Source organism: Neltuma alba, unplaced genomic scaffold (assembly GCF_004799145.2).
Source record: "Neltuma alba isolate B1F8T4 unplaced genomic scaffold, ASM479914v2 tig00002615_pilon, whole genome shotgun sequence".
Classification (NCBI taxonomy): Eukaryota; Viridiplantae; Streptophyta; class Magnoliopsida; order Fabales; family Fabaceae; genus Neltuma; species Neltuma alba.
Genome location: NW_021632939.1, coordinates 1 through 56,159, shown reverse-complemented (window position 1 = coordinate 56,159; position 56,159 = coordinate 1). Strand labels below are relative to the sequence as shown.

Genomic DNA, 56,159 nt, shown 5'->3' with positions numbered 1-56,159 from the left:
AAAACAGAGAAGTGAGAAGTGCACTTAGAAATTAAGAGAGGAAACCACGGTTGCTATCTGACAACGGGCGCGACTTGTAAAGAAATTAATAGATCTTAATACATTATGTCCTTGAAATTAAAGACGCAACGGACATTGATACGTACGATAAAGCAACGCAACGCAAGCTCGCGGCAATCTCAAACCCTGACACAATTCCTTTTGTGGCAAGAAAAAGAGGGACACGTGTCGTGGTGGTATCCAATGAGTACGTAATATGAACGTGAAGATTCTCCAAAGGATTAGAAGCTCTTTACAATACATTACCATACAAATTAGATGTCGCATTTGATTATCCTTTCATAACTCAACGTAATCTAGAAATCCTGATTCGAAAAGAAAAAGAAAGCACTGAAAGACACACCTTTCCATTTTCTACCAGGGTCAATAGCAAGTGCATTAAGGACGACTGCAAGTGTGGCCAGTCCACAGTACGCAGGTTCAGATTGCGTTTGATAGTATGAAATTAATTTGAAGAAGCCTTCCATGGTTCCTTGTGCGAGAGCTTCCACAAAAATTTTCTGCACAACCTCACGATCCTTCATCATACAAAATCATTTGAAGAATGGATCTAAATTGCCAAAATTAGGGATTTGATGCTTTTTCTTCTGAATTTTGTAGCGATGTACCTTTCCTTCGGGAGAAGCAAACTCGATTGCGGGGGGAGAAGGGAGGGCTCTTCGGTAGAGACTTGGAGTTGCCATCGTGAATCTTGAGACGACACTGAAAGTAATTTCGGCCTGTTCAGTCTTGCTTCGTTTTTAATCCCGTCGACAATTTATTTGAATTTCGACGTGGGGCGCGGTCCCGTTTTGCGTGCATAAGAAGCTGCTATTTGACTTCTGAAACACCGTCAACGTTTATGTTAGGGAAAACAGTGGGAGGGAGAGAGTCAACATAGCGCCCCATATGCAGGCACCTTCTTCTCTATAATTTTATTTCTCGCCTCTTCTTTTGATATTTAATTTAATTATAAATACAAGATTCTGATTTATTTTATCTTCATATTTATTTATTTTTTTAGAGTAACTCTTATAGTAGTTTTATGTGTTAAATGTTTTTTGAAGTAACTGGAGTTACATTTATTTTTCCATTTCAATTCAAGAGTTCTTGTATGTTTCCACGCTCTGGGAAACCTCAAAAAATGAATAAATTTCTTTTCTAGGAACACATACATCAAAGTGATAGTTTAGCTAATAAACATTATTAGTAAGGATATTCTAAAAAAAGATAACACCTATTTATTATAAATAACAAATTAATAAACTTTCTTAATTTACTTAAATTAGTCAATTAGCTTTTATATTAAAGATCATATGTAGTATTTAGTTATACTCTTGTATTACTTTTTTCTATAATTAATTAATGCATTTTAATTGTTTTCTATTAAAAAAAAGAATGGAGACCGATAGAATAAATTGTTACTATTTAAATTCTTTAAAAAATATAATTATAATTATTTTTCAATAAAAATAAAAATTATAATTAAAAATATTGATAATATTTTAAAAATTATAACTTTTCTGTCAATGTTATAAAATAAAACAATTGAAGAATGAGTTATTACAAGTATTTTAACTTTTAAAGTCCTTGTTAATAATTTATAACCTTTTTAATGCCTTTTTTATTATATATTGTTTTGAAATGTCTAATTCGGCCTTGTCTAGTTATCATATCAAATTCTTTTTGAGAGAATTACAATAAAATTCTGAGGAAAAAAAATTACAAAATAAATCTAAAAAATTGTCATTCTTTATTTTAAAATTGTCACTATACCCTACTCAAGTTGTTATTAGGATTTTTAGTAATTATTTTTCTTCTTGGGACTAATCCTCCCATTCTTTTTTGACTTCTCTTGGGATCGAATAAAATCATACAAAGAGTCAATTCATTCACTACGTTTTGATTGTCGTCTTTGCTAGACAGAATTTATTTGTTGATTTTACGACAATATCATAGCAATAACCCACAAACTATTTGTCTATACAGATAGAAAATAGTAACAGAGAAAAACTTTATGGAAATTGAAGAATCCTTGTTTCCCTAATCATTTGCGTAGAGAATAAATGTGAAAGGTCAATAATAGATAGCTTTGCGGAACATGATTTACGAAGTAAGAAAAATCCATGCCACCACGTCATTAAGAAGGATAAAAAAATGCAAGCCGCCAGTGTATTACCAAATATATGAAACCACTTTCAATTGTAACCATGCTATTTAAAATAAGTTTAAATAGTATTCAAACACGCACTGTTGAATAAATGAGACATTCAAAAAATACAAGTGAATGTGAAAACTTGCCATAAATTTTTTGACCAACAGGCTTACTTATTCTCCAATAGACAGTAGTCACGTCAAGTGACTTTATAATACCGGACAACTTAATAGGGTGATGAAGTGAGCTGGCAGTGCTCCAGATGCTTGAATCTCGTGTGCAAAGCAAGTTCCAGCGAGAACTTCAGTCTGTAGTCTGTATAACATGATTTACCTAAACCTTAAAACTGACCCCTTGGTATTTTCGGATACCAAGGGGTTCCAGATACCAGTTATTTTCGGACAAATAACTGGACGCAGGACATTGCTTCGGCAAGGTGTGCCTAAATTATTGAATTCACAATGCCTGTCTTACGGATATATGGGCTCGATGAAGAAAATGAGAAATGGTGATGCTAGGAGACAGGCGCACCAAGATCTTCATCTGCCTTGTTCTCTTGACATTTCTTTAGCATATGAAGCTGACTTCTTAGGTGCAAAACCTGGGATGGATATATTTATGATAAGAAATGTAGAAACAGGAAATATCACAACAAAAAAAGGTAGAAACAGGAAAGAGTAGAATTAGCAATAGAAGCCAATGTTCTGAAAAGTGACAGCAACGTATTCAGTTAATGATCAGCCTATTCCACTATAGCTTAGTGCACCAAGATTGTATGGACAATAATTCAGGTTTACTGGGGGACCAGGGCCGGAAAAATCGTCCAGAGGCATTTGTTGATCTCTAACTTGTCCTCATTCAAGCACTTCCTAGGACTAAAATGCACAGTTCCCTATTTGCAAGATATATAGATATTTGTGAATTAGTGATTATAAACGATTGCATAGAATGACGCAGATATTACTATTCAGCATGCCTGGGCATCGAGATTAAGCAATGATGTTTCAAAAAATATCATTGCAGACAATATAATTAACAATCACACTTACTAACGTAAAAGTAGCCTTTTTTATCAAAAGAAAATGAGAGCTTCTTACCTCTTCTTGCAGCAAAGTAGGAAGGTTATCAATTGAAACAAGTTCATGTATTTCCTTCAGGACTTGCCCATCTTTGATGCCAATCCACGTTGTGGATGGCAGCGAGAGTAGCAGTGCTGTAAGCACGTCACTGCTAGCTGGGTGCATTTCAATGTACTTACTTGGACCAGAGCAATCACAACACGGTCCTTGAGGAGAAGGAATTAAAACATCAACCCCTTGTTCATTGTTACCATTTACTACAGTCCCACAGACCATTGTGATTGGCTTGTCACCCTCTGCTTTCAAGCATTTCATACATGTTTCTCTACAGCAATACACTGCCGATGAGCTGAGCTTCCCGCCTAGAATTTCTGCTCCTTGGCAACACACATTTGCTGCAATGTCAGGTAAAGTGTCTCCGTGACCTGAAATAGAGGGCAGCCTACAACAAGAATTTGATAGAAAAGAAGTGACATGTTTAAAAAGCCGAGTCTCCTGCACCTGTTTCAATACTTCTGCCTGCAGAACAAAATGTACCTCTTAAAACTATGAGCACAAAATAGGATTAACTACTGATGGACAGAAACATGACAATTAGATAAAGTATAACCATTACCTTAATAGAAACCCTAGCTTTCTCCTCTACACTCAAACTTGGACTACCATCCTCTCGCCTCCTGACTTCTGCAACCCACTTGATAAAATCCCCAAAATTAGATGGAAGCGAATTGACTACAACTGAGAGCACCTTGTGAACATTCTTCACGTCGTCTGATTTTAGTAGAAGGGGAACATCATCCATAAGGAATTTTGCAATACTAATCCAACTCTCATGTTTGCAGCTCTACAAGTTCAAGAACAACACATATCTTCAGCAAAAGTGCATAATACATCCAATGACCAACATCAGCAATCAAATTAAACGAGCATAACATACATAAACAAAATATGCCCAACTGATGAAGGATGGTGAAAGGATCATGATTTAATGGACAAACAATAACAATGAAGGAATCTCTAATTGTACATCTGTGCAAGCCCTATACTTCACTCTTCATGCTCGAATTCAGAGAGGAAAAAAGAATTATCCAACAAATCAATGTAGGGAGAACTATCCAACAATGTGATACCCGCAACAAAACTCTTGATTGTTTACTTTGTTTGTGATGTTTTGACTGACTTTATAACAGATGCAACATACCAGGGTATAAAGCATACCAGGGTCCCTGTGAGGCCTTGATATAAGCATGAACCTGTGGATAGAAACTAACAGAAGTAAATATAATCTCCCATTAAATGCGTTATTTCTTCATTTACCAAGAGAAAAAAAGTAGACTATAACATAGAGGGAAATGACATGAAGAAATGAGCAAAATTTGCATGAGTAATGTATTCCTTTAGTATATATTTTGTTTTACTAGGAGGTGAAAGAAAAGACAATGAATTTGTACCAGTCAACAAAAACCAAGGTTGAATTTGCTATATTAACCCCAACAAGACGCCTTTTAGAAGATCCATACCTCATGTATCAGAAATCTCCCGTAACTCGAACCTAAATTTCATGCTACCTCCTTCATAAAGATAAATTATCATGATTTGATTTCAACAGGTCTTCCAGTTTTGAGATAGCCATAAAGAAAAGAAGCATCATACAATTACCAGGTCCAATTACCAAAAAAAAAAAATCTATTGTACAGAAAATCACTCCTCTTTCCATATCATCCTTGAGCAAATAGTGATGCAACCGCTGATCTCAATCATCTTTACCATGTTAAACTAACCAGAAATTTTATAAAATCAGATTCAAGAAACTCTACCCCCTAGGTTGTCTGGTGTCTTCGACAGCATAGTTCATGCCCTCCCAGAGAAGGGTAAGTGGGACCCAATGAGGAGGATACTTAAAACGTGCAACATCCAAAATAAGGGCCATGTCCTTTCCAGCATGATAGCCACCAATAGGAGAAAAATGACCAGTTCCAGTCTGTCATGAAAATTTAATTACTATTCTTGCTATTCCACAATAGAACATATCAATATTGATTACCAAGGATACTGGGTAATGGTATATGAGAAGCTCATCTTGTAAAGCTCAAATAGAAATACTCAATTACTGGTAATAATAGACATGGGCAATAGAAAATTTGCAACTTCTTAACCTCGTAAAAGCTATAGATTCAAAACCATTGGTAATGGGAACATCACAGAGTGGAAAATGGTGAATAACAATGAACAAAGCAACAAAATTTTGTCATTTCCTGTAGCATCAAAGTAGTAATACATACTTGTTTGAGAACAGCTCTGTGGTATGAAGAGATTATATGACAATCATCAGAGGCTGAACATCTCATCACGTATTTGCGGAAGTCATCAATGTTGCTCTGATTCGTATGAAAGGCCTCAACTTTTGCTCCAGCACAATGAGCCAAGCATACAAGCTTCCCAAATGAGATACCTCTGGCTTTGACCTTTTCTAGAGGTTCACAACAGTCCAACATAGATTCATCAAACCATCTCCAAGGACCTGTAGACAAATTTTCCAAGAGCGATACGTTTGACAACATTAACAAAACTCAGATTGATCTTATTAAATTCAATTACTTATAAAGAAGATACTGCAGTCAGTGTAAGGAATTTTTGCTGCAGATGATAAGGTGTGGCAAGAAATTAAAAAATGAGCAGCCACTAGCCCCACACTGTAACAAGACATTAACATGTCAGGATGTAGCCATGGAACGAAGGAATATAAAGAAGAAAGCAACATGTAAACACACTATATTGGTATAAGATTAATTGAATCATTCCTCTTAGAATGGACAAATGTCATGATCCAATTCCCATCAATATTTTTCCAGGAAATTGAAGGAATCTTGAGGATAATGAAAAATAATATCAACTTAACTAACTAAAGCTTGGGAAGTTTTTATGAGCCACGACAGTGGAATTACATCAAGTCTTGGCTCCTCAATCCCCTAGAATAAAGTTATCATCTATGGAGTCAAAGGTGCACCGTAAAGTATAATTGCTCGTGAAACTATACGCGTACCTTTCCATTTTCTTCCAGGATCAATAGCAAGAGCATTCAAGACCATGGATAAGCTTGCCAATCCACAGTACGCAGGCTCTGATTGTGTTTGAAAATAAGAAACTAATCTAAAAAATCCTTCCATTGTTCCATTTTGAATGGCTTCAAGAAAAAGTTGCTGGAAGCCAACGAAATTGGGTTATTGACTCGTGAATTAAAAAGAGATGATAATATGCATGGAAAAATCCAAAACCAATCGTAACAATGTCTGATCAGAGAAACATTGAATTATTACTACGCAATCTATTTCAAAGCTTGAAGCCGCATCATCTCAAACTGGAAATACATGCAACAAGCCGACAATCATCCCAGAAAATACCCCGATTTAAGCAGTTGCACAAACAGAGGAATGTAGGTGGAGGGTAAAACAAGTGCGACAAACCTTTCCTTCAGATGAAGCGAATTCTACCGCAGGCGGGGAAGGAAGTAACCGCCTGTACAAGCCAGCCATCGCCATTTTCACCGATTAAGTTACTGTAACTTTATACCAAACTGAGTGAAATTGCACGGTAACAGAGATGTAACACTCCGAATCATGAAAGCATGAGTTAGGGTTTCAGGTTAGTCGAGTGGGCTCAGTGGGAAAATAGGAACACTGAACCCTTAACCCCGCGTAATTTCACAGATTCAAAAAGCACCAAATCTGGCGGTTAATGACTCGTCTCGAGCATCGGGTTCGCTTTAAAAAATATATATATATGATGGCAAAAACATTATAAATTCTTTTTTTTTTCCTGGTGAAAAAAAATCTTCTTCTTTCGGCCTGAAATATAAATGTCAAATTCCAATAAGCAGATTTTGAGTCACGTACTCTCGTTGTGGCCAAAAGAATTTTAAAAAAAGGCATTGAATATTCGAAGTCCACTTTATTCTTTTTTTTTTTTTGAATCGAAAGACAAGATAGCTTGAAATTACAACAAAAGACAGAGCCTAAAAACTAAGGAAGAAAACCAAACTAAACAGAAATATAAAGAAAGGAGAACTAAAGAAGGTCATTGACAAGGAGCTCAAGACAGTCAGGGGGAGGGTCTTGAAGCAACGTGTTTGAAAAGTTTGATTGGTGGGCCTTCTTGGCAATGAGATCAACGCATTTTAACGATTCTCTGTGCGAGAAAGATATCTCAAGGTCCCAATTGGAGAAGATCAGCGACCTCGCTCTATCGATCACATCACCTACCGGGTGGAAGTTTCCGTGATCATTCATAAGTAGTTGAACAGCTTGGATTGAATCTGTGAATAGTTGAACTTTCTTGAAACCCGATTGTTTAGCAACCTGAAGCCCAATGCAAATGGCTTGCAATTCTGTAGTTGTGGATGGAATAAAACCAAGGTTTTGTTGGAAACCACATAGCCATTTGCCTTGATCGTCCCTAATAACCCCGCCACAAGCTGCATTTCTCCTGCTGTCTACCGAGCCATCTACATCAACACGGACATAGCCCTCCTTCAGTCTCGCCCACTTGCATTCCTCCCTTTCAGGCACTTGGTATATTTTGTGTTTATACCTGCTATTTGACGTTTCCTCCATAAAATAGTGGATGCCCTTGTTGATCACCTCGCCTGCTTGTTCGTGTGTCCCTTCCAAGGCCTTCCTACATCTGTTCTTTCAAATGAGCCAACAGATACTTCCAAAGATTTTAAGCCACGGCTAGTGAGAAAATCGTCTTGTGCTAGGATTATGTTTACTGTTCCATTTAAGCCATCCCTGTAAATCAGTTGAAAAAAACCAGAGATAAACATTGGGTCAATAAAATAAATCCACACTCTTTTTGCTTCCTCACAGTCACGAAGTGTATGAATAATAGATTCCTCTCTTTGACACTCAAACGGACAGTAGGGATTCTCACTCACTCCTCTCTTGTATCTAAGAGCATTGGTAGGTATTCGCTCATGGAAAACTTGCCGTATGAAGACTTTTGCTCTTTCAGAGATAGGCCAACGCAAGATGCGGTTCCAATGTGTTTCGTTTTGATTCTGCTGTTGTTCAAACATCATTTTGTACGCTGACTTTACACTGAAGTTCTCATCTGAGGAATTCCTCCAATAGAAGCAATCATTATCCACTCTGTTTGGAGGTTTAACCAATTTAATCCTCTCCACAACCTAGTGCGGTAAGAAGTTTGGCCGCTTCATGATGTCCCAGTCACCTTTGTTGTTACAAAACTCTTCACATTGTCTTCATGATAGATTATGTGCAAGTTTTTCTCAACATGCTGGATGAGAGGTAGATTTGTAGGGCACCACCGTTCCCCCCAAGCATTTGTGGACACTATGTTGCCTAATTTACTTCCCACACCCTTGTAGAAAGAATCCCAGACTTTTACAATACTATTCTAAACAGCTGACTGTTCTCTTTTTTTTCCTCAACTTTTGGGAGTTTCTCAGAACCACAGTCATATTTGCTTCTAAGGCATTTGACCCATAAGGCTTCCGTTTTCGTTAGCAATCCCCAGTAAAGTTTCATTATGAAAGCGGTATTTTGGCAAACCAAGTCCTTAATACCTAAGCCACCATAATCCTTGCTTTTCTTGATTGTATCCCAAGCTATCATATGCATGCGTTTGTTGCTTTGGCTATGGTTCCAGAAGAAGTCTTGATTAATCTTATCAATTTCTTGTAGGACCCCTTTTGGCAAGAGGAGAGTTTGCATTTGGTAAGCTGGGATACTGGATAAAACTGACTTTATCAGCACCGTCTTCGCTGCCATGCTTAAAAAATTTCCCTTCCACTTGGCAAGCTTCTTATGAATCTTATGAATGATGGGAGCATAGTGGAGTTTAACTGCTCTTTTATGTAACAGGGGAACTCTGAGGTACTTACCCAAGTCTGCGCACAAAGTAATACCAAGCATCTGGCTATACTCATAAGCTCTATTGAAGTGCACATTTTGACTTGTGTACATTTATTTTATGTCTTGAAATTCCATTAAAAAAATTTCATGACTCTTCTAATCTCCTCTATCTGGGCTGAGGAGGCCTCGTTGAACAGCACCAGGTCATCGACAAAAAGAGATGAGATAAAGCTGGTCCCTGAGTGCTCAACTTCAACGATTTCCATCATTGTTGTTTGACTTCATAGGATATGATCTGTCCCAGTCGTTCCATGCACAAAACAAAGAGGTAGGGCCTCAGAGGATCCCCTTGGCGAACCCCTCTTGACGGATAGAACTCAATGGAGGGATTACCATTCCAAAGTACTCTCATAGAAGCCATAGAGATACACTGCATAATGATATTCACAAAGGCATTTGCAAAACCCAGAGAGGTTAACATGTTTTCCATAAAATGCTAGTCTAATCTATCATAGGTTTTCTCCATATCCACTTTAATAGTAACATATCCTTTGACAGACCTTTTAGATCTCATTGTGTGTATAGCTTCCTAGGCAATAATTATATTATCGCAGCTCTGTCTTCCTTGAATAAAGCTACACTGATTTAGTTTGACCAGTCGTCCTATAACTCCCTTCAGCTTATTCACAAGGAGTTTTGTGATTATCTTAAACCAGACGTTGCACAAAGAAATAGGTCGTAACTCCTTAAGAGTTGTTGGATGGTCTACCTTAGGTATGAGGATGATGTTTGTTTGATTAATGCTCTTGATGCTTTTTGGGTTCCTGAACTCATTTTGTATCAGGTTACAAACCTTATCTCCTACCAACTACCATTGGGTCTGAAAGAAATGGGCTTAAAGGCCATCCAGGCCCGGTGCTTTGAAGGCACCCATTTCAAACGTCGTATTCTTGATCTCAATGGCTGTAACTTCCCTCTGAATGAAATCAAGTTGAGACGTATCTAGCTATGGAAACTCAATGGCCAGTTTAGACAAGTTGTCACTGAATTATCCTTTGTATACAGATTGGTGAAATAATCCACTGCTATTTGTTTCAAGTTATTAGCATCTGTGAACCACTCCCCATTCACGTCTTGCAGTGCCTCAATATTCTTCTTTTTCCTTCTTATTACCGTTGTAGCATGAAATAACCTTATTTCTGTCTCCATACTAAAGCCACTTACATTAAGACTTTTGGTACCAGATGAGTTCCTCTTGATGATAGAGCTTTTGGTAATCCTTCCATAGCCTTCGTTCAAGTTTACAGAGCCCATTTGGAGAGCCTGCTTGCTTGCATCTGTCAATCCCTTCCAGTCTCCTTATGGTTTCTCGCTTTCATCTTGGTATGCTTCCTATCACATCCGTATTCCAGGCACTGACTTTATTCTGGAAAGTTCTGCATCCCTCTTCCCACTTTTTGTCTGCCCAAGATGATTTAACAATCTCACCAAAAGTTTCTTCAAGGCACCAAGCCGCTTGGTATTTAAAAGGGGATTGTCGAACTCTATTAGATCTGTCTGATGGCTTTCCTACTACAAGGACTTGATGGTCAGACTTGTATTTCAACAAATGTAGGGCCTTCATCAGGGGGTGAGTTGATTCCCACTGAAAATTACAAAAGACCTAGTCTAGTCATTCTCTGACTCTACTTTTCTCCCAAGTGAAATGATCCCCAATCACCGGCACCTCTAGCAATTCGCATCTAGTGACAGTTTCTAAATTGTTGACTTGCGAGTTTATTTGGAGGACTCCCTCCAATTTTATCCCCTTCATCCAAGAAACAATTGAAGTCACCTAAAACAAGCCAAGCTTCACGCATATTGTCATGAATGGCAGATAAAGAATCCCATAGCGCTCTGCTCTTAGCCTGATTTGTTTCCTTGTACACAAAGCTTACACAAGCTACTTCGCCATTTTTCATGTCAGTGAGTTTACAATGGATCAGTTGCATATTTGAAGCCAAATATTCCATATTTCTCTCCTGGTTATTCAAGAGTAACCAAATTCCTCCTGTGAAACCAGTTGCCTCCACCCTCAACCAGTCAAAAAAGCCCAGTTTACGTACAATTTTATTAGCCCGACTACCACTTATTCTCGTCTCGACCAAGCACATGACAGAGATCCCATGCTTAAAAATGATTTCTTTTAATAAATGAGGGAAGGTTCTGCACCCCACCCCCGACAGTTCCATGTTGATATAATTATTAAAAAACTAAAAAACCAAGGAGTAGCTATGAGGGACTTACTCGACATTAAAGTCATCCACCTCTTGCTCCACATACTCCATCAATTCCATTCCACCAAGTGGGTCTCCCTCCGCCTGTAAGGTAGGCTCATTCTCATTTCTCCGAGCTATCTGTAGATCGGTGCAGGAAGCTTGCTCTTGTGAACTATGACTTCAGGGTCTACAATGATCATTGGTCGAGTTCGACGGCATCTGCTCTCCCAGGTGAAACGGTTTGTTTGGTGGTCCCTGTGTTGAACAAGTTTGATTAATGGGCCCAACAATTGCTAAAGGGCCTGGTTTGGAAATTGGTAACATTACACGGGATTCCAACTCTTGAAGGTTTCTACTCACCACAAGGTGTCTTCTTTGGGTTTCGGTAATTGGTCTGGTCTTGTTAGTAATGACTATTGGACTGGTTTGACTTTTTGGGCTTGGACCCATCCTTTGCTTCTCACTTGTGGTAGCTGGCATACCCACATTTTCCTTTCCTTTTGACTTTGGTATTTCGGCCTTTTTCCCATTTTTCCTCTGGTTTTGTTTGCTTTGGTTCTCTGGTCCCTTCCTATTTGAGTTAGGATACATCTTGGGACCCTCATCCCCCCCTTTAGTGGTATTCTTTCTCCAGTTAGGATAATGACCCTCTAACATCCCTTCCTCTTGCTCTAGGTCGGCTAAGGTGTCAAACCTCATCCGGAAGGAAGGTTTCCCTACTTTTCTGACTTTAGCCATACCCCTTTGAACTTTGCCTTTTGAATCTCTGTTTCCCTCACACCTCTTGTTGCGTGCTCTACCTGCCTTTCTGACTATCATCCAGGGGCCAAACTTATCACTCAGAGAAGGAATTGCAGTTTCTAGTGTCTTTACTGGTGTCGTGCTTGTTGATGGCGCTTGTCCTGCCATACCCATGTCTAATCCACAATTTAGAGCCCAAGGATATGAATATCTCTGATGACCATATCTCCCATAGTTGAAACAAAGGAGACCGAGCCCCTCATATTCCACATTATACACCGCACCTGCGGTAATGATTCGGGGGACCAGCTTCTTCTGTAGGTCCAACTCAACACAGATCCTGGCAAACCGACCCCGCTCTATTTTGAGATCTGACTGAGCTCCCACATCTAACGTATTCATATCAACCTTTAGGGTTCATCCAATGCGCCCACCTAACCTCGAGATGAAAGCTCTGTTATAACAATGAAGAGGCATTCCTGGTATTCTAACCCACGTAGCAATTCTTCGCAGCTGATTGTTATACACATCAAAATAAGGTGACCAGCGTTGCACCAACACACAATGTTGATGTATTGCCCATGGCCCCCAAACAAGACTTTGTTATAGTGGGCTGCCCAGTTTTCTTTATCAATAAAACGTACAGAAAAATAATTGTTTGGCAAGTCGATGACCTAAAAAGCTTTGATCCCCCAGATACGAGCGAGCAAATCTTTAAGATGATAGACATCATATCTCTGACCTAAAACCGTGATGATGAGTGTGGTATTCCAAGGTAGGCACCATTCATTGTATTCGCCCTGTTTGATAGGGACGACAAGATACACATGCATCAATTGTTTCACTTCCTCCAGTGGTTCCGGGACTTTCCATGTTCTGTTCATCAAGTCTGACATAAGTTCGTCTTCCTTCATATCAGCTGCTCCATTTTCCATTCCATTATATCCCATTCCCAGTAGCGAATCTTGGTACGAGAATCCTTTAGGCTGCTTGGGGGACACTGTTTCTTCACCTTCCTTACGTTCGCATGGTCCATCCATGGTTTCGTTTTCTGCCACCTTGCTTATGTCTTGCTCCATAGGAGTAGGGGGGTTTTGCTCTTCTCCTTTCCCCTCCAATGTGGGTGGGGACGGTTCAGGAGATGATGATGACTCATGTCCATTCTTCTTCTTTTTTTTCTTATAGTTCTCTAGCACCAGTTCGTTCGAAGGTCTGTCCAGTGGAACTTTTGGGGGCACTTTCTCATCCATCGCAAAAACCTTCGTCAAGCACGGATTCCAAGAGAGAGAAAACCTCCGTTAAAATAGAGAATTATCTTTGATTCTAACTTCTAACGAAGTCCACTTTATTTAAATCCGACTTTGGGACGACGAGACTCTAGCGTTACAATATCTCCATACAAATTAGTAGCAGCTGAGTAAATTTCTTCTCAAAGTGCGGCATTTTAGGATAAATTTTTTCACTTGAAGCATAATAAATAATTGGTCCTCTGTTCTAATGTGTATATTTTTTACCACTCAATTATTTTTTAAATACAGGTTTATGTATTTAAATCAAACCCCCGAAGATTAACTAAAATGATATGAGCAGGATAGCTAACTAAAATTTGTTTGATGAATAATGAGAATGTTAGCTATACTAGCTGAAAAAATGTGCTTGATATTGCTGTCAATGTTAACATTATTTTAATATTAGATAATTTATAAGTTAAAGAAACTCATCAGTAAAACATTTAAAATCCCATTTTTATATTTCGCTTATTATTTGAGTTCTAAAATATGGATGCTTCATTAAAAATCAAGAAGTAAATCTCAATTTCTTTGGTAATTGAATCATAAAATCAATGTAAGGGAAAAAGATATATACTATCCCGTACGTCCTTGACAAAGTCCTTATATTATTATATGTCGACGTTCCTAATTAATGTGTTTGCCCAGGGAAAATCACCTTCATAAATAGTAAATAATACAGCAGCACGTACGTTCGAGATTACTTTCTAACAGTGGGATTATTGCCCCAAACGACACACCTAAAATTTCGATGAGCTTGTGGATTTGAACGATGTGTAAAAAACAACAAACAAATTATCGCCACTAAATTAACGAAGTTAAAGATGGATATCCTTTAAACCGATTTCCTCTCTCAGCTTCATCCTTTTTCTCACATCATTCCCATTTCCATGAAACTTCCTGTGTCGATCGAAACCTCTCCTCAACTCCTGAACCGATTTTCTCTTTCTTCATCTCCCACAAAACAAACACAACACATCCTTCGCAAACCAAGTCCCTGAGAAGAAAGAAGGAAAACACATACATGGATGTGCCTCATAAACCACACACCCCCATGGATTTTCCCTGGAATATTCAATTCAAAAACCCATGAATTCTTGCGAGAGAATTAATTGATTCTGATCTCATCGGGTATATACATTCACGCACAACAAAGGTAGATTATAGTTTGATGTAATGGCGGCGTCGTCCAACAATAAGGTGAAGGGCCTTCTGAAAGGGCTGAGATACATTTCTCAGATATTTGGTTCGTGAATCCTTTTCTCTTAATCGTACGTATAGTGACTTCGATTTCTTATGAGGGTAATGAAAAAAGATGAATGATTATGCACGCAGATAATGAAAAAGAGGAAGAAATGCAGATTGGTAACCCTACAGACGTAAAGCACGTGGCTCATATAGGATGGGATGGCCCATCAGTAAATTCACCCAGCTGGGTAATTATGAAATAGTTACACGGCTCTTGTATTGTTGTATTTAGCATTATTTATTATGGAAATACATTGGTGCAGTTTCGGGTATAGTATATAGATAGGTTGGTGGGTGTAAATTTGTACTCACAAAAAGCCTTTCAGATGAACGAGTTTAAAAACACCCCGGGAGCTCCTCCAGATGTTAACGGAGACCTTCATAACATCAACGCTAACAGAGAGATTGACATGTTCACCTCCCAAGGTACGTACCCTTTTTATCTCTTGCTCCCGAAGCCTGCAGGTTGTTGAATTGAACCGCATCAAGTTCCCTTTTTGGCTCTAGAGTTTGTGTATTGGACCTAACATGGAGTCTATAAATGGCAAAATCATGATGATTCAGGTCTCACTAAAGGAATACATGGTCACCGACAAAATTCCTATAACAAGTAAAGAGTATGGATCTATTAGTATTTTTTACAGCGGAGCTCATCATTACATATTGTCCACTTGGATGTTACACCCCTTCGTTAGTACTTATCGTGATTTTCCCCATGGTTTACCTTTCAGCTCATTCTCATCACAAAATCTGCACGTACAAATTATGATAAAGTATAGATTTAATATATATATATATATATATATATATATAAACAGCCCCACCATTATTTTGCATGTATGATAAAAACTGCCAATCTGTAAGATTTAAATTGAGAAGTGAAAGGATGATCATTTTTGGACCATATTCACTGTGTAATAATCAGTAATAATGGTTGATGTTTTACGAATAGATTCAAGAGGAAGAACGCCGAGATCTGTGAATTCGTCGGATAGAGACTCACCGGATATACCGAAGTCATCGAGACGGCAGTCGAGCGGCGACTTCATCATGGATTCACCGAGCAGAGACAAGCCAGAAAAGCCAAGGCAGAGAAGGTCATCGAAAAACAAGGATTCTCGAAGCTCCGCGGCCTGTGATTTGGGCGAAGGAAGTGAGTCGCCAGCGAGGAATCTGCCTGGCATTCCCAAGAAGTCCCGAAGGAAGAAATCCAAAGAAGCTTCTAGTAGTGCTGGTGGCGGATCAACAAAATCCAGATTGAAATCTCAAAACTCGGATTTGGACGTCGGGTCGCCGTCTTGCTCCCTAACAAAGTCCAGGAACAAACAAAGGTCCTTCGACGAGGACGCACAGAGTGAAAAAGGATAATGATAAGTGAAATTTCTCGAGATATTGGTGTAAGTATTTTGTCCCCCACCCACCCCCCTCTTTCACCCACAGAAACCGGTGTAACCGTGTAGGTAAATGTCACTTCTTACTAGCTAACCAGCTAGTGTTTTGCTCACAGCCGTCCAAAAATAACGAGTTTTGCATAGTCCAGACTTGAAACAAGATCCCCTCTTCTGTCCATATATATTTTTTCGCCATTTTCTAATTGTCTGTTTCTAGTTTCCCCATTACAAATCGTCCTTTTTTTGGCAATCGCATTTTTGCATACAAATTAATTAATTGTATTTGCCCATCTTTTGTTGGATGGAACTTTAGTTTATTATTTTTGGATAAGTTTACTCCTTCTAACAGGGCAATTTAAACTTTGAGTGATGATGTCAAATTCTACTTTTCTCATAATACAATACTCACCTCATTTTATTTACAAGACATTTTCAATATATTTTATCGAAACTAGCAAAAATATCAAACTTTATCTATAACTTGTCTTAAAATTTAATAAATTTTATTTTTACTCTTATATAATATATATTCTGTAAAAGAGTACTGTAGTACGTTATTGTAAGTTGTAACAGAAATATATGTGCTCGTTTTTCGAGTGAAAAAAAATATGTGTGCTCGAGTTACGCTTGCCGCCACAGCACCACTTGTAAAAACTGGCATTGGGAAGCGGCTCATGCATGCATATTATCCATCAAAAGAGTAAATAAAACAAAACCAAAAAATATAATGGAAAATAATGGAAAATAAATGAACATGCGCTTCTGGCACTAATTAGATGCAGTGTTATCAGTTATCACTAGTCGTTACCATTCCTCCGCGAGGCATTTCTTAAAATTCCTACCTACACTAAGTATAACATGTGATTTGCTATTTTTAATGGGCAAAAAAAAAAATTTGGTCTCTTCTTGACTAGTCCTAAGGATGAACCACCCTCATAAACATGTAAAGACAAACAAAATCGCCAGGGAAGTGAACAAGAAACGAGGATAAAATTGGACCAAAGAAACTCCATTGAAAGTGACAACATCAGGAATATCTGCTTTCTTGCTGCAGGGCTTTAATTTCCCCAAGCTGCCTCTGTTTTTAGCATTCATCAATGTGTCGTCCACACAGAGCCGTCTGTTTCCTGCCAACTTTAGCTTTTCTCTGAATTCCATGGAAGATGGGATTCTACCACTCAAATTGTTGTTCTCCAAGTTTATTTCTTCTATTAGATCTAGGTGGTAAAACTCCTCAGGCACAGGCCCATCAAGCTTGTTGTTATCTAGCCCAAGATAAGACAGGTTTCTGAGATAAAACCCCATTGATGCAGGGATGTTACCAATCAAACCCAGGTCTGAAAACCCTATTGTTTTGATACTTTCAAGATTTTCCCATATTTCTGGAATCTTCCCACCTAGAGGATTCCCACTCAAATACACTTCCTTTAATCCGGGAATTTCTCCCAGGAACAGAGGAATTCCAAATTGACCGAAAAGGTTGTAGCTGAGGTCTAAAAACTCGAGGCGCTGCAAGTGTCTGAAACTTTCTGGGATCTTACCCGTGAATCTGTTGGATCTCATATCAAGCTTTAGAAGCTCCGTGAGACTACCAAGTGATTCAGGAATAGGCCCCTCAAAATTGTTTTGACTAAGATCAAGAAGCTTTAGCTTCTTCAAATCACCTAAACTCCCAGGAAGTTCACCAGCAAGTTGATTTCTGGACAGCGTAATCTCTTCCAGACCAACTAAACCACCTATCAGGTTAGGAACTTCACCATAAAACCCATTTCCCGTCAAAACCAGCCTCCTCAAATTCGTAAAATTACGTAATATACCATCCAAAGGATCTACCAAAGACGGATTTTCGATGAACACGAACTCCTCAAGACCCGAACCAAAAGACGGAGGAACATCAGGCAGAGAAACCCTAGACCCGTTGAAACATTTGTAAAAGAAGAGCTTGCGAAGGTACTTAAACGAACTGAAGAGGAGAGGGTCGAGAGTCGCATTTTGAGAGCAAGGTGGGTTAGGCGTGAAGTCTGACAAATACCCGAAGTTCAACTCAACAATGTGTGCCGTTTCGTTGCCATCACCAGAACCATCAGATTCAGAAGAATAGTCACAAACCACGCCGTGAGGGGCAGAGACACAAAGATCGTCGGGGAAGAGAGAACGCCACGGAATGGCCGAGTTGACTGAGTCCAGCACCCGGTAAACCGATTCCTGCTCAGCAGCGTCCAGCGGAGGTTGCTGGTACGAGAAAACCACCAGAGAGAAGATGACAACGAGAGTAAGAGTAAAAACTAGGTGACACAAAGCCATCGAAAAGAAGAAGAGGAAAAGAACGACAGAGAAGCAGAACAGCGAGGTTTAGCAAGAAAAGTGCGCAAGTAGGCTGGTGAGGAAGATGGGAGAGCAGATACATATAGCATATAAGGTACAGCAGTGAAAATGGTGTGGGAAAGACAGAAAACGAAATAACCCAGAAAAATTATGAAACAAACAAGCAAAGATAATTGAAGATTACCAGTCTAACAACGAAAAGTATAGCATAACAGTGCAGGATCACGAAGTTAGTGGTTAGCTTTAGTGAAATTGATGGAGAACTAGAAAATGACAGGAGAGAGAGGCGAGTGAGGGGAGGACGGTATGCTAGTGGCAATCGTACGAGCGCTATATGATTGTGGGGCCAGAGGACAGAAGTGAGGTGAGGTCAGAGTCATACGATACGACTCTGAGGCGCAGTATAACTAACAAAGCGTCGGAGCAGGCCAGCTAGCAGAAGCAGAAAAACGCTCGGCAACATTTTGCATTTACGAAAAAGCAGCACGAACTAATCAATTAATGATAATGTCTCGTCTGGGGCTATGACCCTGCGAGCTTTATTATAGGTGAGGCTCCTTAACTGCAAAAGGAAACTGCCGCTTGCCGCCAAGGGCTCCTTAAAGCCGACACGCAGCCGCTGATCGCCGTCTCACGTTGCCCCGCATGAGAGCTGATATGATACTAAATTATTAACTGAAGAAAATAAAACTAATTAATTGTTAATGTGGTAATTTTATACTTTTTTTGGTCAGAACTCTCCAGTCACCAATTAAATAATATTACTTATATTTACCTCAACTCTATTTATAGCCTGCATCGTGGGGCCCACCGTTGATTTCCGTGGCCCCACCGGAACATGCGTCTTAAGCTTCTTCTATGACTGTAATTCTATTGTTGTGTTGCTTCCTCCTGTCTGTTTTAGGGGAGCCGCCTCGCGATACCGCCATCGCAGGACGTCAGTTCCCGGCCAACGGCATAACTTCAACTTCGATTACATTCATTCCCTTCAATTTTTGGAAAGAACAAATAGATATATATATTTAAGAATATTTAAGTACCCTCCCATTTTAGCTCACGACCTAGCAAATGCCATATTGGTAATATATGTCAGTTATTGGCAAAAATAAGTTTTGGTTCTAAAATAATTAATTAATAGTGTACTTTAATGTTGATTTTTTAATTTTATGCTTATTTAATTTTTATTAGAAAGAGAAAAAAGAAAGCAGAGATATGAAAATGATTTGTAAACATAAAAAAAATTTAATAAGAATAAAATTGAATTTTTTTATTAATTTAGTACATTTTTTGGTATGTGATAAAATGATACAAGTGATTTATATTAAAAACTAGAACAGTATATATATGATAATGGTGATTATTAGGAGCATGTGAATAGCTAAGGAAGCTGTATGACGCACGAAAATTTTGTGAGCAGTGATGACATGCTCCTGAGTTCATTTTTAAAGCTGCTATTAATTAAAAAGACGAAGTTTAGTTGCCAAATATAATAATCTTAACAGAAATACGTCTTTCAGAAACAATAATAATAAAAATAATTATAAAAACATTAAAATATCTATATAATATAAATAACAAAATAGAAACTCTTAACCAACCTCATTATTAAGCCATCAAAAATGCAACTCGCTTCTTATATTTTGTGCCATTTATGCTACCCTTGTTGTCTAAAGAATTGAATTTTTTTTTTTGAAAAAAAAAATCCTTCCTTGATGACAACCAAATAACGCCCTATTGTAAAAATACAAAGGCTTCAATTCCCTGCTGCAAATTCGTTTGGTACTCAATTCAGGATTGGCGTAAGAAGAACGTTAAAATGAAAAAAAGAACAGGGGTAAGAAGCTGCTAGCTATTACAAGAGGAAAAAGTTGGCCTACGACGAATGGCCAAACACCTCGAAGAATTTCACACGCCGAAGAAAGATTCAGTATCCACTGCTGCCACCAGAAATATCTCTCATGCCTTCTTGGTCTGCATGAACAAACAATTGTTACAAAATTTCATACTCTCAGATGGACACACAAGCGAATGCCATTGAGAATGAGAAAATGGAAAGTAAGACAGCCAAAGACTAATGCATGTTTCGAATTATAGATTACTTGTTTCTCTGCACTTGATCTCATTCATTTACTCTTCCAACTCTATCTAGCAACTAGCATTGTTTTCTCCCCACGGACAAAAACAAAAAATAAAGGACAATTTATTTTAAGATGAGAAGAAATATACGGCCCATAAATCCTACCCTACTTCTCCTAAACAAACAAGAAAGCATGCATCTAAAACCAGGAAAGACAAAACGGAACTTACTTTACTCAGGTACTTTTTCTGAATTTTCAATGCCTCAGTACATGCTTTTTTAGCATCAAGGTTTGCCGTTATGTCACCCAAGATCTGGAAAGAAGGGTTCATGTAAGATGCATTCAGAAACAGATGTAAATGGTTCATGCAAGATGCAAGCAGAAACAGATGTAAATGACTAATGCGTGCTTGAAACTATTAATACATGCATCTATGCAGGGGGATGGAAAGAGAGACCTTAACAACATCATCTACACCCTTAGCCTCCTTTAAGATCTGCCTATTCTTCACTTCAAGAACACTTGCAACAAGAAAAACTGCTAGCGCACTATGCTGCTCAGTATTGCCTGTTGTCAAGTTCTTCCTCTGAAATTTGCCGTACTGCTTCAACAATTTGCCACTCACTACAGGTGCATTTTCTTGTGTTTGGGAAGTCTCTGGTTTTTCATATAATGAGAAGATGTTTGGGTTGTATTCCATGGCCCACATCAACTGAAAACAATCTATATTATGTTTTAAAATGAGCTTCTTAATTTGGAGCTAGTACAGACTCCAAACTCCCCAATTTTACCCAATGAGCTCATATAGATTGGCAATACCAATTACTCCTTACCTCCCAAAGATAAAGAGCATCAGCAAATGAAAATTCTCTGCGGAAAAGAACCATCAGCATGCGAAATGCAAAGAGATACTCCCCAGCATCTAAATCATCTGTGAAATAAATATATACATTGTTTGTAAGCTATTTTGAGGGCATTCAAACTAATATAATGTTTCTGTATGAATTTTGACAACTATAAGGATGAGAGGGATTAACAAGTAACCAATCCTTTTTTGAGAGGACCCTTACTACCATAGCCAAATTAACAATTACAACACACTTTCAAAAGATGGAGCAAGGTTTTCCGTAATCGAGCAACCTCAAAATATATGATTGTAAGAAAGAATTTCCCATCAATATCAGCTATCTCAAAAGTATGCTTCCACTCTTGAAACATCTTTGATTCTAGTCAAAATGATAATATAGAAACAGCTTTTGAAACGATATACAAATCATGACACATGAGAAGTTAACCATACATATTGACCATACCAAGATGTTGGTGGAGCTTGGGATCAACAATTTTAATAATCTGGGAGAGCGTACTCAACTGAGATTGCACCCCCATTGAACTTGCACTGGTCCTGAAATTCTCTCTCTATAATGCAAAAACAGCAGGGGTGTGAACTCATCACAAAAAGTCATTATCTAGGGACAAACACTGGCCACTATTTAAATAAAAGCAAGGGCAATAGCCAAAGGCGAGAATGAAACCGAAGCCAACTCTAGAGTCTGACTCATGATTTCAGGATTAAGCTGCTCACACCTTTTGCAGTTATAGATGCATTCATGGATAAACTACCAAAGAAATGTGTTGTTTTCCTAAATCTCACAAGTTTCTCCCAAAATGGCATTGTCTGTAGGGTTAAAATCAGAATTTGCCGCAAAATTCTCTAAAGGTCAAAGAATCCCCATTCTCCATTTCCCATTTTATCTTTGGGGACATTTTGTTGACAAGTTGTGAATTTAACCCTAGACGGTACAAAGTAGTTTCAGGAAAAATTCCACGAACTAAAGTGAGAGGCTTTTCTCTACGTGACCAAAGTTAAAGGTGAGTAATCTCTAAGTGCTAAATCATTAATTGACTCGAATACTTTTTTGTTTCGGTAAACAAATGACTCAAATACTTATTATTAATATCTACGGCCCATAGGTTGCAATGACTTTCTTATTTTAATATCAATCACCTAAACAACAAACACTTGAAGGCAGCACTCATAGGCAAAAAATAGCGTATCATAACCACAACAACATATCTAGCATACCAGCCTTCGCATTGCACGCTCAAAGCACCAAAAGGAATCTGCTTCATCCTCAAGAAGTATCACCATGGGTGAGCATATATCATTCATTCCTGCAACAGAAGTAATACCTGGGAATCTCTCAACCTGAAGATACTTTAATCTGACAATAAAAGGACGAAAAATAGTAATTCACCTTGCACATAGCCAATATCATCATCCAACCACGTATAAATTGACAGAACATCCCATAGTTTTGCTTGATTAGTTTCACTCTCATAGAACACAAGAGCTCGATCAGTTCTTACAACATCCAAACCTACAACAAAAAATAAAAATTTAACAGTGTGGATGGTTACTGAAAGCACAGGCAAACATTTCTACAGCATAAACCCATCCAGCTAGCATGTTCCTTGTGATGCTAATGCACCGTGAATATCAATGGACCAGATGTCAACGCCACAAGAACTAAGGCACAAGCCAATCATTCTTGATCTCATTATATAACATGAATATGCAATTGGTTTGTTACATTCAATCCTGGGAGCATATTTTGAATGTCACAAGCTCGCTGCTATGCATGTTTAATCCTCATATTTGAATTTAAAATTAATATTTAGGGCACTTTTCCTCTTCACGAGGGAGATTCATTAACTAACCAATTTTGAAAAGGCCAAAGACCATGTAGCAAAAGTTGTACAACAAACTAAACCCGGACAGAATGGATATATCTACAAAGCATTTAATGAGTATGAAAAGCGCATACATACCAATCTGATGTAACGTCTGTACCCACTGCAGAACTTTCTTATCTGAAAGAGGCACACTTATCAAAGAATCATCGGTTGGCTGGCCATCATCACCGATGAGAGGTGTTGTAATGAATTTTCCAGTACCAATAACTGGAACCAACCTTTGACATTCAGCTTTCCATGTGTTGAATTGTTCCCTGAATAATAAATTTACCACACAATTATATTTAGCATTTCCAACAAAGGACAAAGGAGGGAGGGCAGGAAAAGAACCAGCAGATTTGGGATTCAAAACCTGGCAAATTCAAAAGACCACCTAGCTTTTTAGGAGATAAAAGAAAACATGACCATGTATGAGATTTAGATTGATATTTGAAGAAAACAAAAGACATGATAAATTTTTTAGTTCATGGGATTGGACAAAAGAATGGAATTCAATAGAACTCAGCACTTAATTCTGTACTAAAAGCACTTAATTGCATACTAAAATAGCATGGGTAACTTTAGTGGGCCATATGAATCTGTGGAGTATTTTTGTATTCTTGTTCTCGTTTAAATTATGAGTTCAACAAAAATACACTTGAATTAATCTATACCTCCTTTGCTCCTTAAGTTGATTCCGTTCTTCAAACGTGCTGTTAGGATCATAGCAGCCTAACAAGAACTCCCAAACTACTCCTTTAATTGAAGGATGTATACCCTGCACAATTTATAAAAATAAAAATTGACATCAGTAAGAGAGCACACATATTAAAAATAGGAAACATTAAAAAAAAAAGAAGTAAAATTTAATTTTGTCAGCAAGAAAGATCACCTATGATACAGTTGGCAAAATAAAATAAACATCAGATTGTCATCATTAATCACTATTATTATGTGGAAGGATGCAGGGGAAATGATTCACTACAACACATATAACCACAATACACTTCGGGTATTTACAATAACCCGTTATACTAAGTAATTACTAACTTAGCTACTCTATTTCTTATTAACTAACAAAAGTCATCAATATTCTCCCGACAAACAGAACAGACTTATTACAGAAATCAACGCATTACAGGCCTGTTATAATATATGCATGTCCAATGCATATATTATAATTGCAAACAAATGTTCCATGACTAAACTCAAATGTAATGCATGTTCACACATTCATAATATATGATTCGATAAGGACAGAGTCATCTAAATCTGAACAGTATCATAAGATTACCCCCCGTTGGATTCGTCTAAGCACTTTGGCAATATCCAAGTGACCATCTTGAGTGAATGAAGCATGCCATCTTCTTTCACTTAGAGTTTTGCCAGCCTGTTGAAATAGAAAGCACCAAAGTGTTGATCATCATGTAATGCTGAAATACTACCTCCAGTCCTAATTATAAGAGCTAGTTGACTAATCTGAGAAAATTAAGGAAAGAAATTAAGTTAGTTATTTGTAATAAATAGGTCTTGTTTTTCCTAAAATATCCTTACTAATCAAGTATGTTGGCTAAAACTATAATTATTAGAAGGACTATCTTAGAAAAAATTGAGTAAATATGAGAAACAAAATGGATTGGGATCTTATATTTAGGACCAACATAAAAGTCAAACGGGGTTTTATATTAAGAACTGTAGTATTAAAAAAAAGTCAACCCACTGTGCACGTATATGCAATAGTAATGCTGAAAAGTAAACATGATTTTTCTTTAGAAAAATTGCAAGGTTTAAATGAATGACTACGATGGATACCTAAGTGGGATGACAATCCTATCCCAAAAGCTAGTTGTTGAAGTGGGAGAACCAATCCATTTAAGCGCCAAGCATCCCACTTACGCTATGTTTGGTACGGGATTTTTGGAGGGGAGGGGAGGGGAGTTGCTCCCCTCTCCTTGTTTGGCTGGTGTAATTTTTTAAGAGGGGAGGGGAGCCCCTCCCCTTCCCTCGTTTGGTTAAGATGTTTTTTAAAGAGGGGAGGGATTCTTCTCCCCTCCCCTTCCCTTCTAGCCTCCCCTCCAAAAGTGGGGTTTTTTGGAGGGGAGATGAGAGATAATATTTCAATTCCTTATATATCATTTTGATTTATTAACCTTTAATCAGTCGTAAACATTTCTACATAAGAGAGTTTTTTTGAGCATCTAACAAGAGGTTATTAAGATAATTGTCTCCAAAATTAGTGAGCATTTGTAAACTTTTTTTTTCCTCTTCTTCTAATTCCAAGAGGTTGTTGATATTTTCTTTCACCTTCAAGGTCTTTTCTTAGATTGAAATCTATCACTCGTAACTTTTTATCTTGATATTCTATAAGTGTGTGACTATGTCTTGTAACTCAAAATTGGTGAATTGTATTATATATATAGTTATATCTTAACAAAATAAAAAAAAGAGAAAATTCATTTAAATTTTATGAGGCTAAAATAGTCAATTTTTTATTAGAACAAAATAAGGTATTATTAAAATTGCTCCCTCCCCTCCCCTCCAATCAATCCAAACAGGAGATCATTAAAATCCCTCCCCTTCCTTCCCCCTCCCTCCCCTCCTCTTTGTAGCTACCCTCCCCTTTCCTCCCCTCCCCTTCCCTTGATTAAAATCCCTCCCCTCCCCTTCCCTCCATCGAACCAAACACAGCGTTAGTATCACATACTACAAGTTTCAATCAGACTCCCGGTTGAATATCACAAATGCATCGTCAATTCATTATGGCATTACATAGGAGAAAACCGTCCACATACCAGTAATTCATATGCTTTTTCAAACAAATAATATTGAGAAGCCACGATAGACAATAATCAAAAAGTAGAAAACCGCACCCTTGGTTTAAAACGAGTCTTTGGAACGTCAGCTATACATTCTGGTCGGATGGGATAGAAAGCATCCAACTCAGTCGTACCATCTGCCTTCCCAAACATTCCCAAACAAAAACAAGTGTCAAAGTGCTCTCCGCAACCGAAGGTATGGGATTCGTCGCATCTCGCCAGTTGCTAGGACTTCGTATTTAAGCGCTGCCAGGTGAACAATCCAACCTCAGTACATCAAACAAAATAAACCAATTTCAATGTTAAAGACATCTTTCAGAAATACAACTCGCATAGTTTCCTTAAAGCTTCCTTCAATTTTTTTTTTGGGGGGGGGGGTGGGTTTCAAATGCTCCAGAAAAAAATTTTCCATCACCTTTCCCCCTAAAATCTACGAATTTTGTTATCAAATCTTCATCTGTTTTACAAGTTTGACAGAAAATTTGTCCAGCCAATCTGATTCTGAATATTAATCCAGTGCTTAAGTACCGAGAAAAGATGAGATGTTTTATTTGAAAAAAAAAATTATCCAATCAAAGAAAGGAGGAAAAGGCCGCGACAGAATATAAACCACCTTCTCAGTTCTAGCAAGATCGTGGAAATTCATATAATTTCAGAACCAGGGATGAGAAGATTGCAAAATTTCTTGCGGTGCCCTGACCCTCTTGAGTTATTCAAATGATAATACTATAACAGTCAATGCCATGCGTCGCATAAAGCGCTTCGGAAGGTGGGAATGTTGGAGAGTATGAAGGAAGCAAAAGAGCAAGTCGAAAACGATGTCGCGGAAGACAATCGATGAAAACTACCTGTCGAAGAAATTGACTGAGTTGGCCAGAGTATCTATAGCATGTGGTTTGATGCAGACGATTTCTTCAAGCGACTTCGATGATTTACCTCCATCCGTTGTAAAAGTAAATACTTCCGGCGTTAACTAGATTAAAAAAATCAAAAAAAAATTAAATTAGTTATTTACAATACATATTATCTTTTTTAAAATATTTTTACTAATTAAGTTTAATGGTTAAAACTATCATTATTAAAATAATTATCTTAAAAAAATAAATAAATATAAGAGATATATTGGATTGAGATTTTATATCTAAAACTAAAATAAGAATCAAACAAAATCTTATATTAATAATCAGAAGTAGTATTTTCATTTACTAGCTATTTTACTCATGTTAGGTTTTGGCAAAAGCCAAAGTCATGTCATGAGAAGTTAAGGTTAATTGTTTGAGAAAATCCAAACCAAAACATTGACAATTAATATTTTATTAATTAAAATAATATATTTTTAGTTTACAACAAATCTGAAACATTTTCTTTTGGCCAGAAACAAATCTGAAGCATGATTATTCGATGCTGGAATGTAAGCTCTAAAATAATCTTGTTTGGCGTATTGCACTTTACGCCACATTCAAAGTGGCCCTTGAAGATGCACGTGGAGTGAACAGTGAAGATTGAATGATTTAAAAACAATTTTTCAATTATAATTCACAAAATATAAAATAAATATGAGGAGAATTTTGTCCAGCAATCCGAGTCCAAGCAGATTCTCTTGTCCAATGGGAAATACTACCTGCTGGTCATGGCGTGGGGATTTGAATTACTCCTCCAATCCTAATTATAAGACCCAATTGATTTATTTGAGGATATTAAGGAAGTAAGTTAAGTTGGTTATTTATAGTAAATAAGTGTTGTCATTCCTAAAATATCCTTGCTAATTAAGTATATTAGCTAAAACTATCATTACTAGAAGGATTATCTTGGAAAAAAATGCATAATATAAGAGACAAAGTGAATTGGGGTCTTATAATTAGGACCAAATAAAAAGTCAAAAGGGGTCTTATAATAAGGACCGGAGGAGTAACTTATTGTGTTGTACTGTACGATGTAAGAAAATTTGTTTCGAATTAACAAAACATTTTTAATTTTTTGTTGTTTTGCCGTGGATGGTTAACAAAAGTGTTTTTTTTTTTGCAGCTAAATTAAAAATATTTTATTCATACTCAAAGCTAGTGTAATAGATGACTTGTAATGAATGACTATGAGTTTAATATGTAGGAGATTTTTGAAATATCTCAAAATTATTTAGAAAAAATGTTTTAACACAGATTAAAATAAATTTTTTTTCTGAAATTACTTTTAAAATTATGATTTAGTTTCTATTTAAATACCGTTTGAAAACTTGGGTAAATATACGTGTGTGGAAAAAGGAGATTTTAGAGCCCCTCTTGATAATTATTCGTTCAGAAGGGTCATTAAAATTATAAAGGATTTTGTTATATGAAAATAAACCGTTATTTTTAACTTTGCATTTACAGAAGTTAACAAACGCTAGCTAACTTGTTCATCAGGCCCACATAATAAATACTCCACTTCTTAGAGAATATGGAGATATTTTAACAGCCAAGATTTATTGATTGGGTTGCATATGCACGGCGTTTTCTCGGGGTATCGCATTATTATTATTATTATTTATATACAAAATGAATTTTAAAAAAATTAGAAATTAAGCAGCCCGAGCTGGGCTTTATTGAAATAGAACCCATAATCATTAGGAGGAGACATTTTGTTTCGTAGGGATTGATCTAACCAATAATCGTCAGCCGTGATCTTTATAAATAAACATGGTGGTTGAGGGGCCATTCGTGATTCGCAGAATCTCAAAGGGTCTCCGTTCAAAAGTGTAAAAATGGCCAGGTGGCAGGTAGGTACTTCATAAATCAGATATTGGATTAAGTAACCCAAGTCCGAACCTATATAACAGAGACGCGGGAGGAAGAGAGATAAAATACGGCGACGTGAGTTCCAGGATCCTTCTCTTCTACTTCTGGCTTATGGTTCTGGAGCTTTTCTCTAAATAATTTGGAATTACCTTTGACGAAGACTTCGAGGAGCTCCCGTATTGACCATTCCGTTTGGCGCCATGAACATCTTCACCAAGAAACCCACGGCCAAAGGTTTGTGCCCGATCTTTGATTCCCCCTCTTTTGTTATGTTCATATTCTTCCCTGAGCAAATCAACTTACCATTGCTCAATTATCACTATCTTATATTTTTCGTTTCTTCTTTTGTTTTCTTTATTTGAATATATTTTTGTTGGGTTGATTGTTCACTTTGATGTTAGGTCTTCATATATTTTTTATAGCATAAAATTCATTTCTTTTGGGTCCCCGGCGGGGGCAGAAGTGATGTCTCGTATTAAATTTTAGTGAAAACCTATGCTCTTATGTCATTTGTTCGCCTTTTTATTTTATCCAGAGGCTCTTAGGGAGAGTAAGCGAGAAATGGCACACGCTACTAGGGGTAAATTTTCACTTTTTCACTACATTAACAAGCGCTGGTTCGTATTTATGTTAACAGTTCTTCTTGGTCTTATGTATACTTCAGGCATCGAGAAGGAAATTGGAGCATTACAATTGGAAGTATGTCAAACTGTCAAACATATTACGAATGATGATCCTCTTTCTAAACTTTTGTTGTCACAGCTAATAAGGCTATTACATTGTTAGGAAAAAAAGCTTCTCGCCGAAATAAAGAGAACTGCCAAGACTGGCAACGAGGTGTGATCGGCATTATCAATAATTTTGTCCCATGCTGATTTTCTGCAGATCAACTCTTGTCATCTTGATCTATTGTTAATATGCCTTGTATCTCCTTTGCCCATGCAATTTGCAGGCAGCAACTAAAGTTTTAGCTCGCCAATTGGTTAGGCTTAGGCAACAAATTGCTAATCTTCAAGGTAGTCGAGCTCAGATGAGAGGCATAGCAACTCACACACAGGTAACTTGTTGAATCCTGGTTTTTGTGATGCAGCAAGAAGCAGATAGATGTTCTGTGATCTTAGCTATGTTTGCAATTTCCTGCAGGCGATGCATGCCCAGTCTTCTGTTGCTGTTGGTATGAAAGGTGCTAGTAAGGCAATGGCAGCTATGAATAAGGTAGCATTTTCGATTTTATTTGGATGCCAGTGCATGTCTGTGTATATAATTGTTCCAACTCTAGTATATTGTGCCATTGTGCATTGCTTTGTTTGGTTTTTATCATCCCTCCTTAAGAAAAGAAATAGAAGAAAGCTTTCTGTGATCTGTGAGTGGCAGTGCAATTTCAATGAAATGAGCAAATGCATTTTGATATTTTACCAAAAGAGTGATTAGCAAATTCTGTACAAAATTTGAGCTGGTCAGGATAAGGTTGGAGTTGTTGCACAGTTTGTTAGAGTGAAGTTTCTAGAGTAGGATAGGATGATCAGAACATGAATGTCAAGTTTATGTTTTCTTTTTTTATCCCGTATATGGTAGAAGGTAGTGTTCCTCCACTTCCTTGCAATCACTTGCACACGCATAGGAAAGAAGTAGGACTACAGATATGCACCCAATGGAGTTGTCCGTTTTTTAGGATAATCTAAAAGGCAACAGGCTGCATCTGGACAGCAGTGATGATAGAAGTTGTTCTTCCAGAGCGGAACATTGACATTGAAGTCCATAAAGGACCTTTTGGATTGTTTTTCACTTCCCATGCTAAAACTAGGATATTCTTTTGCAGCAAATGGAACCTGCAAAGCAAGCAAAAGTTCTACGAGACTTCCAGAAACAATCAGCGCAGATGGATATGACTGTAAGATGACTCTTTTACTTCAGTAGATTCACTTGTGAGGAGGAAAAATATAGAAAATCATTGTTTTTCATTTATCTCAGCTTATGGATCTTAATGGTTTATCATGCAGACTGAAATGATGTCAGATGCCATAGATGATGCATTGGATAATGATGAAGCTGAAGAGGAGACTGAAGACCTGACAAACCAGGTACCTTCGTTCAAGTATTTTCTTTCATTGCATGTTAGTCTCTGTTATATTCTGTAACTTCTGCCAGAATTTGTACTGGAATAACTTCCCTAATCATTAAAAGGTTCCTGCTATGTACACTTGAGTGGCCAGTTTGTCTCAAATGAAGCAAGGCAACACTCTTGTTTTTATCATCCTTGTACTGCTCCCCACAAATCTGAGATTTTTTTTTTAAAAAAAAAAAAGAAGCAAAAAGGAAATTGGCACGGCATATCTGCATTGTGTCTTCGTCTTTTATTCTCAAGATTTGAAATGACAATTTTATTTCTGAAGTTTGTATGAATTGGTTTGTCATAGTTTCCAAATGTTTAGTAGTAATAGTTACTGGGTGGAGTCGGGCTGGGCACCGACTTTAAGATTTTAATTTCTTAAGGGGAAACAATGACTTTTATCAAAAATGAAACTGATTCTACTCGTCTCTCAATTTTGGCAGGTGCTTGATGAAATTGGCGTGGATGTGGCCTCGCAGGTTGGAATCAAGTGTTATAAATTTCATGACTCACCTTCTGTTACTTTCACTTAGTTTCTGTGCTCAATCTAATTGGGTTGTATTTTAACTTTTCGTTCAGTTGTCAGCGGCTCCTAAAGGAAGAATTGCAACAAAGAGTTCTGAAAATGCGAGCAGGTATGTACCATATGAATTTGTAACATTTATTCAAGTCATTATTATTGGGTTAAGAATTTATTTAAGAGATTGAGATTCCATGTACATTGTCTAAATCGTTAAGGATTTACTGTTGCTTGCTCCTTGTTTACTAATACAAACCGGGGTAGACCTTGTACATCTATATGAAATCCTATATTGGCAGCACTATTTATTGTTTGTGAATAGTATCATTTCCTAACATTTTTATATTTTATATCGATATAATTGAAGCTGTTTTGCTTGTGAATAAACACATAATTTCCTTGACCTTGGAAATTGTATGTTTCAGCTCGGGCGTTGATGACCTAGAGAAACGTTTGGCATCTCTAAGAAACCCATAATTTTCTGTGTTGAGTTCACGGGATTTTCAAACACAATGCCGTCTGCTAGAATCCTTGGGCTCAATTTCTCTTATGGGATTTGATGGGTTCACTTGAAATTATTGTTTTATCAAGGAATCTGTTCTGAATGTGAGAGGTTATTGTTAAGTAGTAGATGGATTCTAAGAGATGCTAGTGCGATAGGAGATTGAACGAATAGCTCTATTCACAAATAGCGTAATTTGATGTTGATTTTGTGAATTGAAATGCCGACTCGATCTTCCTTTGTTTGTTTAGTGCTTCTCGTTTGTACCTATTAAATTCATGCCTTGGTAATTGATAATGACCCTCAATGCCATAGGCCTTCCTATTTTTCCCTGCACATGGCAACTCTTGGGAATCAATCACTGCCAGTCTGCCATGTAGACTGCCATATATGTAATTTTGGGCAAACAAAATATATTCAAGGTCGTTAAGATCCTCAGTGGCCCCCTAATCTTCTTTCAAAAGCGTGCCCGCGAGGATTGTTCCCAAAAAAACAATATTGGGGTGAATATTGTTTTATCTATTATGAAAATAATGGAATCATGAGATATTTAACAAGATAAAAGGATTATAGATGAGTAGAGAATTGAAGAGAAGAGAAAATGAGAAAATTGTTCTTATTTACTTTTGAGATACTGAGCATATGATATACGCTCTCTATTTATATACACAATTTTACAACCTTAACTTTAGTCAAATCTATAATATCCATGGTAATAGAAGATGATTATGGGATAATACAAATGAGAAAAATATGAACATCTATATAGATTTTATATTCATAACATTATCAAGCTTGCTTTGAGAATCCGAAAAGAAATTCATAATTATTAATTACTCCATTTTAGGAAAAAATAACAATACTTTTCACCAAAAATATAGCGCTTACCGGGGGCCCAAAAATGTGACTAGTTCATCAGTCAAATTTGTTGATAATGTTAATTTTCAGCCCATCTTTGGGACGATTAGAAAATATTTATATTTAATATGAATAATTTAAATCAATAAAATCTTTTTTTTTTCAATTTTGATATTTCTATTCCATAATAATTAAATATAAAACAGATATAATATTTTCATTACCAATTATTAGTCTTAAAAAAGGATTCATATTGGAAAAAAAATACTTGAAATTTGGGAAGAAAATTCATTCAAGCATGAGTCGCATACTCGCATGCCAAGACAGCTCTACTTGCGAGCGAGCAAAACCGTATATCATAGACAGGACTTGCCACGGTTCGAGTTTCATCTTCTATATGACCAAGAAAAGAAATTGAAAAAGTAAACACAAGTTCCTTCCTGTAGAAAGGCCAGAAGAAAGAATCCTGGCTGAGTTCTCACTCCAGCATGTTTCAAACATGTTACCGGGGCTGAGAAATCTTGCGAAGACGCTCCGGGGGGCGGGAAACCATTCTGGTCGTGAAATGATTTCATCTGGGCAATGTGACCATGCACTGCTTCAGTACTATCCCATGTACATGATTGATTCCAAAGTTCTTGAGATCACTCAAAAAGTGATCTAGCATTTCAAGTGCATCAGAATTTAGAAAATTTCTCAGGCAGAAAAGGAAGCCCCTTACTTCCTGATAGAGAGAAGCTCAAAGCTCCTAAGAGGATCATCACGATTGCCTCTAGAAGATGTATTGCGAGTAAAACTTGGTTGTTTGCTCTCATACAAGGCGCGTGTGGTAGAAGGGCGGCTACTGCTTGTAGTCAGCCGACCAGTACGAGTATCACTGTGGTCAGCCGACGAACTCGGCTTGTTTGATGAGATGAGGGCTTTCCTTGAACTGCTTCCGTATCGAGCAGAACTGTGTACCTTCTCTTGTTCACGGTGCTGATGACACAGGACATAAAAGACCGCATAAATTAATTTCAATGAAAAATGCAAATTTGTACACACACACGAGAACTTTTAGGAAGGACAAATCAAACGAAATGGGTGCTCACAGGTTCAAAAGTTAAAAGTCATTGCTTTTTGAACCCATGCGAGTAGAATAGAATCAAAGCTATCACCATCCAAAAATCAGAAAAAAAGCATCGTGCAACTTCGACCTCCACCCCAAACAGAACTCTCGTTTTTCATAAATACTCTCCCCCCCCCCAAAAAAAAATTGTTATTGCTCTTAAGAGTTTATGTCTATTCTTTTAACAAATTTCCATTTCATCGCCATTTCCGATTTTTAAATCAAAGGATTGATGGAAGATCCATGATTTGCCCTATGATTGGTGGTTCACAACTATATCACGCTACTAAAGATCCTGGAATGCATTATCATGCATCATGCTCCGCAAGCATCCATACAGACTAGATAGCCAGGTCAATAAAACTTCCCATAGGAAAATTTCAGATGAAGATTCATCTTTTCTACTTGGGAAAAAAGGACAAGAAAATTACCATATCCTTATGTTGCTGTACATCCTCAAACATCCTTTGCCTAGTTTGATCACCCCGAGGACTAGAGCTTGGGGGGTTTCTCCTGGAGAATGCTTCAACAGTGCCAGAGAATTTCTCTCGAGGATCTTTCCCAACTGAAAGATGCAATTGCAGGAGCAAGGATATTATGCAATTCACATTTCAGAAGATATAAAGTACTTTCATGAAAGAGATGAACAGAAAGACAAGATAATTTAATGCATTCAGATAATATTCTTTGAGCAAGCCAAAAATAACTCAGAATTCCACCACACGCATGAATAAACTCAATAAGATATACTAGGATAAGAATTTCAAGGTCATATTTGACTCAGCAGACCTGACATCTTTTCCGGCTTTTGCACAGATGGTCCTGCATTCATAGCTGCTTTGCCACTGCCGTGCTGATGGAGCAACAACTACAGTGAGAGACCTATGGGGGAAAAAAATCCATGCATGCAACATATTAAAGTACCAACCCGTCCTCTAGAGCTAGAACCAATCTGTGGATATTTCAATATGGTCCAATCGAAAACATAGTCAAACTGATAGCCTGCAGCGACAAAGTCAAGCATTTTTCAGTACTTGACTGCACAAAATATTCCAGCAGAATATACTAAGAAGTACCCAAATTAGAATCAGATACAAGGGTAAAAGACCTTCTCGAATAAATAAGTCTCGAAAAAGTCTCTTTAAATACGAATAATCTGGCTTGTCCTCAAAACGCAATGATCGGCAATAGTGGAAGTAAGATCCAAACTCAGATGGGTATGATTTACAGAGAACCTGTAGACAAATGCAAATAAATTACCAACATAGCAATGGAACAACGAGACCATTAAAATTCAGAAAAGTGACAAGAGAGAAGAGGGGAAAATGTACATGTAATGCTCGAATGAATGCAATGGAATATAGGATGAAAACTTAATCAAAGTGAAAATCAACCAGAGAGACCATTCAGGTGATCTAAGTAAACAGTAGACAGTCAAAATTAAACATGGTTCAAATACATAAGATACATAAGGTGTGCTGGTATTCACATGCAAAGGCAAAAGTTATTTCACGAGACGGATGACCCTCAAAGCCTGGCCTGTCTTTGCGACTACCAGGGCATCATAGGTCCTCCTAGGGCTGAGGAAAAGTTTATGTAGTGAAGACAAATTGACAATCGAAATAAAATATCTAATTGAACTAATCCCACTTTAAAAGATTAAATTAAGATTGGGAAAGATGTAGATAATTCAGTCTATCCTCAACCTTCAAGCAAATTACCATCTGATTTTAATTTTAACAATTAATCTGCTTAAAATTTAAGTGAGGGAAATTAGTCAACATCCAACCTGGTTCAAAACTCTAGTTCTAGAGGAAAATAAAATTTCACAAGTCTAGAGCAAACAGACACAGATCCAACTAGTCACGGTACCTCTATAGGAGTTGATGCCTTCTTCTCACTAATCTTATCATATTTTTGTTTTTTCGTGCCAGCCTTGAGTCCCTGCCAAGGAAGACTAAAGGAAAAAAAAAAGACTTAAGAAAGCAGATAGTAAGATATTGTAATTAAATCCAAGATCCAGTAGGAATGGTACATGAGCCCAACCTTCCTCTTAAGAAGTACATGAGAACATAACCAAGAGATTCCAGATCATCCCTTCTGCTTTGTTCTTCCCGTAAAGTAAAAATTAATATACGTAAGTCATAATTATCCAGAAATTCAGTTGCAGCATTGGTAGTCAATGCAAAAAAGGAAAAAGAAAAATCAGCGAAAGATATCACTCACCAATTCCAAGATGAGTGTTCACACTTGCATAGCGAGCTGTGCCAGTGAGGTTCTTGTTTTCCCTTCACAATAAAAACATCAGTTTCAATGAAGAGGAAAAACAAATTCTAGTGCAAATTTTATGGGGAATACATAACATGGTTTTTGAACTAAAACAAAAATACTGAAAGGAAAGAACCTCATAGTGAGCTGTGGGAAGGCACCAGAATAAAAATGTTGAGAAGAATAGACACTCAAAATAAAGCAATCAAGGAGGATTTGGATTAAAAGCCCAGAGCCAATATAGGGCTAGGGAGTTTAAGGTCTGAAAGAATCTTTAGAAGTTACATTGAGCGAGAATCTTGACTAAAAACGATCCTAGAGTCTGGAGAATCTCCACACAACACAAGCATATTATCATAAGCTTTCATCACGTCCTTCCCACAGCCATTTATGCAACCAGAATGTAGCCAACACGCTAACTGACACAACAACGCAAAGACTAGCCATAAATGAACGTAACTGACACAAATGAACATAAAAGGCGCAAAAAACTAAGCATGATTTGGTCCCACAAATAAAAAGCTAGGCATAATGGCAGATGTGGCAATCACGGAGACTCTTTAAACAGTCTCCTCATTAACCCCCCCCCCCCAATTTGACACCCCATTGCTGATCGTTTCAGAGCTGTCCAGCATGCTGCCACAAGCTTCCTTCTCCTTAGATGTCAACTTAGAAACTGATTTTGCTCCACCATGGCCTTCGAAGGGTACAGTTTGAAACTTACAACATTTGAGGTTCATCAAAAATGTGTGCGCGCTTCATAAGACACTGCACAACCGCTTGCTTATTTCATACAAACACTACCATCATAAACTCTATATTAAGATTAAATTAAATTGATGTTAAAATCTCATGACTCCATAATTTTTGTTGATTATAGAGTTGATTATTTGATTGATATTACTCATGTTATATGTTAGTATCAATGAGAAAAGGTATAATGATCGATTCAAATTATGTATGTGGTTGTTGGTAAAAACGATCAAAATTAGTTACCTAAACCTTTTTTTTCAGCCAACAATTGCCCGAACTTAGGAAGACACATACATACATACATGCACATGCATGCTCGCATTTGCTCACTCAAACCAGTACACCTTAGTACCTTGTAATAAGCAAGACAAAGTTTACCTGTATGGTATGTGCTTATGAGTATGAAGATCCCTATACTTCTTTGCAAGGCCATAGTCAATTATGTACACCTGAAATTAGGTACACAACAAGATTCCAAGATAGTTAGTAGATGTAATATTTGCGCATGTATCTAAATCTCCTTATCAGAATCTAAGGATCCATTTAATTTCATTTTAGTTTTCGTTGTCCTACAATAGAAAATAAAAGGAAGAAATATATTAAAGAAGATTCTCCAAGAACATCTAAAAGATACGAGAGAAGAAATACATTAGTGATGAGAACCGAGTGACAATGACCAACAGCCACGCTAAAGCAGTCTTTCACAGGGTTTTTATCCCATAATTAGGTCGAGTAAGAGCTACTTGTTACGGATTAGGGATTAGGGACTAAATGTAATATGTTTGGCTACTGGATAGTGATCCCCTATTTTGTCTAGCTCTTCCGTCTCTCTTCCTCTCTTCTGTATTCTCTCTTCTTCTCCAATTCCATTCTTCTTCTTCCTCTTTCCCAATCTCATTTCTTTCTACGGTAATGTAATAGATTATATCTTCCCGGCTTGTTTTCACCTCTATGAAGACCAACGAATATTCCTTCCCCACAATTCTAACATCAGATTCTCCTCTAGTAATTTTCTCTTATTGGTAAATCAAGAAAAAAAAGAAGGAAAAAGAACCAATCAAAAAGAGGAACTGCTACCAATTAGGATATATTATACTCCCTCCGGTACAAAATATAAGCTAAACTTTGTTGGAAGGGCTTGGATTTTTTTTTTAATAAGATAACATTTACTTTTGTCTAAGCATTTAATGAGTTTTTTCCAATTTTACTCTTATATATTCTCTTTCCTTTTTGATTCATTTAGTGCATCTTTTACTTATTCTCTTCATTAATAAGGGTATATTTGAGGAAAAAATACATACCTTACATATTTATTGTTTTAAAATGATATTAACTAATTTCTTAATAAACATAAATGGGTAAAGTTTATCTTATATTTCAAACCTGGGAGAGTAGTTAACATATTTTAATTCCAATCAACCAACCATATGTATTCATCAAATGCAAATTACTACAATGCGTGATTCCTTTTCATTCATATTTCATAAGTAAATCATCATAACAACAATTAAAATCTTTTGCCTAGTGTGAGGACCGACGCAAAAGAAAGAAAGAACTAGAAAGCAAGCTTCTTAACAAAAATAACATACCTGGTTTGCTTTACGTCCTAGGCCCATAAGAAAATTGTCAGGCTTTAAATCACGGTGAAGAAAACCTCTTGAATGCATATATTCAACTCTGTTAATCTGAAAATAAACAATAATATGAAGTAAAATTTAAATGATGATGTTACTATTTAAGAACACTAGGTGCACAATTGCCGACTAGACTTACTAATTGATCAGCAAGCATTAACACAGTCTTCAATGTGAATTTCCGATTGCAATAGTTGAACAAATCTTCCAGACTTGGTCCAAGAAGGTCAATAACCATAACATTATAGTCTCCCTCGGCTCCGAACCATTTGATGTGGGGAATCCCCGCTTCATTAAGGAAGAACCATACTAGATTATTCAAAGGAAAAACCCAAGTTGTTTACTGAAAATTTTCCCTTTATTATTTTTCTTCAAACACAGGGTTTAGATGATTCTGAATCTGATTTCATCAACAGAAGTTTCTAGAGTCTAGACATCAATCAGATTAAACTCCAGATTTAAAAAGAAAAAAAAACTTTTTTTAGAAAAAATTGCGTTCAGCATAGAGAATACTGAAAAGGGATTCCCTTCAAGCTTGTATCATCAAACGCTTCGAAAGGCCCAGTGTTCCAGACTTACTTCCTCCTTGAAGAAGCATATACAATTTTGACTCGTAGAAAAGTTGAGGATGCCTGGTCTTCACAGGTTCCTGAAATTTTTTGAAGGAGAAAGAGGCAGTCAAGAACTAGCAGCAGATCAATTCGTGACACATGGATATACTGATGCTATTAACAGATATAAGAATTTTCTTCTCTTGTAAAACAACAAAAGGAAAGATATGACAAAGACTGTAGACAAGATAAAGAGAAGACACAATGTAGCATTTTGCATGTTACTTCAATCTTTATTGAGATCTCACTGATTTCTTATAAAACTTCTGTGCAATCCAACTAGTGGAGAGAGAGGTTTCATTTCTTTATGAATATAGAAATGAACCATATCTCCAAATTTCGTGGAATGTTTCAGACGGACCATAAATGCGATGGTTGAAAAATGAAGATGCACTTTACTAACCCTAGCGCCAATGTTAAAGCGTCTAAATATAGCACAACAGATATCCACTGGACATGGTATAACATAGAGAACAAACATAAATGCGAGGTTCAACAAATTAAAATAACGGTGATCTTGATCATATGCACACACATTCAAGATAGCCAAAATTAGCACATTCGTAAAGAAAACTAGTAACCAGTCTCTGGAAATTCATAACAGACTCCACCATGAAAGCATTTTTCCCCATCAAGTCACATAAAAGGTAAAACTTGACGTACCAGCTTAACGGCTACCTCCTCTCCATTTTGCACATTTACGCCTGGAATATGTTTAAAGCGATATAAGAACACAAAAATAAGTTGCAATCTAACAAAAATGAAATATTAATACCTAAATAAAGCTCCCCAAAAGAACCACTCCCAATTTCCTTCCCAGTTTGAACTTCCCACCAACCAAATGATCCATGACAAAATGATGCCTTCAATGCAGCTTCCCCGCAGCCAGCAAACGTAATGGAATTTTCCGCTCAAATTCGTACCGAAATCAACACGTAATTGTACACAACCGCATGTAGAGCAACCCTCACTCTCATTGTCCCCGGATTCGCCGAATTAATTGATTATGCAGTCAAAATTCGTTGCTTTCTTATAAATTCCATCAAAATCCCAAGAGATTTCCCAATCTAATCATCCAAATAGCAGTAAATTGAATTATGGCGTAAATCCAGAATAAGAGAAAATCGAAATGAACCGAGTTTATCAAAATTTCAACATCCTCCAGCAATGGGGATGAAATCTTTATTCATGATAGAACACGGCCTTCTCCTACATTCTGCACCGCACACAACGCAAATCAATCAGCCCAGGCCACGGACTGAAGCCCTAACTTGCAGAAAACAGGAGCGCATTGACCCAATAAAATAAAATGCAGAGGGTAGCACAAATTCTTGAAGAAACGGAATAAAAAGACGAGATTGTGGAGCCTGTGCGCGATCACATAGGAAGAGAATTTAATAGTTCGACAAAACAATAGTTGAGAGATGGACAGAACACGGAAACTGACGGGAAGAGAGAGAAAGACGGAGATGGGGAACTGAGAAGCCAACAGCACGTAGGAGATTTTTCATAATAATAATAATAATAATAATCGCTGTTTTTCTGAGGTAATTTTTGAAATTTTCCTTTTTCTTAGTTGTTATTTTTCGTACGAATTTCTCCAATTTTTAACCGCTTAGTGCCGGGAAATTAAACTCCCAATTCCAAATAAGTACATAAATCTTTCAATTTTAACGACCGAGATACGAATACGACGGATTAACCAATATCCTCTCTCCGTGCCACTCACGTTTGGCTGTCCAAGTGTTTTCTGGAAGAAATATTTTGTGCATTTAATTTATCATCACATTTTTAGTCATTTTAAGAACAATTTTTTCAGTAGAAAACAAGTTATGATTCATATTTTTTTGGCCAAAATTATGATTCACAGAGATAAAGGAATAGAAGACAAATAAAAATATCTTATTGTGGATTTATTGCATCGCAATAGCGTCGCATCATCTTGTGGCTTCCAGCAAGTCTCTCTAGTCTCGTTTCATTTTTACTGTAAGGGCGAGTTACTGTCATGGCCCAATTGTGAAGACTTGGGCTCCAATGGCCCAATTCTAAAAGCCGTTGCAGTGTAGAGAGCCTTAATGTTAAATTGTTTTTTGTGATAAATATAAGATCAGTTTTAAAAAAAAAGACCAATTTTTAGTATAGTTTTATAATATAAAATAAGTCTTATATTTAAGATTAAAGGAGTATTATTTTAACATTTATCCTATAAGGCTACATCGTATTTTTATACATTTGATAATTTATTGAAAATTTTGGGGAAAATAATTTACTTCATGATAAATAAAACACTATAATTTCTAAAAAATAATAATAATGGCCTTTGCCTCGCAGGCATGGCCATTTTGATTAGGAAATTTAAAAAAATAAAAAAGTAAAGCAGACGATTTTATGATTAAAGAGGGCAATGATGTGCGAAATAAGAGGGAAAACGTGGGATCCATTATTGCAATTTACAAATTAGCCAAGACATGACCCCATCCCGCAATTAATGCTGCGTCCCCATCACGTAATAATGAAGACTTTCATGAATGTCCCCCGTTTATTGATTTGCACGAATATATATGAATATATACATATAAATATTTCCTTGAATTGAAAACATGCATACCCTCTCAAAAACAAAAAATACTAACTTCAGTTAGCAAATTAATGGGGTGTATAGATGGAACTAAAACTATAGTTTTAAAAGTGTCTTTATAGAATGCATGAAATAAATATATAGAGGAATTTATCTTGTTTAGAAGAAAAATACTTCTAACAAACACTTTTGAGTGTTTCCAAACACCTCCTTAAATCTTACATTTTAGAATAGGAGGTGGTGGTACTAGACTTACAAATTATAACTATAAATTCTCAGACTGTGTTAATTCACGAAAAAGTTTTTTTTTCCAAGTTATTATAAGAACTTCGGCCAAGAATTTACAGAAACACATGGAAGTTAAGACATATGCATGCTCCCGTGTTCAATGACTTTTTATATGGGAATACTTACAAATCATCTATTAATAAGATTCTCACATTAAAGATAAATCTACTTATGAATATGATTTTATGGATTAGGGATCAAGAACACAAATTGTTAGAAAAAAAGGTAGTGAGGGGAGGTTTGGTGGTGGGAAGACATGGATGTGGTTTCGTAGGAGCTTTTAGAGACAGATGGGGCCAAATGGTGATACACTGAGATTTAGATATAGCAACTTTGACGCAGAGCTGATCCCAATATATATGAATGTCATCAATAATTAAGCTCACCAGAATAATTAATATGCCACGTACGCCCTCCACTACTCGTCCAGCATCGTCCAGCATCATCACGTCCATCTAAGACAAACATATCAACAACCCCAACCCCCAGAAGAGAGAGGGGAAAACTTGAAACTAATATCTGTTGGGTCGAGAGTGTAAATGCCAAGACCCTCACAATAAATGTGTTTGCTGATATTCAAACTCATTACAAGGTGACATCGCTTACTATCTCAACTAACAGTTATCATTATTGTTTCTAACATTCATTAAAAAAAAACTAAGCTTTAATTTATATGTGGAAATATATGGGTTTTAGGAATGAGGTTTAGTTTAATTTGTTGTATAATAACATCATAATCAGGAATTAGTTATGGTGTTTTTTATTTTGATGAGCACCCTAAACTGATAAGGTTAATTGGATCCATTGTGGGAGCAATATAGCATTTAAATATTACTTTTCAGTCCTTAATATAAGACCCATTTAACTAATTTGATTAGATTAAGGAAGTTATGTAAGTTAGTTAATTATAAAAAAAGTGACACATTTTTCCTAAAACACCATAATCATCTTTCTTAATACCCCATCTCCCTTTTCTACTTAATTATGGTTGAGGAGTATATCTATATGGGTAATTTAGAGAAAACTGATAAATATGAAATATGGGTCTTATATTTAGAACCAAAACTAACTCAAAATTGGTCTTATATTAAGGACTAGAGGAGTATTACTGATGGTTATAATGTGATTGGTCATGTGCACGGGAGCATCCAAAGATTGAGACAAGCGGAAGAATCTCATCAAGAAGATTCCATTCCCATTTATATCTTTTTAACTCCAGAAAAGGGGGAGAAGGGGAAAAAAACGAACGAACTAATTGAAGATTAGTCTCCATGAATCCAACACCTTTTCTTCCTTTACACAGAAAAAAGGAAAAGCACACAAGACTGAGAGAAATAAATCATGCATCGTCAAACGAAAAGGCCAACCCACAAGACAAGTTTATATAGTGTCCACCATAGCCAACAAGTAATTTCCATTATTTCCCACTACTCGTCACAATCATATACAAAAAGGCATATTGAAGAATTTCCAGCTTTTTCAGTAACCTACCTATAGGTCATTATTGGAATAACATGTCCATGCAGAAGCAGTATACAAACTAGTGTTCTTCCATCCAAGTTTGAGTGTGCCATCAACATGAGCAAGCGTATAGCCATGGCCATGAGAAGCTGAGAACATGTTCAATATCAGTTGAGCTTGAGCCATAGAATTAGGGCTCATCGGAACCTGCACAAAACAATGCCTCGCAAGCTCACTTCTCCATTGTCTATGCTTGTCTTCTCCACTTCTTGCTGGTCCTCCTATGGCCAATATGTTATTTATCTCTTTAGACAGAAGGTCGTGTTCGACCCTGTGCCTGTTAGGATCCTCACTGGCCATATAAGCTCCAAGAGAATCGAACACAGTAGAGTAATAGTGTAAAGACCCAACAAAACGATCCAAGAACGACCCGCCGCTTGAAATATCTTGTTCCACCAGGGTTATGATTCTTGGCTCTAATTCTTCAAGAAGCCTCAGGGTTTTCCAGTCTGGTCCTGTTGCGTCGTACAGTGAGTGTTGTAGCCAGTGAATGGCCAGTGTCTCGCCGGGTCTTACTTGCACCATGGAGACATCCTCGATTTCCCCGAACTTTTTCGCGATTGGTTGGAAATGAAACGACATTCCAAGCCTTTTAGCGAAGTTCGTGAGTTGTTTGCCTGTCTCAACGAGGAGGTCCATCGAAGCTCCCATGCCTGTCATTCGAACTCGTGGTCGGCCCTCCATTCGCGTGGCGAGGATGTGGAAGAAGGCTGGCCATTGAAGACCCTGCATAATGTCTAAGTCTATAATATGAATATTATCACAGCAATGCACTGCTTCGAGAATTGCTTGATTTGAAGTGAAATGAGCGAATTTGATGAAAGGCGAAACGTTGTTGAACACTTGGAATGAAGAGTGAATGCTCCTATGATCAATCAGAGGGGAAAATACTCCGAGCATCGAGTTCATTACTCTGCTAGACATGGCTTTAGCAAAGTAGGCAACAATACGCTCTGCACAGGACGGCTTGTAAGGTGAGACCACTTGGGTAAGCTCAAGCAACACCCTGTGTGCTTCACTGAGGTTATCCACTGAGATCGCTACTGCACACTCCATTAGAAGTGTTAAAAGGTGCAACCCACCATCATTGTTTTGGTCGTGATGATCTACTGGATTTGTTTGAATTTGAATTTGCAGGTCGTTGTTGATGAAGGGACCTTTTCTAGGGTACGTAACAGGTGAAACTACTGTGCCTACGAGGTTGTCCTGAGAATACGACCTTGTTTGGTGATGGTTATTATAAGGAAGAAAGTTATGATCAGATGTGGTTTCAGCTGGCAAGTCGTCCACAAGGTGTTTGGTAATATGCTCCACCCAATCTGAAAACTCGTTTGTTGCCAAGTTTACAGTATTGTGAGTGGTAGTGTCAATGGGTGGTGGCTTTGAAAATTGGATCGATGATGATGTTGCAGCTGATGAAGACAGCCCAACATTATTCGGGTAGTCCCAAGATTCATGCATATGATGTGGTCTGATCATGTTGAAATCGCCATGAATCACCTCAAATCCCGCTTTCATCACAGAGGTTCATCGATCAAAAGAAAGAAAGAGAGAAAGGAAGAGAGAGGGTTTAGCGCAGAGGAAGATGTTACTTATATAAAGGAAGAAGGCGATGATGACTTAAAATTAAAAAATACTACTTTCAGTCCTAATTATAAGATCTTGTTTGCAGTATACAAACGAGGTCCTATAAATAGAACAGGAAGTAGTAAAATAAAATCTGGGGATTTTGAGCTCAAGGGAAGAAGGCCGGCATAGTCAAGACATCTGGAAAAAGATGAGGAACTAGGAGCTAAGTATTACATGTTGGTTTAATAGTGATTTATGATATAAATAATTGTTAATGAATGATTTTTCAAGTGTACGTTCGTCACATGAACATCAAGTTTTGAGGGGTGATACAAAACTTGTGTTTATTATAAGAAGAGGGACTTTTTTGTCTTGTCTTGACTATATATGGCGATGGGGAAGGAGCAACTACCACTATATCATAATATAATAATGATAATTAATAGTATGATGCCAATAATTAAAAACTGATTGATGGGGAAATCGTTGCTTTTAATCACACATGAAATCTATATGTTAATGCTCTGTGACTATGCATCCAACAGGGAACTTCAATAATTTAAATTTCCAGGTCATGGATTACGTTATGGTGAGGATATATAAGGCCGGCATATGTTTTTTGACAATGGGAGTTATTCACGTGTATTGTGAAATTTAAACTTTATTTTTCTCAATTCAGCTCTTCTTCGGTACAGCTCTCACCTGCAATTAAGGGGAGTATTTGGAAAACTATAAAAATGCTTTTAGAAATCATTTTTCTGTAAATTTTACAAACTCCTCTATATATTTACTTCGTATATCATAAAATCACTTTTAAGACTATGGTTTTATTTTTACCCAAACACCTCCTAAATTTTAACACCGTTGAGGAGGTCTTTACACTCACAGGAGATTGAGAAGTTTCCAAGATAATAGTTATTGAATTTTTAATATGGAAACAAACGTATAACATAAATATATCTGGCTAGTATATTTTTAAAAGGGAGAATCCACATAAAAAAACTTGAAATCACCAAATCCTAAATTAGATTCAGTAACAGTACTTTAATAAGTTTTGATAATACTGGACTTATAAATAATAACACATTTTTATAAAAATTCTTTATTTTAAGATTTAGTAATTTGAGACTTTTTTTTAGTGAGATTCTCCCTTTTTCATAAATATATAGGGCAAGACATGAATAGATTGAAATATGTTACTCTTGTTTATCTGTCCTGCTGCCTTAATTTAGTACTTACTTGACCTCCAACTGAAATTATTCACAATATTTTTAATACCTAGTTGATGCAGGAAAAATTATAATCTATAGACTCAAATACCTAATTAACGGCAGCCGGTAATTACACCCTACATTATACATATAGATGTTATTAAATAATCCTGTAGTTTTGACAGTTATTTAATTATTATTATATCTGTAAGCTGTAATGCAAATACCTATCCAATACATTTAATAAGTCAAATCGATGTTTGTTTTGCCGCGAGTAATATATTAAGTTGTTAAACACCTTTTTACTTGAAAGAGATGTCTCCCATGTAATTTATTCTGGTTAATGGTGGCATACATAGAAACCCTCCAAATGCCTTCAGTACCAAGCCACAACGACAGTTCGATATATAAAACTCAATCATTACTGTCAAAGTTAAATTACTTACACACAATCATTAAATATTTTGTTTATTATACAGCTTAGGAGGTTTAAACAACTCAAATAGCAGAACGTTCATATCAATATGACTATTTAAAGTTTAGCTCTTTGAACAGGTTAGGTTTTACGCGTGTGTGTGTGTGTTTTCATATACCATAAGGATTAAGGAAATTATTTGCATAACAACGAAAATTCGGAAAAAATTATTGTCACTGACGCATTGTATTCATCAATAAAATAATTAAGAGACGGATTAAATTATTTTCCTTAATGTGTAATTAACCCCGTAAGCTAGCCGGCAGGTAATACGCAGAGGTCAATTGTGGGTCAGGTGTGTTCCGTTTCCCTGCTCACACGATACAAGACGGCGAAAGGTAATAAAATGTTTTCTTTTGATACAAACTTACAAAGGCAAGAAAGAACAATTAGAGTGAGAGCTTGAACACTCGACTTCCGGAAATAAAATGCTTTTTAAATGGGGAAGATATTATTATTTTTGTTCGTAATATAAAATTTGGTTAAAAATTGTATTTGATTCTAAAAAATATAAAACTTCAATTTATTGTATTTTTCAAATTCATATCTCAGCAAGTGACAGTTCTAATACATTTAGGATTAAATATGATAGTTTAAGAAAGTCAATACATATTTATTATAAGTAATCAACTTAACTAATTTTATGAATCTTTTTAAATTAGTTATATACTAGTAGCTCTTAATACTTATTTATTTAATTTAAGAGAGCAATCAGCCGAATGGAAAGGGAATCCAAGACAGTGCTAGGCTGCTAGCTCTGAGCATCAGAATATTCCATGAGAATCATGTAATACTATCACTTCTGCAGTCTTCATGATCAACGTCAAGCACACGTCACCCGCAAAAGCCCTCTCTGCTTTGCCTGCTCTTGTTTTAACTTGTAACTCTTTTACAAGACTAATATCACACTGGAGAAAATGACTCTGGAATTCAGAAAATGATTCGACTTTCTGCTCCTAATAAAGTATTGGGTCAACGTAAGAACCTTCTAATTAGTGATTGCGCAGCACAGCAAATTATTTATAAGCGAATGGATCAAACAGGGCACAAACGGACTAATATGATCACAAGTGTCACCTAAATAACATTCCAATCCGCACTGGGCAAAGCCAATAGTAGCTAAACTTCATATAAGCGAGACAAAACGCCCTTCTAGAAATCATCAAAAGAAGAAATTTATATTGCGTACATGCAAGTAATGTAGTTGAATAAAATATTACTACTAACTACGTGCATGAATATCAATCACATATCATGCCACAAAACTAAGCTCTTTTGATCAAAAACATTGTTTGACAAGCATGCTTTGTTTTTCAGAAAACTTTATAAATTAATAAGACTAGTCATGAATATAGTTTACTAAGTTATGTATCACAAGCCAAGTCAATCTAATAATTTGACAAATTCAGCATGAGTCTTTGTTTTTTGTTGTTGAGCCTCTAATTCAACATGGGTTGAAGAGATCAGGTCAATCTGCTCCCACGCGAAACTCACTAGACAGGGCACTCAGCACTTTCTTCTTCTTGCCTTCGCTCGATCTGCCCTGCCATATAACTATTAATGAACGTAGCCAGAACACGTGCGTCCAAGCACAAAACAGCTTGAAAAAAGTTGTATCAATGGAGAGTCAAAATGCTGTTAAATTACTTGGCTTGAGTTTGTGGCTGTCTGACTGGATGCATCAAAAAGATTGTTTGGTTAGGGGGAGGAACACTTCTTGCCACGATATGAACTCTAAATGGGGTAGGAAGACCTTCTAACCTTAAGCAGAGTCAATGCTCGCAGAAGCCTCGGAGGCTTCTGATGTTTCAGCTGTCTCGCCATCTATCATATATGCCAATCCCGTTTAGCATACTTTCAAACGAAGGAGTTACAAATACTATATAAATGATATAAAATGGTGGAAAAAAAGAGTTACGGGCTTACCAAAAAGTGACTTGACGGATGGCCTCTTAGCTTTGGAGGTTTTCTTTTTCAATTCAGCTGCAAGAGCACAGAGAAAAATTAGCATGACTGTGACTATAAAACTGAACACCCTTTAGATTTAATACACGATATAATCTGCACATCCACATAAAAAATCAGGATTTAATTTTCAACATGGCCCGCCAGTTTAGGTTCTACGCTACCCCGATGCCAGACAAGCTACCTCATTGATGTGAACCAAAAATTTGATATATTGGTCGACAATCTATTTTGGACATCTGAAAAAGGAAAGATTATATAAAGGAAATGCAAGATCGGTCTACACAGTGGCAATGTCTGAAAATTAAGCTATTGATTCATCTTTTGCAAACAAATTTTCGGCACTTGGACAAAAGCCCTACTAAATAAGACATACCTATCAGACATGCATAATAATTAAAGCCATAGCCAAATTATGGCCACATAGAGAAGCTTATCAATAATAAACTAATGCACTATAAGAGAGGAAAAGAGATGTACCCATTCCGGGAACTTGATAGTCGTTGACAATTTCAAAGTTCTTATACGTGTATCCAACAAAATTTACGTCTTTAGATGAAAGCATCTGTAAAAAAATGAGTAAAAAAAAGGGTTGGGCAGGGAAATAGCTGCAACAAACTGAAAACTTGAATGTAAAAATTTTTATCACATCGAACTATCGGAGGATACAACCTAAGCTAAAATGATCATCATAGACATTGGCTTATTAAGACAACCAAAAACTGGAACTTAAAATACAATGTGTCTTCTTGAGCAGACAACTTTTCACTAAAGAGCATACGGGACATCCCTTTCTTCCAGAAGCAAATGTTAACAACCGTAAGTCATGGAAGCAAATGCTCAACCTAGCATTAATTATTCCCATAATCAAACTAGCAAAAGCTCGCAAGCAACCCTGATAGGTGCTTTCTAAAACTTCAAGAAAATATGCGTTACAATCCAAAGTCTCAGCAATTACAATCTTAACCTTTGGACATAGTCCATATCATGAAACGAAGAAGGGACTGCCTGTTATAACACTTAACAGGCGATTTTCAATACCAATGTTTGCCTTAAAGCGGATAGAACAAATGAAATTTTAAATTTGGGAATTCCAAACAAGCTTGCTATCCTGCGGCAGATTGGGGTACTACCATTGTCCTGCCTTCGACAAATAGTCCTTAAGTCTTATCTATCCAACTTTTCCATGTAAAGCACATCCTAAAATGCAAGTTAAAAAGAAAATGCTTTCCAGAAAAGCAGAACTGCGCAAGAATTGACAGGCAAGTGATTCAAACAATGGTCTGCAATTGATTTTCCTTGTTCCTCCTTATCTTGCCAAAAGGGCCTACCAATAGAATAGAAACAATACATTGCTTTATGAACATATCAGCAAACAGAGAGTTTTATGCTGAGGCAAGATCTGAAGGTTGATAAAAAATTTGGAAGCAGCGAAGCAACCAACAGAAATTACCTTCCTCCATGGACCACTTCTAGAGGATGGTTGACTGCAGCTGTCGGACTGCAGATGTAAAAGGTACAATTTGTATAATGAATCACATTGATGGCTTCAGACTGTACCATACAAAATAAGTAAGAATATGAAGCAATAAAATACCTCATCAAACTTCTCAAAATTTTGAGTGTCTAAGTCATCGTTAACCTCAGGAATAAATGCAGCTTCCATTTGGTATAGCTTATCCCATTCAATACCTTTGAAAAATGGATGAGCCTGAAGAAGAGCAGAACAGGAAGTTAGCCTTTATATCAATCTATAAAACGGAACAAATCTAAGAATTTAGAATAGGACACACCATACAACACCTTTATTTCACCTGCACCTTTTGATCCCAGCCTCTGATTCACATTACACAATAGTTTACTGATCAAATCTTTAGCTTCAGGAGATAGCATTGCTCTTCAGGAAATTTCAAGTGAGTTTTCCAGTTTACTATCTGTGTGAAACAGGTAGATCAGGTAAAATAGCATTCACTAAAGAATTTTAAAGAACTTATAGACTGTTCAAATAGGAAAGTCAAAATGCACACAAAACTCAGTAAAAACATTATATAAGGCAGAAAAGTTGCTGATGCAAGGAGGGAAAGACTCAAATGAGATAACTAGATTTGACTTGTACTTTAAATCTCAATAACATTCCATATCTTCAAAGTCCCACCCAGTACAACCTTTAGCAAACAAGGCACAGTAGTCTAGCCCTGTGAGGACATAGGTTTCATTCCCTAGGATTTAAAGCATTAATCAGTTCATTAAATCAGTGGCTTAGACTCATCTTACACAATATGAATCATGTTAACTAGCCAATCCATGATAAAGCCAAACCCCAAGCAGTCTGTATAAGAAAATCAAGAACTCCATGAATAAATTATGCTGAAGGGAGACATACGATGCTGATAGACAGTTCATAAGCCAATATGACAAGAATAAATACTCCACCCATGTCTCTACTGACCATAAGTTGAAATGGTTCACAAATTGATTATATCTAATCCAGAAAGAAAAGTTGAATAAACTATAAGACAAGACATTCCAATAATTTGTTATCATTTAAAGCAAAGATATTAACCAGAACCTATCAAGAACAAACATCCTAGTGATCCAGTAGACATTAGGGCAAAAATTGAAGAAAACTACAAAAGACAGCAACAAATAGCAGATATTTATTACCTTTCTGCACGTTGTCATTGGATCATCAGAATAAAAAGGAGGATATCCTACTAACATTTCGTACATAATAGCTCCAAGAGACCACCTGTGAATTTTACAAGAACCAGATCTGTGTCAATTTTTTACCACTCTAAACTTAAAATATTTTTCCATTCAATCATCAAATGAATCAAATAAAGGAGAATGTGGTTGAGCCTGTTTTAGTGCTGGCCCTAGCAATTTAGTGATCTCGATCTCTTCTCCAACTTTCTCTTTACCTTTTTTCTCATCACCGGTTACAGAGGAGAAAGAGAAAAACTTGACAAAATGTGTCTGATAGGAACCCCCAACCAAATTAGCACGACACATATACCACACAAAGGAAGGCAAAACGCAAAATAGCTGAGTACAGATATTATGCTATGTAATAAAGCTTACAAAGACACCCACTGCAAGTCAGTCTCTCCCATTGAATCACATAACCAAGAGTACCCACCAAGTACCTTACTGAGCAAACAAACACTAGGGGAACAACTACATACAACCTTCTAACTTTAAAAAAAGAAAAGGGACTTTTCAGAGTTTGGCCCTCTTGACAGAAAAACTGACCAATATTTCCCTTACTCCCTCTTAGGTTCTGTTTAGATCTCCCATCAAATACTGTTTTAAATGCTCCCTCCTACCCCTTCATCACTACTCCTTTCTTTTTCTCTTTTATTTTCCTCTCTTATCCAGTTCCTAATCCCTGAGCTTTTCTTTGCACATAATTTACCCTTTTCTGCCCTCTGTCACTCGCTTATACCTTGGCTGTACATATTAGCAGCAGCAGCGGGTTAGACCTGATGGACATAATGGGCTGTAGAGTAAAGCTCACGCTGTAAGGGATAAGTCCTTCATCACTTAAAGTTGGAATAAAGGGAAGTCAGCACAAGAAGTCGAGGGTAATAACCTGGAAACTGTAGGACAAACTAGGGAGGATCAGTGGCCAATGCTGGCTTGTCAGGGGATTAAGAATCGGTATTGGGGGACATTTCAGGGTACAATTCGTTATTAAAACAAGTGGAGAGGCATCGTCTCTCGAAAACCAAAGTAGAGAGGCACCGTGTCACTTTTTTGCTCCTTTTACTGCTCCATAGCTGTTAAGCTCACAATTGGGCAAATCTTCCCTTAACACAGCACTATTTATTGTTTTTAACTGATACTTTAAAATAACCTTTACTCTCAAACCAAAATTACAAAATTTTGAAAAGATCAACCAGAATTGAACGAAAAGAATTTTAACAAATCAGATGCACAAATGAAAAACTCACCAATCACATTCCATACCATAGCCTTCTTCAATAGAACTTCTGGAGCAATATAATCTGGCGTACCAACAGTAGAATAAGCCTGCAACACTTACACAGTTACAATGATAAGAGCACAATCAGAGTAAAAATAATACGTTTATCTAAAACAGATCGAGGTAGAAATGGATCTTCCTTTTGGTTTGATATGTGCATTATGGGTACTCAAATATTTGACAAGCCTGCCACAGCTAGTATTATAAGCATTTAATTTTTCACGCTACATCACAGAGAGTTGACAGCACTTGTGACAATGGAAACTACTAGTGTCCTCTGTTCTTTTGCCAGTGTTGTAATTGTTCTTGTTGTGTGCGATTTGAAGATCCATGTTCCTCATTCTGTGTAGAACCATTCACATACTGACCTTCCGCCAAGTCCTCCTCTTGAAGTATGCTGCAATCTAATGGTTTACAAAGTCCAAAATCTGACAGCCTTAAGTGTCCATATCTATCCAATAACAAATTATCAGGCTTAATATCCCTGCAGCATAAGATACTGAAAAGATCAGTGTATAGTCTAAAATTTACTAAAGCTTCTTTATTGCAAACAGAAAAATATACATATAGATAAATCTGACTTCATGCATCAAACAGATAAAGCATGTGATCATTTAAATTGATGTGAATGGCAAACATAAAACACTCATAATTCTAACATAAGGTTACGTAAGCTTTTTGTTCATACCTATGGATATAATTGTGTTTATGTATAGACTCAATAGCCAAAACTGTTTCGCCTACGTAAAATCTAGTTTCATCCTCAGTCAAGATATCCTTTCTCATGAGTAAAGTCATCATGTCCCCACCCGGCAGATACTCCATTATCAGGTATAGGTAGTCATCATCTTGGAAAGAACAGTAAAGTTTGACTATGCAATTGCTATCAACCTCTGCAAGGAGGTTCCTTTCAGCTCTGACATGTTCTACCTGGAGATATTATCAGCTTCGGAATAAGTATTACAATCTCATCAGCCTTGGACATAAAAACTGTTCTTGACTGAAACAACATAACAGGGCAAGAAAAACAATTGTAAACCTGGCCTCTGCGAAGCATCTCTGATTTCTTTAGTTTTTTCATTGCAAATACATGGCCTGTTGTCTTTTCCCTGCAAACTCTGACCTGCACAAATCTCCATGTTCAGGAACAATCGGGTTATCAGCATAAAACAAAAGTTTTTACTCCAACAATCAAACAATGTGATCAGGGATGAAGAATAAGATGTCACATCCACAAACACAATCATTTATTACATTGATTTCCGACCAAAACAAAACAAAAAAAAAAAAACAAAGCTTCTTTTAACGTGCGCGCAAGCATGGACACAGAAATAAGGTAAATGTAATTAGGGAAGTCTTATTATTAACAATTGACGCCTTGGGCTCTTTTTCTGCTCGTATTTTTCCTATAAAAAATATCTACTCAAAAACCAGCTTAATTATTTTTGTGAATCTAATGAATCAAGAGTATGTAAGAATGTATATATTTCATAAGACATAAGTAGTAAATAAAAAATTAATTTGATTCTGTGCTTTAAGCAAATTGCTCATATCATACTCCGGCATATACATACCTCTCCAAATGCACCTTTTCCAATCATGGTCAACAATTCAAAATCATCAACACCCATCTTATGCCTCTGAAGCCGCATGTATTCAGTTTCCTTTTTCTCCAGAAACTTGAAAAGGTTGTTTTGGTCTTCCTCAGAGACATCAGCATCAGCCAACTTCTTTTCCAAGATAGTTCGACTGTTTAAAAAAGTTAACCACCTATTACCGCATAACTGATTTGTTTGTGCAACTAATATTATACACATTAAAAATCATAGAGGCATCTTCAGACCCACTAGATTCATCTACCAGGTTACCACTTACAAGAAAGAGAAGTATGTCCTTTTACATAGCTATTCTTCCAAAGGTCATACAAATCCTAATGTATGAAATAATAGCAATGACTTAAAGGCAAGAGTTACAGATATAAACAGATCTTAATGTAAGTTGAACATAATGATAAGCATTCTTGTTCTACATAATCATCCAATTTTAACCCAAGATGGCAGCTCAAGCTTGCGAGCCAAAAATAGTATGTTAGGTCAAATGAAAAGCATTCGTCTTCATAACCATCGCCAATTGAATTGGAAATCTCAAATAAACCAGCATCTCAAATTGGAACTTCTTTTGGACTTTGACTGGGTAATACGCATTACGTGATGTGATAAAGATCAAGTGCTGCGATTAGAAGAAAGTAGATATAGAATAGAACTAAGTTGAAAAAAAAAATATAAAACATGGAACAGATATTCTTAAAAACTAGCACTCCCAAGCTGCACCCAAAATTGACGGAGATTTACAACAGCTTTTCTAACTCATTGTTTCTCACAGCTCCCATCTTTACAATGGAGCTAAGTTTCAATAGTTTGAGTTCATTACACTGCAAACAGGTAACTCTATGTAAAAGAAAGTTAACAAATGAGTTCACACGGTCAGCTTCAGGTTAGAATGGGATGCATAATTGACTATATAGAACTCGCAACTGATCTACATACTCTGCTCGAACAACTAAAAATGGATAATATTAAGATTCTAATATTCCTATTTTCAGCAAAATTATGGGACCAACATAAGCAATAATATGCATCTTAAAGTAAGAGATGGTTACAGCCAGACCTTGAACTCTTTTACAAGTTTTTTCCCTCCTGAGAATAGGTGGCCATGATCATTGAAGTTATTGGATCAACAAGTCGATATTTAGCTATGCTTTCAAATTTGAAATTGAATGAAATATTAACACTAAGCTGTGAGCAAACAAAGGCGCATTGTGGTTACCGATTAACCATTTGGTGAATAATATGATAATAATAGTATACAAGTATAATTAACAGAAATAGCAACTTTCTTGATAAAAACGGTTGCTGTCAAATTATTATAGCATGACGATGATGCTCCTCGAAAGAAATGTGGAGCTCAATCTATCATATGATGCAAAAGGAATGAGGGGAAACAAAGAATTGCAAAGCCAGAAGATACCAGACTTTTTCCCAGTAAAACTTGGAGTTAAGTTGCATCAGTTAAAGTTTTCGTACAAAATCTTAATCTCAAACCGCATTAGCATCCATGAAATGAATCATACCGCTCCTTTCTATCCTGAAGGCTCTTCATTTGCTCCTTATAATGATTCTCTATGTACTGCTTTGCCGCAGCAACCTTTTGTTTCGTTATATTAGAAAGAGCTTCTTCATCTAGTTGTGCATCTGAAACTTCGATTCCTCCTCCAGAACCCTCCTTCTTCTTCGAAGACGACCTCATTTTATCCCTTGGATGAAACTTCTGAAACCAACCTGGCAGAATCCATATTATTCGCCAAGCTCAACAGTTTCCTTGATGACTAACGATCATCCTATTTT

The 56,159-nt window shown here is 36.8% G+C and overlaps 7 protein-coding genes and 2 pseudogenes across 7 annotated transcripts; 2 read left to right on the top strand and 7 right to left on the bottom strand.

The window, feature by feature from the left end:
* Window positions 1-2,186: 2,186 nt before the first annotated feature.
* Window positions 2,187-6,961, bottom strand: LOC114733705 (glutathione gamma-glutamylcysteinyltransferase 1-like). Its single transcript, XM_028921204.1, has 8 exons — window positions 6,738-6,961; window positions 6,317-6,473; window positions 5,556-5,794; window positions 5,091-5,254; window positions 4,475-4,526; window positions 3,890-4,117; window positions 3,292-3,792; window positions 2,187-2,795 (listed from the first exon to the last, which is right to left on the bottom strand). The coding sequence occupies exons 1-8, from the start codon at window positions 6,810-6,812 to the stop codon at window positions 2,709-2,711; spliced, it is 1,503 nt and encodes a 500-aa protein (XP_028777037.1). The 5' UTR covers window positions 6,813-6,961; the 3' UTR covers window positions 2,187-2,708.
* Window positions 6,962-7,337: 376 nt separating this feature from the next.
* LOC114733774 (uncharacterized) lies at window positions 7,338-7,883 on the bottom strand. Its single transcript, XM_028921272.1, has one exon. It carries the CDS (start codon window positions 7,881-7,883, stop codon window positions 7,338-7,340), a length of 546 nt encoding a protein of 181 aa, XP_028777105.1.
* Window positions 7,884-14,610: 6,727 nt separating this feature from the next.
* Window positions 14,611-16,050, top strand: LOC114733763 (CRIB domain-containing protein RIC6-like). Its single transcript, XM_028921263.1, has 4 exons — window positions 14,611-14,680; window positions 14,770-14,870; window positions 15,009-15,108; window positions 15,635-16,050. The coding sequence occupies exons 1-4, from the start codon at window positions 14,611-14,613 to the stop codon at window positions 16,048-16,050; spliced, it is 687 nt and encodes a 228-aa protein (XP_028777096.1).
* Window positions 16,051-17,006: 956 nt separating this feature from the next.
* LOC114733745 (piriformospora indica-insensitive protein 2-like) lies at window positions 17,007-18,377 on the bottom strand. Its single transcript, XM_028921244.1, has one exon. It carries the CDS (start codon window positions 18,375-18,377, stop codon window positions 17,007-17,009), a length of 1,371 nt encoding a protein of 456 aa, XP_028777077.1.
* Window positions 18,378-20,218: 1,841 nt separating this feature from the next.
* LOC114733726 (TBC1 domain family member 15) lies at window positions 20,219-26,876 on the bottom strand. The gene is made up of 12 exons (XM_028921222.1): window positions 26,642-26,876; window positions 26,083-26,274; window positions 24,507-24,602; window positions 23,887-23,990; window positions 23,309-23,487; window positions 22,735-22,857; window positions 22,563-22,651; window positions 21,790-21,895; window positions 21,310-21,407; window positions 20,934-21,188; window positions 20,706-20,789; window positions 20,219-20,369 (listed from the first exon to the last, which is right to left on the bottom strand). Exons 2-12 carry the CDS (start codon window positions 26,179-26,181, stop codon window positions 20,355-20,357), a joined length of 1,248 nt encoding a protein of 415 aa, XP_028777055.1. The 5' UTR covers window positions 26,182-26,274; window positions 26,642-26,876; the 3' UTR covers window positions 20,219-20,354.
* Window positions 26,877-28,823: 1,947 nt separating this feature from the next.
* On the top strand, window positions 28,824-32,285 carry LOC114733736 (vacuolar protein sorting-associated protein 2 homolog 3). Its single transcript, XM_028921234.1, has 11 exons — window positions 28,824-29,033; window positions 29,335-29,379; window positions 29,464-29,498; window positions 29,586-29,636; window positions 29,752-29,856; window positions 29,943-30,014; window positions 30,619-30,690; window positions 30,800-30,880; window positions 31,353-31,388; window positions 31,489-31,544; window positions 31,855-32,285. Exons 1-11 carry the CDS (start codon window positions 29,000-29,002, stop codon window positions 31,904-31,906), a joined length of 639 nt encoding a protein of 212 aa, XP_028777067.1. The 5' UTR covers window positions 28,824-28,999; the 3' UTR covers window positions 31,907-32,285.
* Window positions 32,286-33,040: 755 nt separating this feature from the next.
* On the bottom strand, window positions 33,041-40,627 carry LOC114733715 (casein kinase 1-like protein 10; annotated as a pseudogene).
* Window positions 40,628-43,422: 2,795 nt separating this feature from the next.
* Window positions 43,423-45,384, bottom strand: LOC114733783 (protein SCARECROW-like). The gene has a single exon (XM_028921281.1). The coding sequence runs from the start codon at window positions 45,066-45,068 to the stop codon at window positions 43,521-43,523; it is 1,548 nt and encodes a 515-aa protein (XP_028777114.1). The 5' UTR covers window positions 45,069-45,384; the 3' UTR covers window positions 43,423-43,520.
* A 2,992-nt stretch (window positions 45,385-48,376) lies between these two features.
* Window positions 48,377-56,107, bottom strand: LOC114733755 (serine/threonine-protein kinase 38-like; annotated as a pseudogene).
* Between the last annotated feature and the right edge of the window lie 52 nt (window positions 56,108-56,159).

Bases quoted from the DNA above. Each gene is read 5' to 3' on its own strand.
- LOC114733705 (XM_028921204.1), bottom strand. From the start codon at position 6,812: ATGGCGATGGCTGGCTTGTACAGGCGGTTACTTCCTTCCCCGCCTGCG. The intron at 3,793-3,889 runs GTAATGGTTATA...TTTGTTCTGCAG, and splicing joins AAGCTAGGGTTTCTATTAAG to GCAGAAGTATTGAAACAGGT. The intron at 2,796-3,291 runs GTAAGAAGCTCT...TATCCATCCCAG, and splicing joins CTACTTTGCTGCAAGAAGAG to GTTTTGCACCTAAGAAGTCA.
- LOC114733774 (XM_028921272.1), bottom strand. From the start codon at position 7,883: ATGGAGGAAACGTCAAATAGCAGGTATAAACACAAAATATACCAAGTG.
- LOC114733763 (XM_028921263.1), top strand. From the start codon at position 14,611: ATGGCGGCGTCGTCCAACAATAAGGTGAAGGGCCTTCTGAAAGGGCTG. The intron at 14,681-14,769 runs GTTCGTGAATCC...TTATGCACGCAG, and splicing joins ATACATTTCTCAGATATTTG to ATAATGAAAAAGAGGAAGAA. The intron at 15,109-15,634 runs GTACGTACCCTT...TTTTACGAATAG, and splicing joins TGACATGTTCACCTCCCAAG to ATTCAAGAGGAAGAACGCCG.
- LOC114733745 (XM_028921244.1), bottom strand. From the start codon at position 18,377: ATGGCTTTGTGTCACCTAGTTTTTACTCTTACTCTCGTTGTCATCTTC.
- LOC114733726 (XM_028921222.1), bottom strand. From the start codon at position 26,181: ATGTTTGGGAAGGCAGATGGTACGACTGAGTTGGATGCTTTCTATCCC. The intron at 23,991-24,506 runs GTAATCTTATGA...TAAATTGTGCAG, and splicing joins TTAGACGAATCCAACGGGGG to GGTATACATCCTTCAATTAA. The intron at 22,858-23,308 runs GTATGTATGCGC...TTTTTGTTGTAG, and splicing joins ACAGACGTTACATCAGATTG to GTTTGGATGTTGTAAGAACT.
- LOC114733736 (XM_028921234.1), top strand. From the start codon at position 29,000: ATGAACATCTTCACCAAGAAACCCACGGCCAAAG. The intron at 31,389-31,488 runs GTTGGAATCAAG...CTTTTCGTTCAG, and splicing joins GCGTGGATGTGGCCTCGCAG to TTGTCAGCGGCTCCTAAAGG. The intron at 31,545-31,854 runs GTATGTACCATA...TGTATGTTTCAG, and splicing joins AGTTCTGAAAATGCGAGCAG to CTCGGGCGTTGATGACCTAG.
- LOC114733783 (XM_028921281.1), bottom strand. From the start codon at position 45,068: ATGAAAGCGGGATTTGAGGTGATTCATGGCGATTTCAACATGATCAGA.